The sequence below is a fragment of the Schistocerca nitens genome, chromosome 11 (assembly GCF_023898315.1).
Source record: "Schistocerca nitens isolate TAMUIC-IGC-003100 chromosome 11, iqSchNite1.1, whole genome shotgun sequence".
Taxonomy (NCBI): Eukaryota; Metazoa; Arthropoda; class Insecta; order Orthoptera; family Acrididae; genus Schistocerca; species Schistocerca nitens.
In genome coordinates, this window is record NC_064624.1 from 50,979,583 (window position 1) to 51,047,800 (window position 68,218).

Genomic DNA, 68,218 nt, shown 5'->3' on the forward strand with positions numbered 1-68,218 from the left:
ACAGCATTTCCAGGCGAAAGTACTGACATTATTTTAAGAAAATCTACAATATTACAACATTATTTTGTGGAAATGTAATGAGGTTCATCCAAACAACTTTCACTTATTTTGAAAAATGCCAATTTTTTCTTTTTGAATATGAGCATCGTTACAAATATTGACAAATTGTTGTTTGACACAAACACAAATTTTCACCAGAAAGAGAATTTAAAGTCACAATGTCAATCTTTATGCAGCTGTTTCTTGATTTAAATCTGCTGATGGGTCCAAATATGAAATGGCATGTGTAGGTTTATATTTCAGTGGTTCGCCTTCAAGTAGCTTTTGTATTATACCAATAATACAAGAATGGATTTCTTCTTTTAGCCTCAAGATGTCAGTCGGTCAAGTCCTTAACTTTATTTTGGTACCTTTGCAGTAAAATCCAAAATACACGAAGCATTGTGCAGTGATCAGATTCTTAATATTCTTCATGTGAGCCTACATGAGGGATTTTCCAATTATGCAAAATGTCTGAACTGACAACTTGCTGCATTAATGAGGTGGTAAAAGTGAACAACTCATTACACAAAAAATAAGCCATAGGTAAATCAGTTAAAAAACACATAAATATTTTTGAAAGGATGTGGTGTCACAGTGAAAAAAAGCCAATTTTTTACCTAAGAATTTGTCTCCAATTGTTAAGATAAAGTTTTCAAACACTCTGAATCAGATAAGAGTTTAATTTTAAGCCAATTGAGAAATATAAATTCTTAGATGTGGGAGAATTTTGAAGCTAGTTTGGCCACATTTTCTATCCATTTTATGCCACAGAATTGCAAAGGAAAACCTGAAGACACTATATATTCTGTGTAGGCAAATCGTCAAACACACAATACAAGGCTCTGAAAATGGTGGTCTTTCCCAATTTGTTTGTGACACTCCAGTTTTAAAAGTGCAATGAACTATATACGGGTTACAACCACCTAACTGCAAGAGTTTCATGTTACCAGAAATTTATTTTACTTCATTATTCAAAAACGTCCAAGCTGCAAAATTTTAGGAGTATGCTGCAAATTAAAAGGTCCTTTCAAAGTATAGGCTCTTTGGCATTGAATAAAGGCAGAATCAAAGTATCAGGTCGAGATCTGTAACTTGTTTCAAATCCCAAAAACTAACATGGATGTCCATTCGTTCATTGTTTTCTTTTTTCTTTTCTTTTTGTATGACGTTGGTGCTGTATACAGTCTGACATAAGTAATGTGTGGCCGTTGGCCACATAATTTTCTGAAGCTGCTCACATTTGTTGAGTCAAACTACTCAAAATAAAGAAAAATTACATGTGACTTGTGGCTGGTCTACAGTTCCAATATCCAACAGTCGCTGGTTCCCTGCAGATGATGCTTGCTTTTGCTAACATGAAATTGCGTTTACAGCTTACACTGCCAATGTAGAGTAACTCATACGAATTGTCTCTCATTATTACCTTTTACTTGGCACACTTAAACATTGCAACACGTAAGATACACCTGGGTCATCAGGACACATTTACATTTTGAGTATGTTATGGGAAAAAATTAAACAATTGATTGGAATTTAAATGTTAAATTTTTAATTAGGATTTATTAGTACAATTTTAAGACTATATTCATAATTTGTCATCATATCTTACAGACTTTATGAAGTAATACAGTGATGTACAAAACACACAGAATGTGAAAAAACAGTTTAAAAAATTCTACACATCAGCTACAAATATTAAGATACACAATTGAAACTTCACATTTAAACAGAAAATAGATTTTACATCAAAATTATAAACCAAAAGAAAAGATTAAATTCAGTATAAAAGTTTCTGCAGGCATAACTTACAAGAAAATTTTACTGTAACTTTTAGCTGAATGTACTGCAATTATAAAAATATTTCACAGTATCATGAACTGCAATAAAATCTTAGTTTTTGATAATTAAGTTTCTTTCCAGTCATTTTCAGAAACTTGATTCATCCAAACTTCCAAAACCGTTTGCACACAGAACAATGGAACTTCCAAACACAATGGTGCTCGACATCTGGCACATGATACAGTTTATCTGTGATTTTCCTGGCATCACAGGTTGCTGAAACATCAAATCGAAGGCAAAATAATAGAGATTTCAAGGGTATAGTTGCTCCAAAATTCAGTCTACCAGTGCCATTTATAGCATATAATCAATCTATTTCTTCACACTCTTATCTGAAAGCCCCCCAAAAATAACAAAAACCAACAATTATCTTGATTTACGAATTTGTCAGTTACTTTTGCGACAGAATTTTGATTTACTTATCTGGTAATGATGTAGTCTTTTCCAATGTTTCTGAGTACTATCTCTGAAATAATTTCATTGTTGAAAAGCAGTTCCCAAAATGAAATCGTCCTTTTGTTTAGCTGTATGCAATGTCAAAAGGCTACATAGTAGGCAACATAGTGTTAAGTACTTGAACAAGGTGAAACAGATCAATATTGAGAATCTGCCCTCTTAGCATATTGTAGTACAAAAATAGTATCTAGAATTAACTGTGTGTAAATATTTTATCTGTTGCTAATTTGACATTTCCTGACTTCTTCTATAAAGCTTTTAAGTATACCAACATTTCCATTCAGACAATGGATCCAAATCACACCATATCTCTTCTGCCAGGTATTATTTCCAATCCATAGCAGCACAAAGAGGTAAAATAAAGATTGGCATAGTGTAGAATACATTGAGTAGTTCTATTTCTCTCTCAGTGAAAACAAGCAAATTGTGCTTAATTTTGAATGATACACTCTTAAATAATATGCTTGAACATGTTGCTGAATATAATTGATTTATTTAGTATATGCTTAAACATTACTACTATTAACTATTGTACTTCTATGGGACACAGCCCCCCCCATGAACCATGGACCTTGCCGTTGGTGGGGAGGCTTGCGTGCCTCAGCGATACAGATGGCCGTACCGTAGGTGCAACCACAACGGAGGGGTATCTGTTGAGAGGCCAGACAAACATGTGGTTCCTGAAGAGGGGCAGCAGCCTTTTCAGTAGTTGCAGGGGCAACAGTCTGGATGATTGACTGATCTGGCCTTGTAACATTAACCAAAACGGCCTTGCTGTGCTGGTACTGCGAACGGCTGAAAGCAAGGGGAAACTACAGCCGTAATTTTTCCCGAGGACATGCAGCTCTACTGTATGATTAAATGATGATGGCGTCCTCTTGGGTAAAATATTCCGGAGGTAAAATAGTCCCCCATTCGGATCTCCGGGCGGGGACTACTCAAGAGGACGTCGTTATCAGGAGAAAGAAAACTGGCGTTCTACGGATCGGAGCGTGGAATGTCAGATCCCTTAATCGGGCAGGTAGGTTAGAAAATTTAAAAAGGGAAATGGATAGGTTAAAGTTAGATATAGTGGGAATTAGTGAAGTTCGGTGGCAGGAGGAACAAGACTTTTGGTCAGGTGATTACAGGGTTATAAATACAAAATCAAATAGGGGTAATGCAGGAGTAGGTTTAATAACGAATAGGAAAATAGGAGTGCGGGTAAGCTACTACAAACAGCATAGTGAACGCATTATTGTGGCCAAGATAGACACAAAGCCCATGCCTACTACAGTAGTACAAGTTTATATGCCAACTAGCTCTGCAGATGATGAAGAAATAGATGAAATGTATGACGAGATAAAAGAAATTATTCAGGTAGTGAAGGGAGACGAAAATTTAATAGTCATGGGTGACTGGAATTCATCAGTAGGAAAAGGGAGAGAAGGAAACATAGTAGGTGAATATGGATTGGGGGGAAGGAATGAAAGAGGAAGCCGCCTTGTAGAATTTTGCACAGAGCATAGCTTAATCATAGCTAACACTTGGTTCAAGAATCATGAAAGGAGGCTGTATACATGGATGAAGCCTGGAGATACTGACAGGTTTCAGATAGATTATATAATGGTAAGACAAGAGATTTAGGAACCAGGTTTTAAATTGTAAGACATTTCCTGGGGCAGATGTGGATTCTGACCACAATCTATTGGTTATGAACTGCAGATTGAAACTGAAGAAACTGCAAAAAGGTGGGAATTTAAGGAGATGGGACCTGGATAAACTGAAAGAACCAGAGGTTGTAGAGAGTTTCAGGGAGAGCATAAGGGAACAATTGACAGGAATGGGGGAAAGAAATACAGTAGAAGAAGAATGGGTAGCTCTGAGGGATGAAGTGGTGAAGGCAGCAGACGATCAAGTAGGTAAAAAGACGAGGGCTAATAGAAATCCTTGGGTAACAGAAGAAATATTGAATTTAATTGATGAAAGGAGAAAATATAAAAATGCAGTAAATGAAGCAGGCAAAAAGGAATACAAACGTCTCAAAAATGAAATCGACAGGAAGTGCAAAATGGCTAAGCAGGGATGGCTAGAGGACAAATGTAAGGATGTAGAGGCTTGTCTCACTAGGGGTAAGATAGATACTGCCTACAGGAAAATTAAAGAGACCTTTGGAGAGAAGAGAACCACTTGTATGAATATCAAGAGCTCAGATGGAAACCCAGTTCTAAGCAAAGAAGGGAAGGCAGAAAGGTGGAAGGAGTATATAGAGGGTTTATACAAGGGCGATGTACTTGAGGACAATATTATGGAAATGGAAGAGGATGTAGATGAAGACGAAATGGGAGATAAGATACTGCGTGAAGAGTTTGACAGAGCACTGAAAGACCTGAGTCGAAACAAGGCCCCGGGAGTAGACAACATTCCATTAGAACTACTGATAGCCTCGGGAGAGCCAGTCATGACAAAACTCTACCATCTGGTGAGCACGATGTATGAGACAGGCGAAATACCCTCAGACTTCAAGAAGAATATAATAATTCCAATCCCAAAGAAAGCAGGTGTTGACAGATGTGAAAATTACCGAACTATCAGTTTAATAAGTCACAGCTGCAAAATACTAACGCGAATTCTTTACAGACGAATGGAAAAACTGGTAGAAGCCGACCTAGGGGAAGATCAGTTTGGATTCCGCAGAAATGTTGGAACACGTGAGGCAATACTGACCTTACGACTTATCTTGGAAGAAAGATTAAGAAAAGGCAAACCTACGTTTCTAGCATTTGTAGACTTAGAGAAAGCTTTTGACAATGTCGACTGGAATACTCTCTTTCAAATTCTGAAGGTGGCAGGGGTAAAATACAGGGAGCGAAAGGCTATTTACAATTTGTACAGAAACCAGATGGCAGTTATAAGAGTCGAGGGGCATGAAAGGGAAGCAGTGGTTGGGAAAGGAGTGAGACAGGGTTGTAGCCTCTCCCCGATGTTATTCAATCTGTATATTGAGCAAGCAGTAAAAGAAACAAAAGAAAAATTCGGAGTAGGTATTAAAATTCATGGAGAAGAAGTAAAAACTTTGAGGTTCGCCGATGACATTGTAATTCTGTCAGAGACAGCAAAGGACTTGGAAGAGCAGTTGAACGGAATGGACAGTGTCTTGAAAGGAGGATATAAGATGAACATCAACAAAAGCAAAACAAGGATAATGGAATGTGATCGAATTAAGTCGGGTGATGCTGAGGGAATTAGATTAGGAAATGAGACACTTAAAGTAGTAAAGGAGTTTTGCTATTTAGGGAGTAAAATAACCGATGATGGTCGAAGTAGAGAGGATATAAAATGTAGACTGGCAATGGCAAGGAAAGCGTTTCTCAAGAAGAGAAATTTGTTAACATCGAGTATAGATTTAGGTGTCAGGAAGTCGTTTCTGAAAGTATTTGTATGGAGTGTAGCCATGTATGGAAGTGAAACATGGACGATAAATAGTTTGGACAAGAAGAGAATAGAAGCTTTCGAAATGTGGTGCTACAGAAGAATGCTGAAGATAAGGTGGGTAGATCACGTAACTAATGAGGAGGTATTGAATAGGATTGGGGAGAAGAGAAGTTTGTGGCACAACTTGACTAGAAGAAGGGATCGGTTGGTAGGACATGTTCTGAGGCATCAAGGGATCACAAATTTAGCATTGGAGGGCAGCGTGGAGGGTAAAAATCGTAGAGGGAGACCAAGAGATGAATACACTAAGCAGATTCAGAAGGATGTAGGTTGCAGTAGGTACTGGGAGATGAAGAAGCTTGCACAGGATAGAGTAGCATGGAGAGCTGCATCAAACCAGTCTCAGGACTGAAGACCACAACAACAACAACATGGGACACAGCAGGTGACAATTTTTGTAAAGTCATACAATGTAGACTTTCATGACCAGCATTTTCTTGAGTCAAAATTTCCAGGTTAAAAGGCCATGGTTGATGTATAAAATTACTTCTTCCTGACATTTCATCTCTAACTGCGGGAGACATCTTCCGAGGTAGAATGGAAGTTACCATTGTACCTCTGAAGATGTCTCCCGCACTTGGAGTAGTAGTTTTATACACTGACCACAGCCTTTCAACCCATAAATTATAGCTCAAGAATTCTTGTAAGGTTAGTATTATCTGATGGAAACTATAAATAAGTGATGTTACCATGAACAGTGCAGTGAGCTTATTCAGTTTCAATAAGTTACCTGTCTAAGAGAAAGCAGCATAAGACATCAACAAGGCATGGCAAATGAGACTCATTGCACCTCAAATGTACGGAAAACCAGAATTTAAATACTGATCATCCTGATCTGGAAATGTAATACTGTCAAGTATAACCTTTGGATGTTTGTTAACTTTGCAGGTGAGACTAACACAGGAGATAGGATGATGTTTTACACTATATGTTGTGGAGGAAAAAGACACCATATTATCCAACTGTCGACATCCCACAGCAAACAGTCGAGCAATGGCAGTTTGTCAGTTCCAGATGGGTTAATCTCAGATTTTACTTTGGTAATTTATTTGTTTTTAAAGAACACATTTATTGACATATTTTTGGCAGTAAATAAAATACTTAAGAGTCACTGCCCAGTTTGGTGCTCTCCTGACATGCACTGAGCACAGACACACAATGGTAGCACTAGTACATTATGTGTATCGAAAGTGTAATCAAGTATATTTCACAAGCCAGTGGTGAAAACTGCAAACAGTTTGGAAGTAGTAAGGAATGTTGGCCTAAGACTTTATTAATTTTAGACACAATTAACGATTAGTAAAGATTATTGTGGCACAATGTGTAACATCACATGACATTTACAAGCCAAATGTAATTAATCCTATTACAAAACAGTAGTTATGCTTCAATATGGAACAGTAAGTGGACAGTGGATAATATGTGTTCAAAACAATGAAAAATTTGTGAGTTCCTTCTCAAGCACTGGAAATACTATAAGAAATTGTGTGAAAAGATAATCCTAGACGACAGGATTCAAGAACAACCACATTAATGGAACTTTGGATTAGAAATTTAGGTAATACAGTTGCTCTGAAAATCACAGTAGAGAAGAGATGCACAGCAGCCTCAACGTAACCAATGCTAAGAACAAAAAGTTAGGTCCAAATACAATGAAGTGTGCACACTATCAAATAATTACTTGTAGGACATACTGAGAATCTGTCAACTTGACACATTCATCCTCACGAATACTACAGTGTCTATTGGTGGACACTGTCGTACCAGGAAGCTTGGTGCAGTCTTATGGCACTTTAATTCTCCGACTCGTCACAGGACACATAACTTATTAACTTATTGCTGTGCATTAGCTGGTGCACTCATGCTCCTTGTGGCATGACAATGAGGAAGTAAGAAGATATCACATTTATATTGGTTAAACTTTACTTACGGCTTAGGCGCCCTCGTGCAGTGATGTTGGCAATGACCATGCAATGCTGGAAATTATTCTCTAATATTTCATTTCTTGTAAGCACTTTTTCTAAATGTTTGCTTTACTAGGATAATTAATTTACTGAGCAGATGCGGGTACATGCAAGAATATGCCAACCATCGAGTAGGAACAGGATTAATTATTTATTTCATGGTTGGTCGCTGTTGACATCAGCACAAGCACGCCACCTGAACTGCAAGTAAAATTTTACCATTGTGTGTAACTGACAGGGTGAAATGGCTAACAACGAAACAGGCATCCAAAGTTAGGAGGAAAAATCCCTGAATTCTCAAAAGAAGCATTCTGGCTATTAGTCTGGAGGGAGTTTCAAAAATGGTGAAAAAACCAACCTGTGTTGTTAGATTAGGAATTGACTGTCACACCAACAAATGGAAATCTAGTATGTTAAGAACTGCACATCCACACTCTCATTGGAAAACTTTTAGTCTCATCACATACAGTACGAGCCTCTTACACTCCTGAACACAGAACAAAGTGAAAATCAAGGCATAAAGTAACTACCATATTATCTGTTGTGAACTTGCATGTGAAGATTATCTATATATATATCCTGAACACAGAACAAAGAGATAATCAATGCATAAAGTAACTACCATATCCCCCAACAATGAATCCTCATGAAAGGTCTACTAATAGCATTTAAAAAGTTCACTGCACACCATGGCAGCTAGCAGAATTAAACTTTGATTACTTTGGCTAATAATATCTTGGCTAATTGTGTTGAAATAAATTTTTTTTAAACCTTTCCAAACATCAAAAATTTTGCATGCACATATCAGGTGCTGAAAAGTGGTGTGAAGGGGGAAAAATGTCAAAAACTAATGTTTATAATTTGTGGGGACAGTAGGAAGCCATTAAACTGGCATTATGTCATTTAGCTACTCAAAGGTTTCAAATATTAGCAATTAACACATTCGCTCTTGGCTTATGAATGTGCTATTAACTTGTAATAAGTGTCAATTGCAGAATATGTTAAGCATTGAATCAAGAGTAAACAGAATATTGTGTTGCTGGTCATTGCTTCGACTTACAGAGACAGTCTTCACAAAGAACACATGTTTAGACATCTGAGCGGCATGGGAGAGAATTATGGAGAAAAACACTTATACAAAGTGAGTTCACAATCTTGCCTACATACCGTACGGCACATTCTGAGAAAATAATAAAATAAAAGGAACAATGTTACTCTAAGTTGAAAATAATTCAAAGATCCTAACACACATCCTAACAAAAAAAAAGGTTGTCTGCACTTGACCAGAGTTGACCAACATGTCTAGTACAGTCACACTGACTGACAGCAAATTACCACACTACTGAAGCATGATCTGTCCAATATGAAGTGCAGCACCTTTGACCTTCACTCTGAGAATATTTCCCTGCAGCTGCAGGTGCCCTTGATGTTGGGATTGTAAACACTATGAAGTACATCTCCACACAGCCGAACTCTGTACCTAGCAATTTGGCTAGGTGTCATGGTCAATGATATATGCTTCATCCTGTACAATCTGCACATTCTGCTTGTGCTTCTCAGAGGCATAGTCGATGGTGTAGTTCCATCTATCACATCCATGCTGTCTCACAACCAACCTGTGTTTTAAAAATCTATTTATAGTGAGACATAACTTGAATGAAAATTATAAAAGTGTCGGGTATTTTCTATGTTGACAACTTCATTTACTTCAAGCTAAAAAGATTGTTCAACTAATCAAATTTTTGAAATTATGAACTAAACGCCGGAAATGTTAATATCTAGTGGTGGTTATATCATACTGAGTGCTGACTACCACACTGCGTTGTCTTATTTAGCCTTTTCATTTGGTGTTTACTGCATCTGACACTTTCTCCTAAGTGAGCAAGGTAAGATTCTCTGAATTCAAGTTTAGTGAGGAGTAAAATAAAGTGTGTATGACATTATTATAAAGAAGACTATGGAGTGAAATTTAGCCTTATTTAAAAACTATTGCTAAATATAATTCTTGGTGTAACTTGCATGTAATGTCCATTAAGGGTGTAAACTGTAGTGTTTCTTATGGATAGGATGAAAGAGTTTTTGTACTATCTGCAGTGATTCAAAAGTTACAACATTTTTTAATTTCCCTAGTGAAGTGTACTTAATGTGCAAGGTGTACTGGGACACGTGAACAAATCGCCAGTGCAGACAACATGATTCACAACAAGGATGTATGTGATCCTGATACAGTTTAATTTGTAACCAAGACAATTGCCTATGCCTGTAATGTGAAATATTGGCCATAATATCATCAATACAGAAAGAATGCATCACACTATTATATAGCCATATTTGTACTAATTTATTTTGTGAAGAAAAACCTGTCTGACAAGTGGTAAAAAAATTTCAATTAAACAAAAGGACACTCGTCTTTGGTATAAATGAGAAATGAAATTTCATAAGGAAGGTTGTAGTCGACAAGCAAAATTTCAGATCAGAAAGGATCCACAAATACTGCCTGAATTTATAATACCTTTCCATAGCCGTCTTGTAGCACATGTGCTGTAGCAAGGGAAGGCACTGATACCATCTTATCCTGCCCTGTCACTGGTTTAAATGTGGGAGAACAGCACCTGCAAGCAGCATTTAAAACCAGATTGCTATAAATAACTTACAAGGGAGTATGACATAAAGCTGGAATAACATTTTATAATAAAGAGATGCACTAATGCCTGAATTCATAGAAAATCACCATTTCTTGAGCTGTGTAGCAACACACACACTGTAAAGATGGATGGATGTGGTACCACCACAGCCTGTTTTGGTATTGGTTGAATTTTGGAAGTTGAGCCTGCAAGCAGAAATGCAAACTAAGTTACAGTAAGTAATTTATAAGGAGCTGTGACAAAAATAAACAATGGCATAACACAGAGGTGCACTAATATCTTGATTCATAGTACTCACTATTCCTCGGGCTGCGTTTCAGCACATACGGTGTAGCGAGAGACGGACCAGATACCACCTCAGCCCATTTTGCTATTGGCTGAATCATGGGAGTTGAGCCTGCAAGCAGAATTGCAAACCAGATTTCTGTAACTTACGAGGAACTATGGCATAAAACTAGAATGATATTTTACAACAAAAAAGTACATTAACGCCTGGATTTATAATACTCACGATTCGTCGGGCTCTTCTGTAGGGCACATGCTGTAATGGGGGATGAATCTGCTACAGCCTCTGTATTTCTTATTGCTGGTGGCTTTTGAACAGTTGAACCTGCAAACAGAATATTATATTAGACTGCTGACATTAACAGATAATAGAGTACTGGTTAAATTTTACTTATAGCTCAGGCAGCGTGGTGCTGTGATGTTGGCAATGACCTTTTATTTATTGTGTATATTTTGTTTCTTATAATTACTTGTTCTAAATGTTCGCTTTACATGGATAATTAAATTACTGAGCAAACAAGGGTACATACGAGAACTTGACAACTAGATAACAGGAACAGCATTAATTATTTACTTCATGGTTGATCATTGCCAACATCAGCGCACTATGCCACTTGAGTCATACGTAGACTTTTATCAGACTGCTTAATTACAAGCATTTTTTGTTACAGGGATGTATGTTGTTGGGAGGGGAGGGGAGGGGGGGCACTAGTAACATACCTTTTTCCACAAGTGCATCTTCTTTGTCTGCCAGTAGAGATAATTTGATTAATCTGGATTCTTCTGAATTTGGTAGCACCAGGGATGCATTATTATTCCTTTTGTTTTTCTTTGTAGAGTACAGTCTACATTGAGGTAAAATCTTTTGTGCTTGTTTCCCTTTCATTTGCATCGGTGCCTGTTTTTGCTGCAACATTCCGACAGCTACAGTTGCCTTAAGTGATGATAACATTTTCTTTAGCAGTTTCCAAGTCATTTGAGGTCAGTTCAGATACAATACCAGAAAACTCTGCGATAAGTTCCCTTCTTTGGACTGACAAAGGTACAGAATCATTACCACTTTTTTTCGTTACCCCCGCAAGTATTTCTGTTTTCTCATGAACAACAGAAATATCTTCACTCTCAATAAGTGTAACTTCACTATTTCATGGGTGTTCAGAAGGCTGCTGCTTTAACTGAGTCTGGCAAACACTATGTATGTGCTTGCACATATTCCATTTGATGGTATAGTCGATACATGAACATGAATACCTATGAATGCAAGCCCTACATTTAATGCACATCAATCTGCAGTTGCACTGAAAGTCATTATCATTTACAAAATAATCTGTTGACCTTCTTGAAGAAGAATGCACTTTCCAACCAGAAAACTGCATAGTAATGAAGTCCTCCTTAATATTAATCCCTGATTTATGCCGAAGGCGAATGTCCTTAAGTTTACTCGTCAGTTTACCTTTATTTAACACAATAAGCCTGTCAAACAGCTTGTGCTTCACAAATGACATCAATGCAAAAATAGCTTTGTCTAAACGTTTGACACATTTCCTACCTAGATATATATATTTAATAGTGCGATGCATTCTTTCTATATGCATGTTGGTATTGATTCCAGCATTCAATCTATGGCAATATGCCCAACAATTTGCATTCCCAACATAGTTGTCTCGGAAGTATGTGGCAAATTGAATTGTATCAGGATCATATTCCAATCTCTGTAGCACAATATCTAACATCTCATCAAATGAATCTACATCCTGCTCATGCATCAAAGTTCTGATTTGCTTGTATACTTCACCTTGTTTTTCTACACCTTGAATCTTACATTTGATATTCTTCCTCCAACATCTATCAACATGCCATGTACAATAAAGTCGCATAGATGGAGCTTCCATGACATCATTCCATGCAATAAAGAAAGACTCGGCCAAATCCGACATAAAAACATTTGGCGAAATTGATCCAACCTGCCTCTTTATATGCTGGAAAAATATGGACAGCAACTGGGGGTCATTCCTGTTAGATATTAGAAACGTGCATAGAAACCCTTGTCTCAGATCGTCTAGCACTAGTAGAGTTATAAGTTCAAAATTATATCCATTAAGACCATGTGTCCCATCAACGCAAACGCAGTCGTTCCCATATTTCTTTAATATCTCGCCTTGAGCATTGTTCATAATTATCAATGCAAAATCAGAGCGCTTTAATTGTGGATACGAATCAAGGACTACATCCTGTGGTTTATAAAAGGCACACAAGGACTGTCTCCACCATTTACTTCATTTACCCATGCTTCTACAGTTATTGCATCATTATGGTGTCTTATTGACTTGAAGGACAAATTATAAGATTGATCTATATTATGTAGATCCTATCTCGTAATCAAATGTATCCTTTCCAAGTTCGATTCTACAACTGTATCTCGAATTTTGTCTAATATGACAGAGAGTGGTATGCCACTTGCTATATCTGCAGCAATACTTTCCCTTTCTATTTTTGTTAGTTGCAGATGACATAACTAGGATTTGTGGCCAACATGGGTTTAAACATATTTCACACAGCAGGTTCCATTCTTTTTTATATCCACTCTCATCTTAGCAGGGCACAATGCATCAATCCTACTACTACCTTGTAATTTAAGACATCGCACGTTTTTTCCTCTAGACACAAACTTACCAGACCGGTGACAAATATAAGAAACAACTTCTGAATCAACCTTAGCATGGGAACCACGACGTTTCACGAACTTTGAGAGCGCTGTCTGCTCAGTTTCCTCCTTCCACTTCTGAAATTCATCAATGGTGCTAAAATGGAATACACTCCTGGAAATGGAAAAAAGAACACATTGACACCGGTGTGTCAGACCCACCATACTTGCTCCGGACACTGCGAGAGGGCTGTACAAGCAATGATCACACGCACGGCACAGCAGACACACCAGGAACCGCTGTGTTGGCCGTCGAATGGCGCTAGCTGCGCAGCATTTGTGCACCGCCGCCGTCAGTGTCAGCCAGTTTGCCGTGGCATACGGAGCTCCATCGCAGTCTTTAACACTGGTAGCATGCCGCGACAGCGTGGACGTGAACCGTATGTGCAGTTGACGGACTTTGAGCGAGGGCGTATAGTGGGCATGCGGGAGGCCGGGTGGACGTACCGCCGAATTGCTCAACACGTGGGGCGTGAGGTGTCCACGGTACATCGATGTTGTCGCCAGTGGTCGGCGGAAGGTGCACGTGCCCGTCGACCTGGGACCGGACCGCAGCGACGCACGGATGCACGCCAAGACCGTAGGATCCTACGCAGTGCCGTAGGGGACCGCTCTGCCACTTCCCAGCAAATTAGGGACACTGTTGCTCCTGGGGTATCGGCGAGGACCATTCGCAACCGTCTCCATGAAGCTGGGCTACGGTCCCGCACACCGTTAGGCCGTCTTCCGCTCACGCCCCAACATCGTGCAGCCCGCCTCCAGTGGTGTCGCGACAGGCGTGAATGGAGACGTGTCGTCTTCAGCGATGAGAGTCGCTTCTGCCTTGGTGCCAATGATGGTCGTATGCGTGTTTGGCGCCGTGCAGGTGAGCGCCACAATCAGGACTGCATACGACCGAGGCACACAGGGCCAACACCCGGCATCATGGTGTGGGGAGCGATCTCCTACACTGGCCGTACACCACTGGTGATCGTCGAGGGGACACTGAATAGTGCACGGTACATCCAAACCGTCATCGAACCCATCGTTCTACCATTCCTAGACCGGCAAGGGAACTTGCTGTTCCAACAGGACAATGCACGTCCGCATGTATCCCGTGCCACCCAACGTGCTCTAGAAGGTGTAAGTCAACTACCCTGGCCAGCAAGATCTCCGGATCTGTCCCCCATTGAGCATGTTTGGGACTGGATGAAGCGTCGTCTCACGCGGTCTGCACATCCAGCACGAACGCTGGTCCAACTGAGGCGCCAGGTGGAAATGGCATGGCAAGCCGTTCCACAGGACTACATCCAGCATCTCTACGATCGTCTCCATGGGAGAATAGCAGCCTGCATTGCTGCTAAAGGTGGATATACACTGTACTAGTGCCGACATTGTGCATGCTCTGTTGCCTGTGTCTATGTGCCTGTGGTTCTGTCAGTGTGATCATGTGATGTATCTGACCCCAGGAATGTGTCAATAAAGTTTCCCCTTCCTGGGACAATGAATTCACGGTGTTCTTATTTCAATTTCCAGGAGTGTATTTCACATTTCACATCTACTTCATGTGCCGACTGTAAATGTTCAAACAGGCACTTTTCAGAAGTACTTCTTTCATTACACAGGGCACAATTTTTTCTGCTCTATTTGCAGTCCATGAACCTCTAACAGGTGTCTATTCAATTTTCCTTTTTTAGGATAGACTTTAACGCACACATGACACTGAAAAATCATGTTGGACACAACAAAACTTTCACTGCTTACACAGATAACTCCACAGCACAAAGTGACAGTAAGGGCGAAATACACTTATTCCATACGTATTTGCTGACAAAGCCGTACATGTGTGTTACTTTTGAAAGATAAAAATGTCTACGCCATGGCTCCTTCGAAATAAAACAATCCTATTGGATATCGCTACCCTGAAATGCTATTGGTTATTTTCGTTTCGAGCCGAGCTCTCCCTAAAGGTTTCTTGCAAGGTGGGTCCCTCGGCACTGTCGCTGGCCAGGGCTGGTGTTACTTGCCGCTCCCCGGGTCGGTGGTTGGAGTCGTCGCCTGATTACCAGCTTTTCTGCCCTGTCTGACTGCTCCTTGCTGAGGTATGGTGACGATACTCGTGCTGGATCATCTTTCTCGTGGCGATTTCCCTGGACAGCGCCTTGGCAAGAGCTTGTGGCTGTGCTGCTCCCGGATACAGTTTACAGGGGAGTATTTTGCTGTCCTCGGAAGTTTGGTGCTGTTTGTGTGTTTCAGCGTGCTATGGCTAAGAAGATTATCTTCGTTGTTATGATTGAGTCGGAATCGTGGGCAAACCCCAGTGTTCGTGTTTCTCGGCATTCTGTGGGGTGATGTACCTTACGTAGTGTGTTTTTCTTGGCGTGTTGTTGTGCAGTTGCAGAACTTCATTTAACCTTTTCCCTCCTTACTCTCCTGCAGAGTGCCTTTGGATCCTGTGGCCTGTAATTTTGATTATGCCAAGTTCCAGGGTTTTGGGGGGATAATTGATTAAATTGTGTTTTGGAATTTATGGGATTCTGTGTGTTTGTCTGGGGTTTTCGCTGGACTGTACCCGTACGATTTCCCGTTTCCTCTCCTGGGCGTTGTACGTAAAGTTTAAGGTAAGTGAATTTTGGTAGTTCCCATCCAGTGGTTCAGTGGGCCCCGAGACGAATTTTTTTTTTTATTTTTTTTTTTTTCCACCTTGCCTGTCCTATCTCCCTGGCTTAAGGTTGGCTCCTCTGTGCCCATGCCCGAGTGTGTATGTGGGCGACGGTTATCGTTTCCTGACTTGTTTACCGTTCTTGCTAACTTCTCTGCATAGACTGCTGAATGTGTAATTTGGTCTATGCCATGTTATAGTTGCTTCAAGTTGGTTCGCACACTCCCCTTGGTAATGACATCTGCGCACCTATGAGATTGAATAATGTTTTGAACTATTGTAAGGTGGCAGTTGTCGCCGTGTGTGTTAAATTTTAACTTGAATTTGGGTTTTGGTGTAATTGTATTTTGTTAACCGAGTTAATTTTATCTTGCCTACTGCTGCGATGTCAGAAATGTTAAAATCTAGCCTTGGGCTCCTCGTGAATTTTATGTTGATAACTGATGCAGCATTTTAGTGTAATGATTTATCTTTTATGTTTTGAGGAAATTTTATCTTGGCAAATGCTTGGGGTTAAATTGTGCAATTTGTGTCTTTGGTCTATGGAAATGTTGGGGTGGATTGCACTTTCTCGTTAGGCCTATCACTTATTGTTTTACTAAAGGCATTATGGGATATTTGTTGAAAGTTATTCTTAAAAAAATTTAACTATCATAAATTTAATCTTACCTGTGAAGCCATATTTGTGGAGAGTTGTTATTTAAATTTCATTGTCTACTGTTCAGTCCAATAACGCCACCCTGTTAAAGAAAAAATTTTGGTGCTTCCATTTGTTTCCCCCTTGTTTCTGTACCACAGTTCACTGGTAGCAGAGCCAACTCCTCCTCTGGGTTAGCCTTTGCCTTTTATATATTTACCGTTATTTTAGTGTTAATTTGTTTTGTGTATAGTTTTGTTATTAATTGGTTCTGTGTTTTTTTGTTTAGCTGCCATGATGTCCGCTAGGGAGTGTGTGGGCGTACAGTATTTGAAGAAGGAGCAGCTCGTTCACGAATTACAACTGTGTAAGCGCCGAGTCGATGGAACAGTGCCCGAGTTAGCATCGCGGTTGCGCGCGAGTATTGACGCTCCTGTACGCATCCGCCCTGTGGTTTTTCCGCCAGTCGGTGAGTCGCTTGCATATATATCTCGTAGCTTGTGCACTTTGGAGCCAACCGTAACCCTATTTGAGTCAGAGTTACCTGCGCGTCGCCAAGTGGTACGTTAGCAAGCCCACCTGTCCCATTATGCCCGTTATTTATCTGATTTGCAGTCGTTGTCTTTAATTAAAGATGTTACTCAGTTTAATGAACTTTCGGCGTTGGTGCAATCACTGCAAACGCGTTTGTTGAAGTTAGATCAGGAGCGTGGTATCGGCGATAGGTTGCACACTGTCACTGATAGACATCTGCAGTTTCTGAGAGTTTTTCCCGTTTACCACATCCTTTGATTGCCTTACTGCACAAGGTCCACGTTTTAGTGGTGGATTCCTTGCAAGAGATAATGGCGTTTCTGTGGCTTTTGGTTCAGCTGTCAGTTCATGCTGATGCATTACGTATTGATCATTTCATTATTTTGTCTGTGTTGTACCCCCTGGCTAGGGGTCGTTTAGCAGCTGTCAGAAGTGCTGTGGAGTGGGGGTCCTTGTTTACCATGCGTGAGCGCATTCTAAAGGACTTGTTGTCTGCGGGTATGCGCGATCAATTGCTCCATGAATATTTTTGGAAGGTGCAGGGGCAATATGAAACATTAGCCCAGTAGTTTGAGCGTGTCCATACTGCTGTCTCTGCTCTCGATGTTGCCATGACTGAGGAAGAAGTGCTGACCATGCTTCTTGATGGGATGCGACCTCAGGACAGAACTGCTTTGGTTTTACTGCAGCGTCCCACTACTTACCAACAGTTTTTTTGAGCTTATTTCGCGTGCTGATTTCCTTGCTTTCAGCGACGCGCAACGTCAGTTGGAGGGTTTGTTGATGTGACCGTCTGGTATCAGACCAAAACCCCAAACTTGGACCTTGGAGGGTAGTAAGCGCCGCTGTTTCCATTGTGCTTCTGACGAACATTTGGTTAGTAATTGTCCTCTGCAGCCCGAGGGTCCGGACTCCCCGCAAGATGCCTTGGTCAACAGGAGGCAGCGTTGTTTTTGTTGTGGCTCGATCCAGCATTTGGTCGCAGACTGTTCCTTGCAGCGCCATCCTCGTGCTCCTATATAACGCCAGGACTGGCGGGGGAGGGCTCACAAGCATAAGCGTAAATGGAGTTGGCTCCTTAATGGTAACTCTGTGTTTGTTCCTAAAATCCCTCCCCTTCCATACGTGTGTGCTAGGATTGGTCAGGAGCACGTTTGCGCTTTGTTGGATTCCGGGTGCTCAGATCCATTATTGACAGGCAATGGTACAACGAGTTTAAGCATTTGCGCAGGTTTTCTCTTCCCTGCCCGTGCGAGAGTTGATGTCATATAGCTGATGGTTGTGTCTTACCTATTTTCGATGTGGTGTCTGGGAGCATTTCGATTAATGGTTTCTCATGGCCCTTCTCGTTTATTGTGGCTGATAAGCTTAGCACACCTTTAATATTGCGTTGTGATTTTATTCAGCATACCAGGCTGATTACTCAGGGGGCAAGATTTATTTTAAGTTTCGCCCCGAGGTTTGTATTGGGTTTTGTTCTTGTAATCGGCAGTAGGGTTGCATAGTTTCGTTAGTGAGGAAGGTGGCGTGGACCTGGTCCACGTGACTGCCGAAGAAGCTCTCCAGGTTGGGCGCCTAGTTGGCAAGTTTCCCGACGTTCTTACTGATCAGCTTGGTGCCACGCATCTCATTCGTATGAAATTCAGCTAACTGATGACATGCCCGTTCGGCGTGCGCCGTATCGCCTGTCGCCTCCTATGATGTGTGCCCTTAGGGATAAAATCCAGCAGATGCTGCAGGAGGGTGTTATTCGACCATCTACTTCCCCTTATGCCTCATACATGTTTTTGGTCCCGAAAGCGAACGTCACTGATTTCAGGCCTGTAGTAGATTATCATGAACTCAATAAGAAGGTCATTCTTGAGTCAGTGCCGTTGCCTGACTTGCATAACTGTTTTTGTTGGTTCCAAGGCGCTACCATATTTTCGGTCCTAGATTTGAATCAGGTGTATTATCAAATCCCTCTTGCTGAGTTGTCTAAGCGTGTTAGGCCTTTTGTACGGACTGGAACCTTTTTGAGTTCAATCGTGCCCCCTTTGGTTTAGCTACTGGCGTTGCCATGTTGTCCCGATTGCTAGATAATGTTCTTCACGACCTCAAGTTTAAATGTGTTTACAACTATTTGGATGATCTTGTGGTTTTCAGTCAGACATTTTCTCAACATCTTCAGCATCTAGAGGAAGTATTTTGCAGATTAAGGTCTGGGGTCTCACAGTTAGACCATCAAAAGTCACCTTATGTCGCCCTAGTATTTCTTTTCTGGGGTTTGTTGTCTCGGTTCATGGGGTTGGTGGGTTGGTATTGATAATGAAAGAACCAAAGCTCTTAGGGACTTACCCCCCCCCCCCCCATCATCGTCGTGGTGTGGCCAGATTTATTGGCATGGTCAATGTTTTTCGTAAGCACATTCCTAACTTTGCTCAACTCGCCGCCCTCCTTAACCGTCTTCGAAAAAAGAACTCAGTCTTTGTTGTGTGGGGAGAGCAACAACAGTAGCCCTTTCAGGCTCTAAAGTCCGCCTTGGCTAATCCTCCTGTTCTGGCTATTCCTGATTTTAACCACACCTTTATCGTGTAGATGGTTGCCTCCCATACTGGGTTGGCTGCCATCCTATTGCAGGAACAGGAGGGGGAAAGACCCCCTATCGCTTATGCCTCTTGGCGCCTAACTGAAGCGGAAAGTAATTATTCCGTCTACAAGTGTGAAGCCTTGGCTGTGTTGTTTGCAGTGGAGAAATTTCTTTTCTTTTTGGAGCACCGTGAGTTTATTTTAGAAACCGACAATCAGGCTCTTGTTGGGTGTTGGCCTGCCCCCGTAAGACTGGTCATATTGCCATGTGGGCAGTGCGGCTGTCGGCTTTCCGCTTCCATGTCCGACATATTAAGGGTGCTGATAATGAGATTGCTGATGCCTTGAGTCGCATGTTTACTGAGCAAGAGTCTGGTCCGTGTCAACCTAGTTACGGGGTTTGTGCTGTCCTTACTGAAATGCCTGGTCTGTTTGGTGATTTGGACAGTGAACAGAGGAGACATCCATTCCTGGTTTTACTCTGTGTGACCACATGCTTTGTAAGCAGGACCGTGATGGCCCCAATTTAAAGATCTGTCTTCCTGGAGCCTTGGTTCCCATGGTGGTTAAATATTTTCACGATTCTGTGTTGGGAGGGCATCTGGGTATATACAAAACTCTGGCCAAGGTACGCGAGAAGTTTTATTGGCCTCACTTGTATCGTGATGTTCGTGCTTATGTCAACAATTGTTATGAGTGTAAGAGAGCTAAACCTGATCCAGGTCTGCGTAGGGGTTTGTTGCATCCTGTGCATGAAGAATATCTCGTGGATAGAGTCTTTGTGGATTATATCAGCTCCCTGCCACGCACCAGGAGGGGTAATAAGTATATATTTGTTGCAGTTGATGCCTTTTCCCACTTTTTGTGGTTGTTGCCCACTTGAGGAGTTACCGCTTCGATTACCATACAGCAGCTTACTCAGGTCATGTCGTGGTTTGGTCCACCCAAGAGTTTAGTCACAGATAATGCTTGTTCGTATACAGTAATTTTAAGGCATTTTGCTTTAATCAGGGGATCAGATATATTACTACCACCCCTTATCACCCGCAGCCTTCCTCAGCCAAAAGAGTGAATCGTATTCTCAAGTCTCCTTTGTGTATTTACCATGCCCATGCCCCCTCCAAGTGGGATGAGACCTTGCGGTGGATTAATCAGGCTTTTAATTCAGCGAACCATGAATCTACTGGCACCACACCTAATAGCTTGATGTTTGCTTATCAGGTGAATTCCCCATTGTCCAACTTGTGGAGAATAAATGATTTATTGCCTGACCAGGTAGCTCCGGCCATTCTCCGGGAGAATTGGCAGAGGGCCAAGAATAATGTTCTCGCTGCTCATCAGAGGGAGGCCTCTAAATATAATCGAGGCAGGCGCCCCTACCACACTAAGATAGGTGACCTGGTTTTTGTCCGCACCCAGCCCCAATCCGGGTCGTCGCAAGGAAAGCGGAAGTTCCACCTCCGTTTTAGTAGGCACTGTCGTATCATTAAGATACTAGGTCCGGTTACCTTTCAGTTTCAGGACGTGTCATCTGGGAGACTCTCCCGTGTTCACCTTTCCCAGCTCAAATGTGTTTCTGATACGAGGAAGCCCCCCTTCTCCATCTCCCCCCCCCCCGGTGTTTAACTTGTGAGAGGGGAGATTGTGCTATGGCGACGGTATTCCCGATCGATTCTCGATCGTTGGCCTCTGAGTGGTGTTTCTTTCTCCATTGCGGGGCACCTCCTGGCAGTGGGTGGCGCCATCTCTGCCCAGTGGCGTATGTGCTGTCAGTAGTGAAGTTTGGGCGCGTGCGGTGCGAGCATTGCCTTTTGCGTTTGATGGTGGGTCCCTCCGCGCTGTCGCTAGCCGGGGCTGGTGTTACTTGCCGCTCCCCGGGTCGGTGGTTGGAGTCGTCGCCTGATTACCAACTTTCTTACCCTGTCTGATTGTGCCTTGCTAAGGTCTGGGTGACGATACTCATGCTGGATCACTTTTCTCGTGGCGATTTCCCTGGACCGTGCCTTGGCAGGAGCTTGTGGCTATGCTGCTCCCAGATATAGTTTACAGGGGAGTATTTTTCCGTCGATGGAAGTTTGGTGCTGTTTGTGTGTTTCAGCGTGCTATGGCTAAGGAGATTATCTTCATTGTTATGATTGTGTCGGAATCGTGGGCAAACCCCAGTGTTCGTGAGGTACATATGCCGCTACATGAGTGCTGTTTTGGTGTACCAGAGCCCAAGGGCAGCAGTGAGACCTTGCGAAGTTACAGCAGAGGCCAGCATTTATTCCATAACTAAACAGAATGGGTAGGGAAAACGCCTCCCATACCTACCTGCACATACTTGTGAGTTCTTCTTTTGTAATTTGAATCTGCTAAAGTGAAGATGTCCTACACCAAGGGTTTTCAGATTAGCTAGTACCACAGGCCACAAATTCCTCACTATGACTATGTAAGGATCGCAGCAAAGGAAGAAAATTCGATGTCATTTATTTTACAAAGATTCCTTTTATTTATTTTTTATGCTCTTCTTATTTTAAAACATGTGACTAAGGTGAAGAAGCTCACTGATGCAAGGCATGTCCTCTATAATACCCAACCCACTGACGACTAAACAATGCTGTTTCCCGCAGGCCCACGTGCAGCTCATCTACTGGAACTTCTCTGTTGTGGAAGTGTGCCACTTTAGAAATAATGTCCAGTAAAATAAGTTATTATTTCGAATATGGATTCCTCTGCCGCTGTTCCATCTAGAGTGGCGTGACTCAAAAGTTGTTTAAGGGCAGAGCCACTCCTTTCCAGGCAAGAGTGAAAGGTAGGTAAAAAAGTTTACTAGAATGAACAATGAGCGGTATGCCGCCACCATATCATCTGCGCGAGCTGCGATGTGTCCATCCCTTGTTTAGGCCATCTGCAACAGCCGCTTTCGTGTTCTATCTCTGTTATGGAACAGAAGACATGACACTGATATTCTTGAGATGGGGAACTCCACCTTACGGAGTGTGCCAATGCAACCTTTATTAGTGCTATAATCACAGACTGTAGTGATAACTCTCAACTGCCTATTACACAGAATTCTTTGATTTTACTTAGGTCTCAGTGGACTTTGTCACAAACATCAGTTCTCTTCTACCCTCAAGCCACTTGGCATGCTTTACGTTGCGGAAACTCGTATAGTCCCACGAACACAGGTGACAGGATTTGATGCTGAGGTTTGATGAGTTTTTCAGCAATATCTGCTGAAAATCAATTGATAAAACGCTATAAAAAGAAGCTAAACTTAAAGAACCGCTGCAGTGGAATACTTAAGTACACAGATCAAATATTTTTACATGAAACACAATTAATTAATTAATTAATTAAACCTTTTTAAATTGGCAACTACCTCATAAACATTAATAACAGGAGAATTTTATTAACAGGAACAACATTTATACACAAACTTAAATGAGTAACATGCATCAGGAATTGTTTTTCCACTTTTATATTTTAATGAGGAGCTGTTGTTTTACCTTTAAATGGCACTTGTATCATCTTCCAGCAAACTTTTTTCAATAAAGTAATTCCAAATCAAGCGAACTGCAGTTCTGCAAAGTACACAATGTACGAGGGTAAGTCAAAAGTATCCAGATCTCTCTAAAAAGAAAAAAGAAACACTTTTGCAGTAGTCATATGCATTCTGTGAGAGCATACTTACAGTTGGTACTACTGTGGTGACATGCAACTCACTTGATCTTTATGGCAACAGAAGTGAGCTGGCAGTGGCATCGTAAAAATTTCCACTCCACTAGCAATGTGCACAAACGAAGAACAAGGAGTAGTCATAAGATTATTTGGTCATAAGGAGTGAAAGGGGCTGAAATTCATGGTAGACTGTTAACACAGTACAGGGATAGTACATTGCCGTGGTCAAGTTCTTTCAAGTGGGTCGAGAAGTTCGAATGTAGTTAGAAAAAAATGACTCACAAAAAGGAAAAAGGGCGCCTGTCAAGATCCACAAGGGCCGACAAAATGGAGCAAGCTCAATTGATAGTTTTGACGAAGAGGCGTATTACTATTGATGGCATAGCGTCTACACTGAATATCTATCATTGTTCTACCTGAGCCGTAGTCAAAATTGCTGTTTTGAAGAGCGCGCCGCAGCGCGTAGTGTGAAGCAATCGCCGCCGGCCGAAGTGGCCGAGCGGTTCTAGGCGCTTCAGTCTGGAACCGCAGAACCGTTACGGTCGCAGGTTCGAATCCTGCCTCGGGCATTGATGTGTGTGATATCCTTAGGTTAGTTAGGTTTAAGTAGTTCTAAGTTCTAGGGGACTGAAGACCTCAGCAATTAAGTCCCATAGTGCTCAGAGCCATTTGAACCATTTTGAAGCAGTCACCCTCCGTTTCTAGCGGTGGCGCCGCTGTGGCAATCACAGCTTTGGCGCCTCCTTCTGGTGGGAAAGGGGAAAGGTTGTCTGTTCACGCGCATTTAAGGGCGCTATGAGCTCGCCAGTCGGTCAGTCTGGGTCATTCTCTCGTCCCCAGCTTGCTAGTCTGTCTCTCGTCCGCAGTTGTTAGGCAGTTAGTGTCTTTCGTTCGGAGTGCTAGTATGTCTGTCGTTTGGATCAAAATGATCCGGCAAAATGAGTCTTTCCACTCCACCAGTAAGAGAACTCAGCGAGTGGTCGCCCGGTCGGGGCTTAGTTCCTGCATCTGAGTCTGTATGTTAGGCCGCCAATGTGCTTGAGTTTGCTCAGGCAATGGTCACTGGCGGTTGGATCGATCGGTTGGTCAGTCGCGCACTGAGACACAAGATGACTGGTCCGTCTTGAGCGTCGGCGCAAATCAGGTCGCCACGTGAGTCCAGTGGGCCACGGCGTATAGCGAGGGGTAGTGACTTAGTAGTCGACATGAGAGCAACAGGAGTCAACCCACGACATCAGTCTGGCCGGTGCGAGCTGCGTCGCCGTGAGACGGGAGATCAGCGTGCCTTCCTGCGTCCGTTGAAGCAGCTGGCAGCGGACGGTTCGGGAGAGCGATTTGGGGATGCTGCGCCACGTCTTCTCGAGAAATCGCAGTTTATTAGAAGTTAAGCGATTGGTGATATGTTGTTTGATTTACTATTATAAAATTATACTTGTTTTCTTGGTGAGGTCACCAGCCGTTTTGCTTTGGGGTCGTCCCACCATTCTTCTCGTTTTCCCACCCGCGGGAAAGTGGTTATTTATGAACTGGGTGGTCCGGTTTTCCCTTGTGGAGTAGGGGAAGTTAGAGCAACCTGCGGTTCGGGTTGTTCGGTTATCTCCCTATCAATCTACTGTACGTTAGTAGTTGCCTCTGTCATGTTTGTCGGATCTGGTGTGGTAACGAATTTATTGCTTGGAGTGTAACGGCATAATACCTGAAATATGTTTTTATCTTTTATTGCCTATGATCTTGAGAGGCGGTATCTGTGTACTGTAGAGCATCTTAACTATTGTTTGGCAAACCTTATAGAATTTTATATAAGATTGCATTTCATGGGATTTTATTTAAATGATCATTTTAGTATATAAAGTTGCCACCCTTTCACCGTAAGACTTTTCTTAGAAGTTAAAATAAAGTTGCACCTTTGGTGGCCAGGTTAATATTTTAATTGTTAGCGTTTTGTACCATTTCCATCACTCCTGGGGGCGGGGGGGGGGGGGGGGGTGTGCATAGTTTGTGTGCTTGTGTAAATTGTTAAAACTCTTAGTTTAAAGTTATCTGGTGTGTTGCAGATTTGCACCAGTGTAGTCTTTCAGAGACTGTTGTGAGCGGTCGTAACTACTGCCATGTCAAAAGGGAGCGGCAGAGTTTTCTGCCTGAAAGCTCTTACAGTCAAAACTTGTATTTTTTTTTTTTTTTGCCTCTGAATAAATTGTAACTTTGATATTTAGAGGGTGCTTTCTAATTATAATTTTAAACGTTTCTTTTAAAAAATGCTTTTAGGCACTATTAAAGTGAATAAAATTCCCATTTGTTAAAAGGAATTTGGTTATGATTTGATCAGTTACTCCCTGGCAACTACTTCCATGCTTACATAGTGTGATTAAATGTATTAATGTTCTCGATGAATTGCTAGTAACTAAAATAAATTCTTAAGAATATTCTTTGAAAATAAATCACGGTTCACTGCCAATACCATCATCCGTGATGGACTTGGCTTCCATAAAGTTTGTTTGTCATGAACGCCATGACAACTCACTGAAGAACACAAACTTAGGCGTCTTGAGGTCAGCCAATACTTACTCGACCTATATGGCAGGGGGTCGAGCCATTTTTGGAAATAACAGCGATGCTTGATGAAACTTGTGCTCATCACTATGAGCCAGAATCAAAACGCTGGTGTATGGAGTGGAAGAACCCAGAATCACCAGTGGAGAAAATATTCTAGTCTGCAACATCAGCAGCAAAGGTTATGCAAAACGTGTTTTGGGATGCAAAAGGAATATTACATGGGGAAGGGGAAAACCATCAACGAAGTCTAGTACTGTGCGTTGTTGACCAACAAACTTAACCTTACACTACATGAATTTTTATTTTAGCGCAAAAAATATATATATATGGTAGAAAATATTCACCAATGAATCGGAAAAATGTTGAAAAATTATATAACTCATTTAACAATGTGAAAGTCATTATTTATTACTTGTTGCCATTTGGCAACATCATTTGTTTCGACATAATGCACTCCCCAGTTGCCAAAACTTTTACAACAGCAAATCAAACAGGAAAATTAAGTAACAAATACAGTTTATGGAACAAAGATTTTATAAGATATTTGATTTTGAATTTGAATTTCATATTATTGATCTCAATGGCATATAAAGCAGGATAGTTCCGTGAAGTAAATCTGAAAACATTAAAATCGCAGTAGATGATATTTAGTGAAACAGTTACCTTTCTTGTTAGGACACAGCTCCACGTTAGATTTTTCGAATTTAATAATTGTATAACCTTGCAAATTTTCCTTTTTTGCATATCTGTTTTTTATCTAAATAAACAGGCCAGTGACCAACCTTATCGAATCTGATATTTTTAGATGGATGGTGTGAAGCTGTCTTCTGCTTTGCTGGTGGTCTCTATAAAAGTTGGGCTTCCTCTCTTTGGTGTAGAACTTAAACCAATTTTGAGCGAAGTTTCAACCAGTTCAATCCTAAAATTCGCTAATTGGAGCTCCTTAGCTTGAGACACTGGGTTGCACATGGGATGCTGTTAACTCTGCTGTAAAAAATCCAGCTGTTGATTGTGGCTACATCATCAAGATGGTAAAGTATTCGAAAGTACCACTTCTTACTATGCATTATGATTCTGTATCTCCCAATGAGGCTGTCTAGAAGATCCACTCCCCCCATATGCTTGTTATAAATTTGCACAATTTTTGGACAAATACAAAAATATGTTCCTTCCTACTCCTATCATATGTCTTTACATTGCTTACAGGGTCACTTCCTACAAACGTGGATAACAACATGACTATCTTGTTGTCCTTCCAGAGTACATTTGAGATCTCTGTTCCTTCATAATTCCGAATAAACTCAAGTATTTTACCCCTTTCCTCTTTACTCAGAGACATTTCGTCTGGGAGTTTCTTATTGTGAACTCTATATCTGCTAACAGTTCCTAGAAATAAAATGCCTCTTCCCTTCAAATAATGCATTAGCGGTATTGATGTGTAATAATTATCAAAGTAAATTTTGTCATTTTGATTCTCTGGTACATTCCGGCATAATCTAACAACCACATTGCTGTTGGCACCAAGATCCGGCTCTGCATCATTCTTGTCCCATTCATGTTCACGTCCTGTATACATCTCTACTTTGTAAGCATACCCAGATGCACCACAAAGTAAAAACAGTTTATAGCCACATTTATGGTGTTTATCTGGCATGTACATTTTGAGATGGTGCCTGGCTTTGGTAGCACACATTTGTTCATCTACAGTTAATGACTCCTCCATTGGAACTGAACCAAATTTTTCATTCATGTGAGTAAAAATAAGTCTTATCTTTCTGAGCTTGTCTTCTCCATTAGTATTTGCTAAATTGTCGTGAAAGTGTAAGAAGTACCTCAGTTGCTCAAATTTATTGACAGTAATATTGTCCTGTACAACTGATGGGCCCACTACATTATTGCAAGACATCTTCACGTTTTTCAGTGTTACAACAGATGAGAGGATACAAAAACCTAAAAACTTTTTAATATATTCTACGGTAACATTTCTGGGCTTCGAGAAATTCATCTGGGTACTATAAAGCGTAGATTCGTGTGAAATCAGCTCTAAAATATTTTAATTGAAAAAATACGAAAAGAAGTCGTATGGAGTTTTCTTTGCTAATAGCTCATCTGGTAAAGCTTCTTTTCCAAGAAAATGTTGCTCTACATACTTCATCTCTCCTTTCTTCCACAACACATCTCGTGTTTTCTTTATCTATGATGTATTGTTCTCACCTTGCGCAGATATTGCAGCAGAACCGCCTCTCGTACTTGCAGTTGTTGTCCCTGCTGCAATTACCGAGGTGTCTGCATTGATTGACTGCCCAGCACAATCAGAATCATTTGAAGTCACACTGGATTCAATAAGATTAACAGTTTCACTGTGTGATTTCAAGAATTTATTGTTGGTGTCACATATTTCATCTTTATCACCACTGTCATCTTCACTTTCACTCGGAACTGGTATTAAAAACCAAATTTCTTCTGTCAACTCCTTTAATCGTCCATCATCATCCATAAAATAAATTCTTTCAGGATTCATGATACTTTTATAAAAGAAAGAGCATCAATTCACTGAAATTGCAGGTCAGCGTCAGTGCTGCGTGCAAGCTTTCTAAGCAAGTACGCGACAATGCTATGACTAAATGCATAGTGTTGCCAAATGGCAACGCGTAAATTTCTGTACACAGAAACTTACTTTTAAGGAAAAAAGTGTTTAACATGTTTTCTACTCTTATTAAATCTCTGTAACACGATAATTTTTTTTAGTTGACAGAAGTTGTGTCAGTTTATAATTAATTTACGTAATTTAATGCTCAACAATAAAATTCACTGGAGCGCTCTTTGTTGCATTTCACCTCAGTTCAAGACTGCTGCCATCTGTGGAGCAAATGATAAACTAAATTCTTAGAATAGACTCCAATGTATACAATATGCAAGACTACCTACAATACATCAGACCACAACACAGAAACCAAGATGGTGGCCGTCTTAGGCCAAGTATTTCAGCGCTACCCTAATACGAATAATTTACAAGCTTCATAAATGGAAAGTAGATTCTAAATTGCGTGAGAAATGCATTGTTATGTATTTTTCTATCTTCAAACTAAAGTAAAAAGTTGTCACTAAAGCCACAAATTACGTAATAAGAACTATGACGAAGTAAAATTATGAGATGCAACTCAAAATCAAATCCAAGAAACTACTACAAAACACATGTAAATGGCATATTTGGACACTAATAATAATTTGCACAATAGAAGCTACATAGCAATAATAAATGAAGCGTGTAACTAAAGCTCAAAATTGTATTAAACAATATGCAGTTACTTCTGGTCACTGTCATTACGTAATATGTTAGAAGTGTTTGATTTTGAGTACCTGTTGGATTTATTTTCTGCTCAGTTTTGCCACTTTGCGTTTTGTTATTTTTGCTGCAATGTCTTCATGAGTTCCTCTTTTTTGTTTTACTACTGTTCGAGCAATTTCCTTTGAAACACACTTTTCATTCAACAGTTTTGTGTAATTATTAATAAAAATATTTGAAAGCACTTTAATACTTTTCTTTATTATTGTCTTGAAAGGAATGCCACATTTGCACACATCACTGATGTTACTAACGGCATTTTCACACAATTCAGTTCCTAAGGCAAGTACTGCATCTCTCTGATTTTTCAAGTTTTAGGAATTCTGGTTCATATGTGCTGATAATCAGAACTTGAAAAAGTTTATATATATTACAACACAAGGAAATCATTATAGAAGAAGGACACTTCAATCTCCCATGATTGAGTTGGTTGAAATAGGAAAGGAGTTCTTTGGTGTCACACTGCAACAAAATTTCATCCTGTGTCCGCAACATTTCTTCACAGCCTGAACATTTTCCACCTTTTTGCAGCTTCTCAAGCACTGTTTTGCTGGTGTAGGTAGCAATACAAACCAAGACTTTCAAGTCTTCATCCATCATGGGAATGTTTGCTAGTTCCTCTAGAGCAGGTTCTAATTCATCTAAATTTTCATACTTTTGGTATTTTATGCAGTAATTTACTTTTGCTGCAAAATCATTTAATGTAAATTCACCATGTTTAGTAGATCTGAGCTTTAGTAGACTTATTACTTTCAGTTTCCTCTCAGATTCCAAGATTTGCTCAACTGAAACATTATATGTGCAGCCACTTAGCCTTCTATAAGCTCCAAATCTTGCTTCCAAAGCATTAGTTTGTAATTTTGCTGTAAGAATATAGGACCAGTTGTAAGTGTTAAAAATGTATCTGCATAACTGAACTGTTGTTGCAAGTGTGTGAGAGAAAGCAGTATATGTTTCATTGGTTAATTTTCCATCACTAGGCAATGCATGCCAGATATCAAGAACTGTTTTCAAATTTTCAAGAAACACACGTTTGGAGTCAGTAGGTCCAGTGATTGGGCTAGAATTATCATCTGATGTGTATTTGCCTTTCATGGGATGCTGTACATTAGAAACTGTCCACCATTTAATGATTAATTTCAAAAACTGAATAGTGCCATCAGAAATCTCAATCCCCTGACTTTTCAAAATTTCTAGTGCTGCCACATTTTTAGAATCAAAAACACTGAGAGCAAGGGTAACATTCTGTCTCTGAATAGAAGTTGGATATACTGCCTTTCTCACTAGCTTTGGGGCAAGTTTCAACAGTTTATTTTTCTCAGAATGAAACAGGTTCCTCAAATCTGAAAACTTTGCTTCACTGACAGTATATTCACATGCAGCATTCCCTTCATCACTGTGTAGAAAGGTATTGATGAAAGCAAATGTATCCTCAATATTTGGCATTATGAAGGATTCATTTTTTCCATTCAACCAGTTATTTCTGATACACTTAAGCAAGTGCACATTGTCAAACAGAAGAAAGAGAAATTTGGATGGAGCGACTGGATTTGTAATACACGGCTGTAAAGTGCCACCACACATAAGCTGATACATTTTCCTATTAGTGCTATGGTTATCTGTTACCAGGCATATAACATCATACTTAAGCTCATGCATTAACTTTAATACATCAATTGTCATTTTCAGTAGAGTATCAGCATTAACATTTTTACAGGAAAGAGAGCTATCACTTCTTTATAATCAGAATGTAAAGATGATGCCATGAAAACCTCCATTGTACCTGCTGTTGTACTATCTGAAGTATTCTCAGCAACACCAAGTATCTTTCCTGCCTTATAAGAGAATTTTGAATTAACATAAACTTCATCTAGCATCACTGAAATTACCTTGTCACTTCCCTGAAGAAATTAATTTTTTTCCCTCAAAAAAGCTACCTGTGATGGACCAATACAAGATTTATTTTGACCCATTTTGCATAGAAACTGCCTTAAATAGACAGGATGAGGTAATGTTAACACATTTGTTTTTCTCAAGTGATGGTAGGCACCAGAAAATGAAAAGCAAATGGTTGCTGCCCATATCAAAAGTTCAGGAAAATTTCTACATTGCTTTGTTATTGCGAGATGTAATTGCTCCAAAACAAATTCTATTTTAGGTGCTATTTCAGCGTCAAAATCACTACCAGCTTTTAGTGCTTGTTTGAGAACATTGACTAAAATTATAATCTTGTCAATGGTGCCAGTAGTTATCTGTGAAACCATTTAGGTGACTCACCAGATTATCAAATTTCGTCCACTTGTCACATTTCAAGTTCTCTTCCTCCCCAGACTGTAGTATTCATTTCAAGGTTTCTGTAGGCAAACACACATTTTTGTGAAACACTTTTACTTCCAAGGAACTTGATATCTTGAAGCACACTGAAACTAATGGCACATCACTGACTGAATCATCCTTTAATTTAATGAAAGATACGTAGTCATCCTTTACTAAAATTGTAAATGGAAAAACATTCATTTTCTACACTTCGCTTTTAAGATGCTGAAAGTCAGGTATATTGCCATTTTCGCACCACTTACTGAAACTACATTCATCACGTTCCAGTAGCTGTTGAACACGATCTTCAGGATTCTTCCTTTGCTTAGGAACTGGTACTGTGTGATAAGAAGGTTGATTAGGAAAGATGGTTGGAAATGCATCATCTGTTAGTTTTGGTATTTCTCGTGGCACACGTATTGGTTCACTATTTTCCACAGGAAAAATGTCTTCCGTAACCACAAACTTAAGTTCAAAATGCTTAATGCATACCACAGCTTTATCGTTCACTTCAAAATTATCCCTATGAATTAGTTTAATCCATTTGTCCCTCAATGCTGTTTCCTTGGGAAACTTAAATGTTGAGGTATCGTATGTTTTGCCGTAATTGGATTTACATCCTGGTACACAACAGCTACGACCCATCGGAACAACAGTTTACACTTTAAATTATGCCGAACTTACTACAGAATTTGGAAAATAAATACTAGAGTAGCACTTTTGACGACATTCACAGCATATAGCATAAATAACATCTAGTAATAAGTGCTTTCGCTCCTCTTGAACATCACGTATACAATGTTACACACACGCGTTATGGAAACACAAGCACACTGGTTTGTTTCCCCCACGATTGCCGCCATATTGTCAACTATAGATATATGCCTTAAGGTCTGATTTATTGTAGGTGGTCTTGCAATATGCATGGTGTTACCATCTGGCAACAAGAAGTACGCTCGAAAAACGTAACGAATATTAGCGTTGCCAAACGGCAACAACATGCAGTGTAGGGTTAAACCAGCAATTCGCAATAAAGGATGAGGTATATTGTGATGGCACGTTTTACTGTTACACAGTAACGCTCATCCTCACATGGCTCGCCTCACCCTTGACACAATCCAGAAATTGTGTTTCGAGCCACTGGAACATACACTGTAGCCGAGATCATTCTCCATCAGACTTCTATTAATTTGGGCCGCTGAAAGAATCTTTGTGAGGTCACCGATTTTCCTCAGACACACAGGTGCTAGAAGTGATGCATCACTGGCTTCACAACCAACCGCAAACCAGTGGCTTCACAACCACAGCAAACCAGTTTGGCAGACATACACAAGCTTGTGGACGGTTGGACCAAATGCATTTCAAAGAAAGAAGACTACACGTACTGAAAAGTAACGTGTAAATCAAATTGTATATTTGAAGTAAACGGAGTGTCTCATCAAAAGTCCGAATAATTTTTGACTTACCCTTATAAAACTGTAGGCTACCCTCGTCATTTATGTTTCAATCTGGACTCCAGTGAGCAACGATGTTGGTCTAACCATGTATTGACTCCTGCTTGAAAGTTAAACAGGACAATTCAGACAGAACTGCCAGTCGTGCTGAACTCATTTATGGAACAGATTATGTCAGCTACTATCGTCCGCCGAAAATTTTTGTTAATACTTCTAGGTTGGTTACATGACAGAAATGGTAGCTTTGCTACAATGGTATGTAATTCTCTTTTTAATTAATAGCTTGACCTTCAGTTACTGTGTAATTCCCACACAGTGAACTATGTACTTCCTGTAGCGTATCGACTGTATTCGGAAAAAAATACGTCAGAGCTGCAACAGAGACAGCCGCAGGTGGGAGCGTATTGCATTGTAAAGCAAAACTCGGCCAAGTGGCGTTGTGAAGCAGAGCCATCTGGGCGCGGTATAGCAACCGTCGGTTGTGAAAACACACTTGACCTCTTAACAACAAATAATACTGAGTTAACAATGAGCATCAAACGGATATAGGAATCGGTGAAAACATGGCTGTTGTAGAGAGACTGAAAATTGTAACCCCGAATTCTTCCAAAATAAACGAAAACTATACCTATTCAAAAAAGCAGATAAAAATTCACTTGACGCCTTCCTGAGAGACTATCTCCACTCCTTTCAAATAAATAATACAAGTGTAGACCAGATGTAGCTTCAGTTCAAAGAAATAAGAAACAGCATCAGCAGCAATTGAGAGATTTATACCAAATAAATTTGACGACGGAGCTGATCCTCCTTGGTAGACAAAATGGGTCAAAACATTGTTTCAGAAACAACAAAACAAACATTCCAAATTTAAACAGACGCAAAATCCCCAAGATTGGCGATCTTTACCAGAAGCTCGAAATTTAGCGCGGACTTCAATGCGAGATACCTCTAACAGTTTCCACAACGAAACTTTGTCTCGAAACCTGGCAGAAAATCCAAAGAGATTCTGGTCGTATGTGAAGTATTTTAGCGGCAAGACACAATCAATGCCTTCTCTGCACGATAGCAATGGAGTTACTATCGAAGACAGTGCTGCAAAAAGAGAGTTACTAAACACAGCCTTCCGAAATGCCTTCACAAAAGAAGACGAAGTAAATATTCCAGAATTCGAAACAAGAATAGCTGCCAAAATGAGTAATGTAGAAGTAAATATCCTCGGAGTAGTGAAGCAACTTAAATCACTTAAAAAAGTCAAGTCTTCTGGTCCAGACTGTACACCAATTAGGTTTCTTTCCGAGTGTTCTTATACATTGTTTCCATAGTTAATAATCATATACAAACATTCACTCGACGAAAGATCCGTACCCAAAGACTGGAAAGTTGCACAGGTCACACCAATATTCAAGAAAGGTAATAGGAGAAATCCACTTAATTACAGGCCCATATCATTAACATCGATATGCAGCAGGATTCTGGAATATATGTTGTGTTTGAACATTATGAATTACCTCGAAGGAAACGGTCTAATGACACACAGTCAACATGGGTTTAGAAAATATCGTTCTTGTGAAACACAACTAGCTCTTTATTCGCATGAAATGTTGAGTGCTATTGACAAGGGATTTCAAATCGATTCCGTATTTCTGGATTTCTGGAAGGGCTTTGACACTGTACCACACAAGCGGCTCGTAGTGAAATTGCATGCTTATGGACTATCGTCTCAGTTGTGTGACTGGATTTGCGATTTCCTGTCAGTGAGGTCACAGTTCGTAGTAATTGACGGAAAGTCATCAAATAAAACAGAAGTGATTTCAGGTATTCCCCAAGGTAGTGTGTTATAGGCCCTTTTCTGTTCCTTATCTATATAAACCCCCCCATGAACCATGGACCTTGCCGTTGGTGGGGAGGCTTGCGTGCCTCAGCGATACAGATGGCCGTACCGTGGGTACAACCACAACGGAGGGGTATCTGTTGAGAGGCCAGACAAACGTGTGGTTCCTGAAGAGGGGCAGCAGCCTTTTCAGTAGTTGCAGGGGCAACAGTCTGGATGATTGACTGGTCTGGCCTTGTAACAATAACCAAAATGGCCTCGCTGCGCTGGTACTGCGAATGGCTGAAAGCAAGGGGAAACTACGGCCGTAATTTTTCCCGAGGGCATGCAGCTTTACTGTATGATTATATGATGATGGCGTCCTCTTGGGTAAAATATTCCGGAGGTAAAATAGTCCCCCATTCGGATCTCCGGGCGGGGACTACTCAAGAGGATGTCGTTATCAGGAGAAAGAAAACTGGCGTTCTACGGATCGGAGCGTGGAATGTCAGATCCCTTAATCGGGCAGGTAGGTTAGAAAATTTAAAAAGGGAAATGGATAGGTTAAAGTTAGATATAGTGGGAATTAGTGAAGTTCGGTGGCAGGAGGAACAAGACTTCTGGTCAGGTGACTACAGGGTTATAAACACAAAGTCAAATAGGGGTAATGCAGGAGTAGGTTTAATAATGAGTAGGAAAATAGGAATGCGGGTAAGCTACTACAAACAGCATAGTGAACGCATTATTGTGGCCAAGATAGATACGAAGCCCAAACCTACTACAGTAGTACAATTTATATGCCAACTAGCTCTGCAGATGACGAAGAAATTGATGAAATGTATGACGAGATAAAAGAAATTATTCAGGTAGTGAAGGGAGACGAAAATTTAATAGTCATGCGTGACTGGAATTCGTCAGTAGGAAAAGGGAGAGAAGGAAACGTAGTAGGTGAATATGGATTGGGGCTAAGAAATGAAAGAGGAAGCTGCCTGGTAGAATTTTGCACAGAGTACAACTTAATCATAGCTAACACGTGGTTTAAGAATCATGATAGAAGGTTGTATACATGAATGAACCCTGGCGATTCTATAAGGTATCAGATAGATTATATAATGGTAAGACAGAGATTTAGGAACCAGGTTTTAAATTGTAAGACATTTCCAGGGGCAGATGTGGACTCTGACCACAATCTATTGGTTATGACCTGTAGATTAAAACTGAAGACACTGCAAAAAGGTGGGAATTTAAGGAGATGGGACCTGGATAAACTGAAAGAACCAGAGGTTGTACAGAGTTTCAGGGAGAGCATAATGGAACAATTGACAGGAATGGGGGAAAGAAATACAGTAGAAGAAGAATGGGTAGCTTTGAGGGACGAAGTAGTGAAGGCAGCAGAGGATCAAGTAGGTAAAAAGACGAGGGCTAGTAGAAATCCTTGGCTAACAGAAGAAATATTGAATATAATTGATGAAAGGAGAAAATATTAAAATGCAGTAAATGAAGCAGGCAAAAAGGAATACAAACGTCTCAAAAATGAGATCGACAGGAAGTGCAAAATGGCTAAGCAGGGATGGCTAGAGGACAAATGTAAGGATGTAGAGACTTATCTCACTAGGGGTAAGATAGATACTGCCTACAGGAAAATTAAAGAGAACTTTGGAGATAAGAGAACCACTTGTATGAACATCAAGAGCTCAGATGGAAACCCAGTTTTAAGCAAAGAAGAGAAAGCAGAAAGGTGGAAGGAGTATATAGAGGGTCTGTACAAGGGCGATGTACTTGAGGACAATATTATGGAAATGGAAGAGGATGTAGGTGAAGATGAAATGGGATATACGATACTGCGTGAAGAGTTTGACAAAGCACTGAAAGACCTGAGTCGAAACAAGGCCCCCGGAGTAGACAACATTCCATTGGAACTACTGAGGGCCTTGCGAGAGCCAGTCCTGACAAAACTCTACCATCTGGTGAGCAAGATGTATGAAACAGGCGAAATACCCTCAGACTTCAAGAAGAATATAATAATTCCAATCGCAAAGAAAGCAGGTGTTGACAGATGTGAAAATTTCCGAACAATCAGTTCAATAAGCCATAGCTGCAAAATACTAACACGAATTCTTTACAGACGAATGGAAAAACTAGTAGAAGCCGACCTCGGGGAAGATCAGTTTGGATTCCGTAGAAATACTGGAACACGTGAGGCAATACTGACCTTACGACTTATCTTAGAAGAAAGATTAAGGAAAGGCAAACCTACGTTTCTAGCATTTGTAGACTTAGAGAAAGCTTTTGACAATGTTGACTGGAATACTCTCTTTCAAATTCTAAAGGTGGCAGGGGTAAAATACAGGGAGCGAAAGGCTATTTACAATTTGTACAGAAACCAGATGGCAGTTATAAGAGTCGAGGGACATGAAAGGGAAGCAGTGGTTGGGAAGGGAGTAAGACAGGGTTGTAGCCTCTCCCCAATGTTATTCAATCTGTATATTGAGCAAGCAGTAAAGGAAACAAAAGAAAAATTTGGAGTAGGTATTAAAATCCATGGGGAAGAAATAAAAACTTTGAGGTTTGCCGATGACATTGTAATTCTGTCAGAGACAGCAATGGACTTGGAAGAGCAGTTGAACGGAATGGATGGTGTCTTGAAGGGAGGATATAAGATGAACATCAACAAAAGCAAAACGAGGATAATGGAATGTAGTCGAATTAAGTCGGGTGATGTCGAGGGTATTAGATTAGGAAATGAGACACTTAAAGTAGTAAAGGAGTTTTGCTATTTGGGGAGCAAAATAACTGATGATGGTCGAAGTAGAGAGGATATAAAATGTAGACTGGCAATGGCAAGGAAAGCGTTTCTCAAGAAGAGAAATTTGTTAACATTGAGTATAGATTTAAGTGTCAGGAAGTCATTTCTGAAAGTATTTGTATGGAGTGTAGCCATGTATGGAAGTGAAACATGGACAGTAAATAGTTTGGACAAGAAGAGAATAGAAGCTTTCGAAATGTGGTGCTACAGAAGAATGCTGAAGATTAGATGGGTAGATCACATAACTAATGAGGAAGTATTGAATAGGATTGGGGAGAAGAGAAGTTTGTGGCACAATTTCACCAGAAGAAGGGATCGGTTGGTAGGACATGTTCTGAGGCATCAAGGGATCACCAATTTAAATTGGAGGGCAGCGTGGAGGGTAAAAATCGTAGGGGGAGACCAAGAGATGAATACACTAAGCAGATTCAGAAGGATGTAGGTTGCAGTAGGTACTGGGAGATGAAGAAGCTTGCACAGGATAGAGTAGCATGGAGAGCTGCAACAAACCAGTCTCAGGACTGAAGACCACAACAATAACAACATCTATATAAAGGATTTGGGAGACAATCTGAGCAGGCGTCTTCGGTTGTTTGCAGATGACACTGTCGTTTATCGACTAATAAAGTCATCAGAAGATCAAAACAAACTGCAAAACGATTTAGAAAAAATATCTGAATGGTGCAAAAAGTGGCAGTTGACCCTAAATAACGAAAAGTGTGAGGTCATCCACATGAGTGCTAAAAGTAACTCGTTAAACTTCGGTTACACGATAAATCAGTCTAATATGAAAGCCGTAAATTAAACTAAATACCTAAGTATTACAATTACGAACAACGTAAATTGGAAAGAACACATAGAAAATGTTGTGGGGAAGGTTAACCAAAGGCTGCGTTTTATTGGCAGGACACTTAGAAAATGTAACAGACCTACTAAGGAGACTGCTTACACTACGCTTGTCCGTCCTCTTTTAGAATACTGCTGCACGGTGTGGGATCCTTAACAGATAGGACTGACGGAGTACATCGAAAAAGTTCAAAGAAAGGCAGCACGTTTTGTACTATCGCGAAATATGGGAGAGACTGACACAGAAATGATACAGGATTTGGGCTGGAAATCATTAAACGAAAGGCGTTTTTCGTTGCGACGGCATCTTCTCACGAAATTCCAATCACCAACTTCCTCCTCTGAATGCGAAAATATTTTGTTGACGCCAACCTATACAGAGCGGAACGATCACCACGATAAACTAAGGGAAATCAGAGCTCGTACAGAAAGATATAGGTGTTCATTCTTTCCGCGCGCTATACGGGATTGGAATAATAGAGAATTGTGAAGGTGGTTCGATGAACTCTCTGCCAGGCTTTTAAATGTGATTTGCAGAGTATCCATGCAGATGTAGATGGAATGATACAGGATTTGGCTTGGACACCATTAAAAGAAAGGCGTTTTTCGTTGTGACGGAATCTTCTCACAAAATGCCAGTCACCAGCTTCCTTCTCTGAATGCTAAAATATTTTTTTTGACACCAGCCTACGTAGGCAGAAACGATCACCACGATAAAATAAGGGAAATCAGAGCTCGCACGGAAAGATATAGGTGTTCATTCTTTCCGCGCCAGTACGAGGTTGGAATAATACAGAATTGTGAAGGTGATTCGAAGAACCCTCTGCCAGGCACTTAAATATGATTTTCAGATTATCCATTTAGATGTAGATGTAGATAGCGACTTTGCAGTACGCTAGAGGAGGATGGAAGCCTTTACTCACTTGCAACTATGGGAGAGTCTAGAGTACGTGCCTTAAGCGTTTAAGTTCTTAGCCATTCCCATTCACATACTAAGTGACTCTCGTCTCAGTATCACAGCCTAAACCATGAGCCTGTGACACCCAGAGCGACATCCCAGAGTGCAGTATGGGGTCCGCTGTTCGACCACGAGACAGGGCAGCCTGCCATGGGTCACAAGGGAGCCGCTCGCTCGGTGAGTAATAGTTTTAGAAGTAGAAGATAAGGCAGGAATAGCCCCAGGCCCACCTACAGTCCGTCCCAGTAAGACTGGATGCTACGAAATAATAGATAATGGTTGGAAAGACAGGTCGCTGGATATTTTTCACGATACTTAGAAACGGTCGCAGTGTCAAAATAGCAGGCAGAAACAGTGGCACAGAGTCTTTTGAATAACAGGATACTGAATTTTGTATTGCGGGAAACAATGAGAACAAACCAGGCAACGAACTGCATGACAGATCTATTCAGGGACCTGTGTAAGTTACTGAATGTGAAGAAGTTAAGAACGAGCTCTCTCCATCGACAAGCCAATGGAAAAAGTGAAAGAGTGCACAGGACGATCAGGAAGATGCTTAGATACTACAGTGACCCACATCAAACCAACCGGGATGTCTATTTGAAGCACATCGTGTCTGACTTAAAGCAGCATGCAAATTCAGGATTATGGCTATATGAAATAGCATATGGTCGTAAAATGACATCACCATTTGACATATTGAAAGCAGAGAAAGGGAAGCCTCGAGAGTATGTTAAGCAATTTGCCAGAGCGATAAGGAAAATTTGGAATACAGTAGAGAGGGCAAATACACGAACTCTAGAGAAAAAGGAAGAAGCAGTGGGCCGTACAGCAAGAATGCCACAGTTTATGGTTGGGCAGCGGGTGATGCTGTCAACTTCATATACACCTAAGGAAAAGATGAAGAAGCATTTTGCAAAGTATCAGGGGCCATACCAAGTGGTAGACACTACGTCACCAATAAATGTCAAGATTCAGTTGTCGAGGAGGCCGATAATTGTGCGTGTATGGTGGCTGAAAGCTTTTCGAGGGAGTACGGAAGTTATTCCAGGGATAGGAATGTGAACCACAAGGGGAGAGTGAGGCGAAAGATATCAGAAGAGGAAAAAAGGAGCTGTGGAATAAACAGTGATGAAGAACCAGTATGGATTAAGACCTAGGAAAAAGAAATTGATATTTTTTAGGTTATGTATACATTTAGTGCAATTAGTATAAGCAGCTTTGGAGCAGCAAAGAATTAAAGGGGGAGAAGAGTAATAGGTACTCGTGCTCATAGGTGAGGTTTGGAGAAGGACGTATTGAATAACACACGACTACTACAACTCACCTGAGGAGTAAAGCGGTATACTTGAGCTGTAGAAGAGGCACTTAATCAGAATACCAGGGAACTACAAACTGAAGTGGAAGCCTTAGAAAGGGACAAAGTTTGTGTTTGGCAAGCACAAAGGAAAGTGAGAAAACTATAGGAGGCTATGTAGTAGGCTGTAAGGGGTCGGTCAGAGGTAAATTTGTTGTTCGCAGAGCAGTATTTAAAGGGTTTAACTAAAGCACATTAAGGAACTACCACCGGAGTTGAGGTACGTTTTAGATTCCAAGCGCAAAAACTCAGCTTTTTATTTCAAGATGACCACAGTATCAGTGAGAACTGATGAAGCCAAAGTTTATATTTCCGTTTCTATACCAGTAACGGGGACACAAGCACATCATAACTACTATAGTTCATGCAAATCCTGTAATTTGGGGATTTTGAAGAAATTTGTAAGAGTAAAAATGCAGCACCTGCAGTTAATTGCAAAAGACAAGGGAAAATATGTACAAATGGAGGAAGGAAAATTACAAAACTGCCACTGAGGGAAAATCACAGTCTATCCAAATATGATAATAAGAGAGGGGCAGGATTCCTGCACAGTGAAATTGCTAATGGGACAAAAGGAACTAAGAGAATGCAATAAAGAAGTACTCGAGCCAGAATTGCACTTTCAGCGGCTCTAGGCGCATTGGTTGTACTCTGCCTTTAACACGATGGTAATAACGGCTAGTTGTTTCGATCAGAGGAAGCTTACACCAGCGAAGAGGCTAGAACTAAAAGGAAGGGATTTGTTATTAACTGGAACAGCGAGCGAGATAATGCGGCCTACTCTCTGTTTGCCTGACACGATTTAAGGGATAACAGCTGAATATTTCGGAGCCTCACATGTATTGGCCAGAGGAGCTCACGGAACTGCTACCTGCCGGAAATCTTAGCAGTTCAAATCAAACTCTAGGGTCGGAATTAACGCAGTCTATAAACACATTTCTGAACCGGCAGGAGGGAAGAGACTCCATGGAAACCTTATTGCAGCATTTAATTCATATCGGGAAAATCAGTACAGGAAAGAGACAATATTGACTATTGTCCTATCAACCACTACAGCAGCACTTGTTTTGCTCAGTGTAGTCCTTGTTGTGGTACACAGAAGACGAAGCAGAAGACTGAGCTTTGAACGCAGCCATTGTTCACATCCAAGTGGATTGGATACCCAGAGCATAAAAGAAACAGAATATAGCTGAACGCACAGGAGGATAGTGTTAAGAATAATTGGTTCATTTTAGCTTTTAAGTTGGGCATAGAGCGTTAGAGGTAATTGTGCGAAAAGCCTATAATGAAACAAGCTCCAAGGTGTTTGAGTTAAGGCGCAGGACAAGGGGCGCTGTAGCAATGTGTAAGATTAAGTGATCGGGTTAAAGGAAACAATTGTTAGAATAATTCTTAAGAAACGAAACAGGGCTGACAAAGCAAGTTGCCAGGAACTGTTGTGTGAAGGATAATCTAGTTTGGTTGACCTGAGAGACGGAATTTGATAAAAAGGAGGGCAGTCTAGCGTAATAGAAGGGCAGTCTAGCGTATCGACAGTATTTGGTCATAAAATACTCTGGAGCGGAAGTCATTAGCAACAGAGACAGCCGCAGGGAGGCGAGAGTGTTATGTGTTGCAAAGCAAAACACGACCAAGTGGCATTATGCACAGTATAGAAACATGACACTGCAGTACACTAGCGGAAGGATGGAAGGCTCTCCTCGCTTGCCACCACAAAGATGTTTAGAGTACATGCCTTAAGTTGTAAACGAACATAGTCTACAGCATGTAAGTGCCCAGCCATTCGTGTAGTAAATGATTCTTGTCTTAGAATCACAGCCTAAACCATGAGCCTGTGACACACAGAGCGACATCCCAGAGTGCAGTAACGACTCCACTGTCCAACCACAAGACAGTGCAGCCCAGTCTGAGTCACGAGGAAGCCGCCCACTCACTGGAGGAAGTTCACCGCCGTCATCAGCTGCGCCGTCACGCTGTCTTCTTGATCAGAGCCAGAGATGTCGCTGACAGTGACTTTCGAGTGACACCACGCTCGGCCCCGCTCTTCATGATCTCAAAGATGGCAGATGTCAACTCTTTTGCATAAGAGCAACTGGACGCCTCCACCAAGCTTTTCCTGGTGTATTATTGCCCAGGGCCAGAATAAAGAATATAGTATAACACATCTACTGTCATCCTGATGTCTCATTTTATTCTCAACACTCTTAAGGCTCATTTAACATTCCAACATTGCATTATGCCATGAAGTGCAAGATAAGAATTTTTGAAAATGTGAACGATATTTCTCCACTTATGGTGCCTGCTATATATATTTCGAAAGAAAAGCATCCAGAAAACGGCAAGAACATCACATAATGGTGATGCTAGTAATGAACTGTGACTCATAACGAGATTCGTATTAGTCTTATTCTCCAAATACCGCTTTAAAATGTACAGTATTTATGGCAATGTTACTACGAAAATTAATACTGACAACAACTCCAATCCAATTTGTCATTTTAAGTATCTATTTTAATACTGCATTGAGGGTTACTTTATTTAATTTCCGCTGAGTAACTTCATACTGATATCTTCAGTGTAGAGATTGTTAAAACTGTAAAGTTATGAGGCAAAATTTAACATTCATAGTGAGCCGTTACATTAGAAGCATGTGAATTAGGGGTCGTGTTTTTTGTACTTGAGAAATTATAGTTATATTTATTGTTTCAACATGACATTACTGAGAAAACATTTCCATTTGTCTTTTTACTTAAGTACACTACCCACTAGTAATGTTGTATTAACAAGGACTGAAGCAAAAATGTGGGTACAAATAACTGTGCACAATAATGTAACAACATTACATTAAGAAAAACTACAAAAATCTATGCAGTTGAACTCCCAGTCACAGTCAAAATTTATTATCACGTGAACAAAGAAATACACCAAAAATAGCGAGCAGATCAATATTATTTAAATAGCTAAAACTTACTGTAATACTTGAGACAGCAGCCAGTATTACATTGCAAGAACAAAAACAATAAAATGTAAATATTAATCATGTTTAATTAAATCCAAATGCACTTGTATTAAATTTATTTACCAAAAAGAAATGCACAATCAGGTTTCAAGATAACAGTCGCATCTTTAAGTCACCTGAAAAATTACTACTAAATGTGATGATCAAACATATGCTGATGGAAAAAAATGTAACACCTAAAATAAATAATGTAGGCTATTGAATTTCTGGAATACATTGATCTAGGTAGCTTCTTTATTAATACTGCAAGATCACAGGTTAACGTGCAATTGTGAAATGTTAGAACACTAATAACCACTGTAACCGCCAGAATGATGAATGCAAGCAAGCAAGCGACAGGTGTCGGATGTCAGTCTGTGGGATGGAGTTCAGTGCCTGTTGCACTTGGTCGGTCAATACCCGGTTGGTAAATGCTTTTGTGGGTGACACTGGGGTTGTCATCCAATAATGTCCCATATGTGATCGACTGGAGACAGATCTGGTGATTATGCAGGCCAAGGCAACATGTCAACACACTGTAGAGCACTTTGGGTTGCAACAGCGCTATGTGAGCAAGCGTTATCCTGTTTGAAAGACACCTCTTGAAGCGCTATACATGAATGGCAGCACACTAAATCGAATCAACAGACTGACATACAGATTTGCAGTCAGGTTGCATGGGATAACCATGAGAGTGTTCTTGCTGTCATACGAAAACAAACCCTTGCCGATAACTCCAGCTGTAGGTCCTGTATGTCTAACAAGCAGACTGGTTGGTTGCAGGCCCTCAACTGGCCACCTTCTAACGAACACAAAGCTATCACTGGCACCAAGACAGAACCAGCTCTCATCAGAAAACACAAGAGATCTGCACCCTGCTCTCTGATGAGCTACTACTTACACTACTGAAGTCGCAAATGGCGGTGGTCTGAGGTCAGTGAAATGCATGCTACAGGGCAGATGGTTCAAAGCTGTCAATGAAGTCATTGTGGTGGTAATTGGTGCTTGTATTTCTACTGCAGATATAGTACGATGGCCCAGAACCATATGCCAAACATGATCATCTTTTCTCTCATTAGTGCCGCATGGCAATCTGGAGCCCAGTCTACTTAGGACCATACATTCCCATGACCACCGATATCAGCAAACATGTCCAGTGGCAGCATTCTTGTTAAGTATTTCAGCAATATCACAGAAGGAACATCCAGCTTCTCATAGCCCTGTCACATGACCTTCTTCAAACTCAGTGAGGTGTTGGTAATGGTGTCCTTGTTGCCTTAAAAGCATTCTTAGCTAACATCAACTCAAGACATCCAGCCTCAAAGGTAAGGAACAATCAAGACAGTTACACTGTGTATTTCAAACAAATCTGATTTGGAATTTCGTAGTGGTGCTACTAACGCCACTCTTATGTGATTGGCGTGAAAGGTGAATAGACATCATATTTTAGATGTGGAAACACACCTACCAACTTTTGTTAATGTCGTACAACTTTGTCTTGGTGTTGCGATCTTTTTTCAATCAGTTTACTATGAAACGCTAAGAAAAACCAAAAAATTGTAGTAACATATTGAGAAGAATACCTGAAATACACAGAGAATATACACAGAAGTCATCCAAAATGGGAAATATAGTGATTCTCTTCTACACGCCATCTAAGCAGAAAATACATCTAATATATTTAGTGGTTGCACAGAAAACTGTTCAGAGAACTAGGTCTATATAATATATAAGTTAGCCCCATAAATAAAACATTGTAATCACGCCTACTGAGATCATAACATAAACTAATCAAGGCCAAACAACCCATAAAACCAATACAAACTTACATGCTCATGGGTTAGGCTGTTCAGTAGTATGTGCTCTCACACAGCGAGCTAACCAGACTCCCACACACTAACATTAAAAAACAAACAGAAAAAAGTGCCTGCACATGGAGATGTCAGTTCATACATAATGCACCCACTTTATGTAAAGATTCTGACTTACCAATACTGGTGGTGGTTAGTGTTTAACGTCCCGTCGACAACGAGGTCATTAGAGACGGAGCGCAAGCTCGGGTTAGGGAAGGATTGGGAAGGCAATCGGCCGTTCCCTTTCAAAGGAACCATCCCGGCATTTGCCTGAAACGATTTAGGGAAATCACAGAAAACCTCAATCAGGATGGCTGGAGACAGAATTGAACCGTCGTCCTCCCGAATGCAAGTCCAGTGTGCTAACCACTGCGCCACCTCGCTCTTACCAATACTGCATTCATGGACATACAGAACACCATAACAGCTGAACACCAAAATTAAAATGTCACGTGATGGTCAATGTACTGGGTCAAGTGCACAATGGCTGGCATCTAAAGGAAAAACTATAACCTAGTATCCCTGATATCGTCACATCTAAAAGTCTTGATAAAGCACCATCACACACACACTGAAACCGCCCATTAACAACAGATGCACTATTATTATATACAGCAACACCTGCAGTGAACCAATTGCACCAGTAACAGATGTGATAAAAAGTAAGTGGACATATGTCCTACAGTGCCAATAACAGGAGCTGATACCACCACACAACACCACTGGTAACGGCAGATACCACCATGTAACACCACTAATAATGTCAGATACCACACTGTATCAACACAAACAAAAGACTGTCACTGAGTTGTACCCAGTCTGAACTTTCACAAAACTAATACCTCTTGGACCCAAACCTTAAATGAAGTTTTTCAAACCACCAACCTATAAAGATCACTGCTACAATGGCAATATCAATAAAATGCAGTTAACAACTACATATTAGGAATCAATGTGTGAATAAGAACATACAAAGAAAGCAGAACCTTCAGCAAGGAAGCCTGTAAGCAACAAATGCATAATATAAGAACCAATCAATTGTGCTGATGTGAATAAGTCCACTAACCCCTGTAATACCTACTACACTTGTTTCATTCATGCCGAGGAAAGCACTTGTACTACACATCATTTACACAGCAAAAAAAAACAGTGGCTTTCTCTTGTCCATATAATTACACATCAACATACATGAATGCCTTAGTGCGAGCTCCAGAGAAAAAAGTCATGGCGGAAGTAAATGAAAAATATATGATAATATAAATCTAAACGCAAAACACTGAGATTCTCTACCTTTTACAGAAAATAGGGTTTGTCTACTGGGATACACTACTACAAAAATATTATTCTAGATACGAAGCATTCCGTAAAGCCTTAATGCAGTTTGTTACCATCACTTTCTGGACAGTTGATTTTACATTTCATGATTCCAATTTATCCAAGATGTCAGTGTTCGGCCTATAGGCCACTTGTGCTAGATATCTAAATCTTCGCTAACATCCTCTAAGTTTTGGTTATTGAGCGCTAGGTGGGAGGAAACGACTGACAGGATTATACACTGCACCATGCTCCTTATATCTGACATGGAAGCTTCGCTTATTTGGCCTCCGAAACTGCAGTCACACTGAGCTCTCTTAATCTCATAAACACCTGTATTGCCATAAGGCGAACCTATCGTTCTTCATGATGTATAAACCGTTGACCATTTTTCTTGGGCATTTAAAGCTCCCAGCCACCGACCAACCATATCTGAGACTGGTCGACGTCAAGATACTCTGCAATATCTCTTCTTCTTATCGTTCACATTCTGCTCAAGGAGGCTACTACCCTCTGATCCCTATATCGTAACCCCTGTGTCAATATCCTGTTCTGTTTGTTAACCATCTCCCAATGACAATCTCTCACCTGGGTCACATATCTAAAGGTATCTAGTTCTCTCTTTATCTCTCTATTGCTCAACAGAATTTCCTGCGCTCTATGGAGGATTGCTCTAAAGGCAACATGTTTAAGGAACGTGGGATGTCCAGAAGAACTTTGTGTCAAATTATCTGTTGTGGTGGTCATATGATAAACACGGATAAGAATTTTTCTTTCATTCAGAGCGATGTTTAAATCCTAATAGGGTGGCTTATCTTCCAGTGTTAATTTGACAGTAAATTTATTATAAGGATTTTGGCTATTAAGCACCTTAAATACTTCATCTACCTGATCCTTATTACCATAGAAATCGCAATTATATCGTTAGTATGTCCTCAAACATCTTTGTTCAAAATGGGCCATGTGAGGCAGTGGCTGTGGGGGAGCCCTCGGCTAACCCCATATTTCATTTGTAAGCTTGTTCCCCTAATTAGAAATAGGACTACCGATTATAGTTTGCTAAGAGCAGTAATGTTTGCAGACGTCTTGAAAAGTAGTGCCTCCAAATTTTTTATTCTGTTCTCAATATCGGTTGAGATTTTATATGTCATGCATAGTACTCGGTCAACCTTCCCGCTCTTCTGACACAAGCTGCAACCCTCTGGTACTACAGGGTTTCTAATTGTAGTGTGTAGCATGACAGCGTGTAACACAACTATGTCAATGCGGGAAAATCCCTAAAAAACAGGACGCACGAATTCTAAGAGTTTGCCCACACATGGAGCATCCTCACATGGAGCATTTTCTCCTTCAGCATGACACAGCCAGACCACACACGAGGGTTGTGGCATCTGGAATAATCTGGCGTCTTGGGATCACTATCATCAGTCATCCTCCACACAGTCCCGTCTTGGCCCCATCTGATTTTCATCTGTTTCCAAAATAGAACACGCGTTCGAGGGCACCAATTTGTTAGTGATGAATTGTTTCAAGGAGAAGTGGGTTTGGGGTCATGTCAACAAAGTATAAAATTTTATAGTGATACTATCAACAAAATGGTCTCTTGTGGGAGAAACGTGTTCATCGCCAGGCCGACAATGTTGAGAAACATGAAGGATAAATACGCATAATGCTAACAAAGTATGTTTCATTTAAAAAGCTTTAATAGTTTTCACATAAATAAATTCTGAGACAATATTCTTCAGCACATCCTTTTAGTGATACACGAGATTACTCTAAGACCAAAGATTATTGCCCATGAGTTCAGATGTTGCAATACAAACTTTTTGTAGCAAAGGACGCTAGTACAGCTCCTTTAGGTATGTTCATTGCCTGCAGATGCTGAACAGCTTCCTTCTCATTTTTAACTATATTCGATTCAAAACATAAATAAATAAATAAATCCTCGTTTAAGGATATCATTGAGGTACCTAGCCAGCTGACATCCCAGACTATCAGTGCTGTTAATAATAGGTCTTGAAGGTGTTATGACTCTTGATTATACCCGCTAATGTGGTGGCACTAATTCCACACCAATCTGATACATTTACATGCTTTTCTGATCTGTTCCATGTATTAGCGAATAAGACCACATGTAACCAGTTATACATCATTACCCACAATAAACGCCTCTGCTTTCTGTTTATACTCAACCTGAGACAGTACAACAGTGGTTATACCCCTATCTGACCGAATACAGAGGGTCACCTTCTCACCTAACTTCTGGCTTATAATTTTAACACGCTGTTGGTTATCGTTAGTATGATAATAATAAAAGATATTGTAGACCAACGTATTGTAGACAAATCCTGGGTAAGGCAGACACGTGAATGAGTGCCTTAAACGGATATGGTCACCAGCCCACACTTTGGTCACATTCATATCGTTCTGACAGCGAGAATGCTGACAGGATGATGCTTAGGTGAAGCGTTGCTGACAAGGGAACTCTTTTAGAAAACCCTCCAGCAACCAATCAGAGAGCTGCAAATGGTAATGTGCGGTCTGATCTGACTCGCTCTTGGCAGCTAGCCTTCGACTGGATCATCTGTCCCTCTCTTGAGCAATATGCCCCTCAGTCTGTTAGTCGCCTCCCAAGCGCCACTTGTATCCGTTAGACGTTGATTTCAGAAATAAAAATCAAACAGTTGTTTTGAACCACAAACCACTAGTCATTTTTGAAAAATTCCCTCGAATTTCATGCACTCCCAGACGCCCACATCCTAAAATTGCCCTGCCCTCACCAATTCCTGTACGCAGATGTCATCTGCAGGATTCGAATACACTGTCCATTTCAACATACGAATATTTTGTTTTCCCGATGGATGCCACGTCTCTGTTATCGAGCTTGCTGCAGGTCGTAGGTGCATAGTAACACTACACTGTCCTATACACGTGATGAGCTCGACCAGACTACGCTGTGAATACTTTTCCCAACTTTTATTGTCATTCAGATGCGTCCACATATGCCGCGCTGCGTGAAAACTCGCGTGGGCCGCTACTCCCCAACGTTCCGGCCACAGAGGCGCATCCTCTACGCCGCACTGCCGCCACATTGTCATGGGTGCCAGTCCCGCCCGAGCCACCGCCTCCGTCGCTATGCCTTCATTGAGCGGGAGTTCCTGTAACCACCGTGGGTCGGTGCCACATTTTCGAGGGTCTTAGTCGTCGTCCCTGCTGTCGACGTGCCGTTATTGATGTCGATGCCATCGTTGGCGCACCTTTCCCTGACGACTAATTAAAGTAAGTCCCGCTAGCCATGCTTACTTATACTCAGCTGCCGCTTCTCTGTCAGATGCCGTCATTGTAAATCGTTGTAGTTAGGACCTAATTTTCATTCGAATGTTGCGACATCATTCTTGTCAAAGTTACGATGTTTTCAAGTAACTGTTTTTCCTTCTGGAGGGATTCGAGTTCAAGAGCGACCAAAGTAGCACATGCTGGGAATGCCAATACGGACCCTTTCCATACGCCAGCTGAACGTATCAATATACTTACCTGGCAGAAGTTAGTGTTACAGGATTAACGTGAAGAACTGGCGCAAAGGGATGAAACTGAGCACAATGCCTGTCGGACAGCTCCAAGTATTTCAGGAACCCGTAAAGATAGTTCTGCAGCATCTGTAGCAACCATTGCAAGCAGCTTCCCTGCAGTCTCCTTTACGCCTACATTTTCGTGAAAGCAGAATGGAAGTGTCACTACTTTCTTACAGAATGTTCACGATTTGTGGCAACTTTGGACTTGGCTGAATGTGTAACGTTGCAAGCAGCATTAACGTTTACGTAGCATATCCCAACAGAACAAATAGTCCTGTCACAAATGAGCCACTTGTAACGTCCCCGCTCTTGCATACGTTAACTCTTTAAAGCCTGTACTATGATAAGTTGACGGGCTTCACCTTCTAAGAAAGGATTTTATTAAATATGATGACCGCGTGTACCTAAATGGAAGCAAAATCGGACTTATACCCAGTCAGTAACAATAATGATACGTCAAGCTAGTATAAAGTGCAACTACACGTTAATACGGACAAGAACCTACACAGCAGATGCTACCAATTATTAATAATCCGGTCGCCAGCCCAATTAGGCATTACGTGAGTTTTTCCCTTGTACAAGTAGATGTACGTACAAACATAACAACCCGTAGTAATATTGCATTATATGGAAACTTTTAAAACCAGAAAAATCTACTGAACTATTATATTCCTTTTCTGTACTGATTTGGACAAGCTACAAATACACAACATTATACTACAATGATTACCACTACAGCTGCGTTTTGTCTATTGATCAGACTGAAATCGGGCATAGGTTACCCTAGTACTAGCACTTTTGAAACACACATGAATTGTTAATTTTAATAAGGATAAAACACTGATAAATTTAGGATTTATATTGACTTTAACTCTGCAGGTCAAATCCGATCAGTGCACTTTAGCATTTAATTGAATAGCAATGAAAAGAATGAGAAAAAGGGGGGGGGGACCCTGAAACTGTTATGGTCACTGTGTTGAAATTGGTAGCTATTGAAAGTGCTCAAGAATTACAAAATAGGAGATACTATTCCTTTTCGTCTTATTACTTCCTCATTTAACTACCATTATTTTTGTCTCTGATTAATTAAGCTTCATTACTAATCCACTTTCAACATTATCTTCAAAATTTGTCAGGTCTATTATTTACCAAAATATTCATTAACAACAAAGTTCTTTAAACATCTTTCAAGCATAAATAGTTCTGCAGGTAATTCTTATTAACATGAAACTTCAATCTTCATTTCGGGATACTCGGATTGCACAACATGCGGTAAGGACCCTGTCCAGGTTAGTGATTAGGATAATTAATGGATATGGCAATTCAGGTAAAAGTCAAGTTATTATTGAACAGTTAGGAACAAATTTAACACTGGTCCATACGGATACACATTTAAATAATTGACCTGTGCAAGTCGATGCGGCGGTTGGCGGGCAGCGAGATGGCGTGGCGCACAGCTCACATATAATTACAGCTATGGCTTTTGCTGTAATGGCACTTTGCTTCTTCTTGGCGTCGTAATCCTTTTTAATTCAGTGCCTATTGGATATAGCCATGCTGTATCGTCGTCGGAAATGGCACATCCGAGGCTCAGAGAAACCACTTTTTCCAGAATAGCCTCCTCGATCCGGAACGTGTTCCTCAGACAGGTGCCCAACTCTGACTGACTGAGCCCGTTATGCCGTACCACGCCCGTGTGCATTTTCCCGCGCTCGCCTGCCATCCACCTTTTCCTCTTCCCTACAGATAGGGTATTCACCCCAGGTTTTACACTTCACATATCCTAATACATTGCCTACGTATGGACCAGGAGTATAATTACAAATTTCACATCTTACAATATTCCCAACATTATTTAAACTTCACTTCTATTATAACATTACTTGAAATTTAACATAAATATTAAAATTTACATCTAAATGTGTTTACAATTTATTTAACAAAATGACATGACAAGAAAAGAAATACCATCAAAACATTACTCACATTAATCTATTGAAAATCAGACGAAAAAATTATTATATGTACAGTTATTGTTGTTACAAATGGAATTTTTCTAAACATAGTGAAGTTAAAACTCTCAGGTGACAGACATAAGTACGTTGAATATGTTGATGCATTATCAGATACAATAAAATTGCAAGCAATTCATTTCAATTCAGTTCATTAATACGAATTTTAGATCTGTTTTCTGGAAACTCTACACAGCTCATACATATTCGTTAATAATGGTGACACACAATGTTTCATATTATATATGTAGTAGTAAATAATGTTAACAGCAACCATTGGTAATATTAACGTAGAATTGAAACACATTTGAAAAATAAGAATTAATTTAAAAAAATGAAAATAATGGGAATTAACTCAAGATCCAAGTCAATGACTTCTGTCTTAAGAACCTCAGGTTTGCCAACTAACTACAGCTACACCTACTTCTGAATCTATCGTTGCTACAATATTCTACATCACCCACATTGGTATGTGTATTACTCAACAATCCTCATATCAATACATACACGTGTGGCTGGTCCCTTAATTGCATGTGTATGTGCCTGTTATTATCTATAACTGAGAAAATGCTTTTTTTTAACTGTTGACATTACTTTGATACTCACAACGTCCACTTGATCTTGTAGACAGAAAGTTAAGCAGATGCCTTTTCTATATCTGATGCGCTATCATACTAACTTTAGACCTAAAAATTTTGGTCACTTGCAACTGTTTGCAGATTGCTGTCTAATTATCCGCAATCTCTCTTTACCTGAAAAGGGGGACATCTGAGAACGACATGATCACCAAGGTCTTCCTCTCTACATTCACAGATTCGTGTGTTACTACATACCACACGGTTCAGATGTTTGGGATATGGACCGTGCCCTCGACCTCGCGCCCCATACCTCCTCGTGCAATTCCAATCTGTTCATCATGCTTGAAAATATGCGTTAAACACTCCTTACAGTGCTCTTAGTGTCCCAATCACACTGCTATTCATCTAACTTACAGGCTCATAAATGTCTTATCCGTAATATGCAGTCCTGTGATCTTCATACACATGATCATATTGCTCACCCCCAAACCAAAACAGTGCTGCCCTGTAACATGTCACGATACCTATCAGACATATCCGATTATCACCAATGAACCCTCTACAGGTGTAGTGTAAAAAGCACATTGAGCTGCAGAAGTATGCTGCACTGAATTCGTCGCACTATTGTTTTGTTGCTCCCTAGTCTAAGATGATGTCAAGATGCTGGCGGTGAAGTCCATAATAGTGCCAAAGTTAGCTTCGTGATATGACCACACCACATGACATGATAATTTATAGTCAGCAGTCCAAGCATAGGCAATAATATGCATAATTTTGGCCGCTTTCTGAGTAACAGATTTTTAGTGATCTAGACAGTTTCTTTCCTCGACTAGAAGAAAGCCTAAATACCTACTAGCAGTGATTCATTTTGCAGGTATTCCGTCAAGCCTCAGGGAAGGATTCCTACTAGGAGAAAGCCTTCGCTTCAGAAGTATGTATGTGGTTTCATGAACAGCTATAGTCAGTTGTTGCTCTTGCACTGACGTTGCATCTGAGCAAGAATATCGCTCGTCTTTAGGCAAAGTCTTGCCCTGGAGTCTGCAGACACACCTACTATGATGTCACCAGCGTATGCGACACCACCTTCAATAGCATCTGCCCCAGATGTAACAGGGTTCAATACTAAGATCCCAAACAAATAGACCACTTACAGAACTTTCAGGACGGCCCTTGGTAATCTTTTTAATTACCTTTCTCTGAAGCCCAGGCCTACGACTTAGCAGAGCACTATTCCGACAAATAAGAAGCCAGCTACTACAGAGACCATTTATCCACTTTATGGCACAAGCTAAATGAAGATTTTGCTGATCAAATACGAGCTGTGTCGGGTGACACATATGTGTTAGGGTGGGATGCCACATGTAACGACGTGTTAATTGAGGTAGCTAGAGCCAGAACAATTGACGTCTTCATATGTGGAATAAATCTGCAGATATGTAGTGAAGTGAAGGTGGCCTCGCCTACTTCACTAAATGAGGCAGTAAGATTGACCCTTTTTTCAAGGTGGCCGCGAAGTTCGTCTCTACTGTGTCGCAAAGCAATAAGCTGCGCCATGTTTTTGTAAAACGGTGATATGAAAGTACTGCCTGCCCAAAAGATCAGAGACAGACTCTTCAATAGCGGAATTCTCCACGTGATAACAGACAAAATGTGAGTACACACAGGGGAAATGGTCAGGAATCAGGCCCCACCACCCATCGTCCACGTAACGTGGGTAAGGTATCCAGCCCAAGACAGAAGTGTAAATGATGTGGGTAACATAATTTTAGAGGCCACTATCAGAGGAAGAGCTGACAAAGTGTCAGTAGATACAGGAACTCAGAGCATTATTTGTTTCTCTTAATGATAAGAGTGCAGTTAAATCGTTGCGCTGTTACATTAGTGGATTAAGAGAAGAAGTAACACTGCCACAGGAATATGTTTTGTAAACCTGCAGATGCATGGTAAGAACTATGATTTTGTTAGGAAAGTTGGGAGAAGACGCAGAAGGGATTTCAGTGTCATTCTAGAGAAGGATTTCCTACACCAGTACTGGATGGTGGTAGGTTATGGGAAGCATATTGTTCGAATCAGTGAAGCCACTATTTCGGTGGAACTCGCGACCCTCAATCGCTAGGAATTTATGGAATGAGGCCTCTTCCACAACCTCCAACAGAACCACATACATGGGCATTTGAAATTTATACAACTGGTAACAGTCAGTGGTGGCACAGGACAGACTTCACAATCCAAATGCTGCCTAGATTGGACTTTCTCGTTGATACACTCAGTCTAAACAATGTTGTCTACAGGTCATTGATTCATGTGAGAAGAAGTGTAAACAAAATAGAGACACTGGTAAAAAAGTTTTGTGCTCCAGTACTTATTGACGACTTTCGGTAAGTAGATATAGAGATTACATGCGGAACAATACTTGCTTGTGCTCAGGAAGTTGTAGAGGAAGAATTTCAGTGTGAAAATAAGTTAAAGTGTAAGAGCAAGAAGCAGCTGACAGAAGAAGAATTTGCAAAGTAACGTCCTTACTTAAAAATCAGGCCTATGAGAAGTTAGCACATTTGCCAGTGTCAGTGAAATCTTTTGTACTCGGTATTAAAGGAATATGCTTGGTTGTTCGAGAAACCGCAGTACATGTCAGTCACTGACGTTGTGCAACACAAAATTCAAATTTAAGACATTAGGCCAATTGCTTAGAAACTGGACAGGCTCGGAACTGGACGGATTCCCATTTTATCTACAACCCGTTGGTCGGGATGTTACACAACATCAGCTGGTTGCAGGTATAGATCAATCCTCTGCGAAACCCTGCTTGGTCCCTAGAGCTGTGGTACCCAGAAACTCTATCGCCTATGCATTAACGTACAAGCAGAAAACAAGGTATTTACCAGTGATACCTACCCTCTACCTCATATCGAAGAAACATTGGACATACTGGAAAACTGTAGAAATTTCGATTTCACCAGAATACCTATAAAACCGCATTTTTGGTTCCATGAGGGTTGTATGAGTTTTTACACATGCCTTTCAGCCTTAGAAATGCGCTTGTCACTTTCCAAAGATTCGCTGACTTGTTACTAAGATGATTGAAGCATACAGCGCCTTTAGTGTATTTAGCTAATATATTTTCAAGGAGTACTGAGGAACGTTTGGTGAGATTGAGGTACGTTTTATCTAGGTTACAGCACACACATTTGAATTTAAAGCTTTTGTTTTGCACAGTTAAAGGTTAAGTACCTGGGACATATTATCAGTTCAGTTGAGGTTAAGGCAGATCCACTGCTAACCAAATCAGTTGAGACTCTTCCAGGCACACTAACATTAAGGAGATGCAACTTTTCTTGGCCTCACTAGTTGTTAAAGGAAGGTGCAGTGCTTAAGCGGACAGAGGGATTTGAATTGGCTACGAGGAAACTTAAATATTATTTGACAGGTTCACATTATTAATATACTGATTCTGAAAAGCTTTTATCCTTTGAACAGACACCTCAAATATGCTATCAGTGCTGTTCTTTGTCAAGAATAATTGCTAGCATTTAAATTCGGAGTCAACTATTTCAGATGTTATTTCTACAGAAGAAAATTCTCTGTGGTCTCTGATTATACTGCTCTTTTGTAGAGGCACAGTTTAAAGGATCCCAGCAGTCATTTGACTCGTTGGGCATTAAAAGTATCGAAATAAGATTATGACGTATGCCACAAACCAGGCTGTTAACACCTGAATGGTGATGCACTGAGCCATAAGGTCAAAATGATTCAGACTGACAATGTTTTAAGAGAAGAATTGAGACATGTACAATGTCACTGGTACAATTCTATTCCACATTTTGTCACAGTTCATTATATTCTATGCTACATAAATGCCCCTGAGCAACAGAGTCATAACTGCAGAAAGAATTTCAAGCATGTATAATAGCTCAGAATCACGACAGTTTGCAGGTGCGTCATAATGGACAAAAAGTCATGAGTGCCAGAATATACACATGGCATTGATGGGAAGATAGACAGACTGATGTTCAGAAGTACATACAAAACTACTTGCTTTGTGGTCAGAGGTCAGTCCCACCATAAACTTAAATTGCCTTGCTAACACTTCTAGGGGCTACAGACGTTACAAACCCGATTCAGAATGTTGTCTTTGGCATTGTCAGACCGTTCCCACAGACCTCACAAAATAATACATATATCCTATCTATCACTGATCTTTTCCTAGATATGTAATTCTAGTACAAGTTGCAGATATGACTACAGGAACAGTAACAAGTGCCTTTCTCAATAGCTAAGTTTTATCATTCAGAAGTCCTGATCATATTTTGATTGAACATAGGATTAATTTTATGTACATCCTGTTTTTACAAGTGTACAAATTACTATGAATCAAACAACTGAGAAGCACTCCTTTCCATCCAAAAGCTAATATCCACCTCCAATGTGTACATCAAACAACAGTTGGGATTTTGTCTTACCACATAAACCACTCAGTGACTGGGACAGGTAGGTCGCCTATGTAACTTCTGCATAAAATAGTCATATACATGAATCAACTAGATATAAATCCTAAGAGGAAGTATATGGGCGGCCTATGAGCTCCCAATTTGAACATGATAAACTCCAATCTGTCGGAGATCTGGCAGAAGTTGTCACCTCAAGGCTATCTGGAAGCAGATAAAACAAAATAAATACAAGCTACCCAGAAACAAGATGAACCCTCGTAACAAAGGGGCTGTGCTTTCTCAGTATAAATCTGGGAACCTATTTTTGATTCGTAACCCCATGATTAAGAAAGGAAAGGAAAGACTAAGAAATTCATGCTTCAATACGAAACTCCTTATTCCTTCATATGAGTGACTTCTGTCAATGCAGATATTCATTGTCTGACCATACAGTGGTAGTACATTCTGACTGGTTACAGCTGTAGCATGGTCAAGCTCTACCATCATCTGCAGTGTCACTTAGTCCAGCTCAAAATAATTTATGAGAAGGTACATGTACTATGATGCAGAAATGCAGGAAAAAACGACAAGTTGCTGTCAGCATATTCTCAGTGTGCCTTGAGAAATAAACACCCTTATGCCTTGATGTCATGGGATTGAGGTACTGTTTGTTTGAACGAGTTTCACGTGGTATTTTATTCTGTGTAGGTGTAATTTCACTATGGGAAGAAATGTATTTTATTGATGTGATTCTGAGTAATAATTCTGTCGTTCAGTCAGTCATTTTGACTGACTAGTGCAAACGAATTGCGCTATACTGTAGAACCAGTATCCAGCTGAGGTTAATTTTGCCATCTTTCTTTTGCAGTTTTTTTTATGCAAGAAGCTGCAAGAATTGCTTTCTAAAATAGGAGCACGCCTTGCTGTATTACAAAATACTCTATATTAACAGCGAAGTAACGAGGGCAGTGGTAATGTAAATGATTAAAGTGTGACCAGAAGTAATTGCTTATACAGTGGACATGAGTTTAGAGAGATCGGTTGTTTTATAATAATAATGTGCCAGTAAGACAACGTGAGGGGGCTACTATTCATCATCATCATCATCATCATCATCATCATCATCATCATCATCATCATCATCATCATCAGGTTACTATGTTACTAAGCAAAGCTTTAGACGTTCCTTTAAGTGAGAAACACGCCGTGGTGATACATGAAATAACTGAGTTTTGCGTTATGTACACTAAAGATTTTACATAATGTGAAATGGACTTTTTACGAACGCATTTACACTATTGCAAACGAGGTTTAATCAGTACTACATTGTTACAAGAAGAGAATCACAGTTCTGAGGTAGAAGAATGTTTTACTTAACCAGCTCACAAACAGCCTTGAAGTGAAGTAGATAATTGGAGACATCAAGTAATAAAGTGTTTTTCCAGTAGTTGCTATTAATCGAATGTTTTCTTTACAGCAATACATATTTTTCTTTTGCCGAGTTTCGTACGAAAAAATACATACACCAAATTTTCACTTATTATCATATTTCCACTTTACTATCAAAATTTACTTTAGAATTCATATTTCTCTTGTCCACAACAGGCAAGTAAACTTCTTAATTAAATACACGAAGAGACAAGAGAAGTGCATTCATTTATATAACTATTAGGAACCAAATTTGCAACAACCAGAGGACCTCTATATCAAGTGTTTCGAGTTAACACTAAAGACTAATTCATGCAATGAGTTACCTACAGAGATCATGTACTTGACAAACTCGCCTAAAATATGCAAACAACAGCTATTTGAAATTACCCAAGACTCTCACAGTATACACTAGTGGGCAGTTATTTTGTATAAAACATTATTATCGGGAAGTTGTGTTAGCCTTTTGTAGACAAAGATTAACTCGTACTGCAACATTTTACTAGTAGTCAGGCCAATGCATGCATACGTTGCTGTTTGGCAGCATCATTGCACATCAGATGATCTATATTCTTTGTATGTAACGGCTAACACAACAAAAATAAGTCCTCGTCTTCGTAGTAAGTGGTGGAATGTTTCATAATTCACGTGGATTGATCTTGTGAAACAAGCAATTTATGGTTACGAATTTTGCCATATGCCATTATAGGAAATGTATTACTCCTTTAGAAACTACACTTTCCTCGATATTCCACCTAATTTACAATAGACTTCAGACGTGAAGTCCTGAACATCACAGTTAAGTCCATTGTCAGAAGACACTGCTACATGTCGAGACCCTAAATCCAGCATGTTAAAAATATATGGTATCAGTGGTAGGTCAGGAGAAAGAAAGCATAGATAAGTTGAATTATATACTACTTCTGTGTCACAAATGACTTAACCTCATCACCAAACAATGATACTTGAAAGGCACTAAAGAGACAGAAGGTGTCAAATGAAGTCTCCCAGCAGTGGTTTGTGAGAGGTAATGTTTAATTGTGCAAAGTTCTATATGAAGTTAAGAGAGAACCAATTTTCAAACAACAGTAGCACCTTCACTGTCATATGGGTGAATAAGACTTACTTATGGTTCTGCAAAGAAGGGTAGATGCATTGATTGTTGTAATTACATAGTGATGGGCTAACTGCTTTTGTCACTGTTGCAGTTACTCTGACAGCATGCCATTCATAAACGTTCATTTGCGTTTCACTTAAAATATTTCTATCAGTACCTCTTTTTATGTTTTGTGTCTTTTTTCTGTATTTTGTTTACTGTATTTCATGTGTGTTAGAAATGATGTCATAGTAGTCACTCTCACCTGACACTAGCCAAAACCAGTAAGCTAGTTTGTTGTACCAGTATGTGGTGGATTACCTTCCTTTAAGCTTCAACACAGTATTTGATTTGAAATACTCTTGATCAGTCAATGTGCATCATTCTTATGCAATAATGATTTTCTTTCTTTTTATGGGTAACCCAGTGGTTGTGATTTAATATTCTCCTGGGAAAACTTACTTATTACGTGAACTACAGTGACGCATGTTATTTCTCCATCCACTTTTGGTATCGTGAATTATACTGCGTGTACTCTGGCCAAGTGATATAGCAGTATTTCTTAACTGTAGTTCCCCCATCTATTGCATCTACCACTATTCAGATGTCTAGTCATAATTAAAACGAGTTGTTTCCACAAGACCTGGTGGTAGTTGCCTGTATTACAAATGGTTAATGTCCAAGTGGACATAATTTTGATACAACCCTACAGATATGAACAAACATATGCATGGATCCATGCTTGTACCATTTCGCTGTTAGACAATCCAATAGTGCTGGCACATTATAATGAAGATTATGCTAGCCTCTTTTAACCTGGCTATCTGCTAAAAAATCCATATGGAGTCATTGGTTCTCACTCTCAGTAAACAAGGAGGAAAAGGGACTACTTCTCAATGACATGGTTTCTTACGCTACTGCTAATGCGTGACGAACAGTCATCCTCTACTTCTGGAAAAATTCTGTACTCACATATCATTGCAGTTAGCTTCTTAACCTTCCCTGTTATTCCTGTCCCTATTACCATGTCCCTGAATCAGTTCTGTTCGCCTTCTTTCGTAAAGGAGAAGTCTGGGCGCATCTTGACTGTGTCACTTTCTTAGTACCATAGTATTCGTAGTTCTATTGTAATGTCCCCACAGCAAATACCATCTACCACGCACCAATTAATCATTTTCCATCAAACCATCCACATTTATTCACTTTGGAAAAGTTATCTGATCTGATTTTCTCGTAATATATGTGGCGACAGCTCGTCAAGGCCAAAGTATTTTCTAGTGCGTTTATTCTTTGAAATAACAGATGCATATATGCATTCTCCATGGTTGTTAGAGTGGTAACTAGGACAGCTTCTGGAGTCTCTGTTGAGGGATTTACGTGTTTCTGAGAGATACATATTCTGCCGCTAGCGGTTTGTTTTGAAGAGAAAGAGATTGTAAAAGGAAAATAATTAAGGCGTGGAATTACCGGAGATCTGGACAAGTAATGGAGATCGATTTAATACACGATTTCCTCCAAAAATAAGGTTTGTGACTTTTTTTGTTCTGGAGTGAATGAACGAATGAGTTTTTTCTGAATCATTTGTTGATCACGTTGGCCCTGTAATTAGTGGGGAAGTTTCAGCTGTGTCGAAGAGAGCCTGCAATCACTGAGTCTGTGTTAAATCGTCCAAAAAGGCTTCGTACACATCTGGAATTCGCAATCTTTCGTAAAAGGAACAAATTGTCCAAACGATTGATTCTCCCGACTGACTGCAGTGTTTAACAATAATAATAAATGTAAAGATCTCTTACAGCAAGCCAGCCGCTGATTACCAAGATGAAGGACTCCACCAAAGATTCTATTTGGCTGATTTTTTTGCCACTATACACGTAATGAAATCTTATATTAAAAACTATACATAGATAAAGGAGAGAAAGACAGAGAGAGCTAATGAAAGTAGAGATAATAATAATAATCCTCCATTAGTCTCATTTTTCGCCTGTCTTATCACGGATCAGCCAAGAACTGGGAGGGCCTTAATTTACTGTATAGACCTGTGTGTGAAGGTGAAGGGATCTTAAAGATAACCGATACATGTATATACGGACAAGACATTACACAGAGATAGCGGCTAGCTGCATTGATCATCTATTCTTAGATAAAGAGACGGCAACTTATTATCCGAACATTTAAAAATGTTAAACTGTTTCACTATTCCAGCCAATACTACAGAGTTATCACTGCTGCCTTGCTGCAGTGTCCGCTTTAGCTATTCCCCAGAGACTTACTAGATGATATGTGCCGTCCCTCAATTGGTTAGTTAAGCAAGGAACTAGTGTTATTTTCTAGACGAATGATTTGGCACATCAGTTGTCAAACAGTAAGTGTTTGAGCAGTGATAGGAATATCGCTAAGAACTTCGTCTTGGTCCCCACTAATTCCACTTACGATTTATTCACATCATCTTGGCAATGGGAATATAGTCACTCCATTCATGTGGTTCACAAATTTGATGTATGCACTGTTAATTATGGACTTAACCACTCCATAAGAGAACTATCTGAAACCTTGATCATTCTTTTAAGATATTCATATAGAATGCTTCAATTGCAATACCCACAAAGATGATTCCACCTAGTTTAGAACTGCTTCCTGTGTACATCGTAATCTGAAAGATAATAGCACTGCTATCTCTTACAACCACTTACATTTAACGGAAGGATTTAAGACCATTTAACAACGATATAGTGTGAGAAATGTGACATGCCTTGTTCGATGTACAGCCCTCCTGTTTATTCCATATCATTAACTGCTCAACAATTCGTGTGAGAGAAGAACCAATGGGACTCGCTAGATAGGCAGTTAGTGTCTTTCAACATCTACCCCACGCAAATGAGACAGGAGACGGATTACCTTCCTGCTTGGACTTCTGGTTCCTCCAGGGGCGTCCTCCTAACATGATGCGATTAGCGATCAAAGAGACCCTTGTCTGGTCATTGCACTTCTGATTTGTATTCATACTATGGTCCGTTCTACCATCTATCATCTTGCTGTCACACAAAAACATGCGTGACCCACTTGCACACTGAGAACTACAGTACCTCAATTAGGGTTGTAGTGGCCTTACTCACTCACACCCAACACAAACACTTATGAAACACAACGTTCACTCTTACACACTTACAGAGTGTTCCCTGAGTGCGTAACTATCACTAATTCCTACACTATTGTGTTATTTTGACTCACTGTTTCACCTACTATTGACACTGCTTTGAATACTGTGTGTACACAGGCAATAATGTTCCACATTGTTTCCAGTTTGAACATTGATCTTCCCTTGGGTATCTATCTGTTTTTATAATACTGGAACCTCCATTTGATGCTTATGAACACTTGTCCTACATTAATCGACGTCATTGTGCAAGAGGGGACCTCAGACATTATCTACATCCTCCATCGAATAAAATGAGGCATTCAGCAGTATACAACCATATTTCCTAAGCAGTTCCTGGCTGATGCACCTAGCACCACACCAATTTCAGCCTTGCTCACTCCTTCAAGAAGAAATAAGAATTGTTGTTGTTGTTGTTGTTGTGGTCTTCAGTCCTGAGACTGGTTTGATGCAGCTCTCCATGCCACTCTATCCTGTGCAAGCTTCTTCATCTCCCAGTACCTACTGCAACCTACATCCTTCTGAATCTGCTTAGTGTATTCATCTCTTGGTCTCCCTCTACGATTTTTACCCTCCACGCTGCCCTCCAATGCTAAATTTGTGATCCCTCGATGCCTCAGAACATGTCCTACCAACCGATCCCTTCTTCTAGTCAAGTTGTGCCACAAACTTCTCTTCTCCCCAATCCTATTCAATACCTCCTCATTAGTTATGTGATCTACCCACCTTATCTTCAGCATTCTTCTGTAGCACCACATTTCGAAAGCTTCTATTCTCTTCTTGTCCAAACTAGTTATCGTCCATGTTTCACTTCCATACATGGCTACACTCCATACAAATACTTTCAGAAACGACTTCCTGACACCTAAATCTATACTCGATGTTAACAAATTTCTCTTCTTCAGAAACGCTTTCCTTGCCATTGCCAGTCTACATTTTATATCCTCTCTACTTCGACCATCATCAGTTATTTTACTCCCTAAATAGCAAAACTCCTTTACTACTTTAAGTGTCTCATTTCCTAATCTAATTCCCTCAGCATCACCCGACTTAATTTGACTACATTCCATTATCCTCGTTTTGCTTTTGTTGATGTTCATCTTATATCCTCCTTTCAAGACACTGTCCATTCCGTTCAACTGCTCTTCCAAGTCCTTTGCTGTCTCTGACAGAATTACAATGTCATCGGCGAACCTCAAAGTTTTTACTTCTTCTCCATGAATTTTAATACCTACTCCGAATTTTTCTTTTGTTTCCTTTACTGCTTGCTCAATATACAGATTGAATAACATCGGGGAGAGGCTACAACCCTGTCTCACTCCTTTCCCAACCACTGCTTCCCTTTCATGCCCCTCGACTCTTATAACTGCCATCTGGTTTCTGTACAAATTGTAAATAGCCTTTCGCTCCCTGTATTTTACCCCTGCCACCTTCAGAATTTGAAAGAGAGTATTCCAGTCAACATTGTCAAAAGCTTTCTCTAAGTCTACAAACGCTAGAAATGTAGGTTTGCCTTTTCTTAATCTTTCTTCCAAGATAAGTCGTAAGGTCAGTATTGCCTCACGTGTTCCAACATTTCTACGGAATCCAAACTGATCATCCCCGAGGTCGGCTTCTACCAGTTTTTCCATTCGTCTGTAAAGAATTCGCGTTAGTATTTTGCAGCTGTGACTTATTAAACTGATAGTTCGGTAATTTTCACATCTGTCAACACCTGCTTTCTTTGGGATTGGAATTATTATATTCTTCTTGAAGTCTGTGGGTATTTCGCCTGTCTCATACATCGTGCTCACCAGATGGTAGAGTTTTGTCATGACTGGCTCTCCCGAGGCCATCAGTAGTTCTAATGGAATGTTGTCTACTCCCGGGGCCTTGTTTTGACTCAGGTCTTTCAGTGCTCTGTCAAACTCTTCACACAGTATCTTATCTCCCATTTCGTCTTCATCTACATCCTCTTCCATTTCCATAATATTGTCCTCCAGTACATCGCCCTTGTATAAACCCTCTATATACTGCTTCCACCTTTCTGCTTTCCCTTCTTTGCTTAGAACTGGATTGCCATCTGAGCTCTTGATATTCATACAAGTGGTTCTCTTCTCTCCAAAGGTCTCTTTAATTTTCCTGTAGGCAGTATCTATCTTACCCCTAGTGAGACAAGCCTCTACATCCTTACATTTGTCCTCTAGCCATCCCTGCTTAGCCAATTTGCATTTCCTGTCGATTTCATTTTTGAGACGTTTGTATTCCTTTTTGCCTGCTTCATTTACTGCATTTTTATATTTTCTCCTTTCATCAATTAAATTCAATATTTCTTCTGTTACCCAAGGATTTCTATTAGCCCTCGTCTTTTTACCTACTTGGTCGTCTGCTGCCTTCACCACTTCATCCCTCAGAGCTACCCATTCTTCTTCTACTGTATTTCTTTCCCCCATTCCTGTCAATTGTTCCCTTATGCTCTCCCTGAAACTCTCTACAACCTCTGGTTCTTTCAGTTTATCCAAGTCCCATCTCCTTAAATTCCCACCTTTTTGCAGTTTCTTCAGTTTCAATCTGCAGTTCATAACCAATAGATTGTGGTCAGAATCCACATCTGCCCCAGGAAATGTCTTACAATTTAAAACCTGGTTCCTAAATCTCTGTCTTACCATTATATAATCTATCTGAAACCTGTCAGTGTCTCCAGGCTTCTTCCATGTATACAGCCTCCTTTCATGATTCTTGAACCAAGTGTTAGCTATGATTAAGTTATGCTCTGTGCAAAATTCTACAAGGCGGCTTCCTCTTTCATTCCTTCCCCCCAATCCATATTCACCTACTATGTTTCCTTCTCTCCCTTTTCCTACTGACGAATTCCAGTCACCCATGACTATTAAATTTTCGTCTCCCTTCACTACCTGAATAATTTCTTTTATCTCGTCATACATTTCATCTATTTCTTCATCATCTGCAGAGCTAGTTGGCATATAAACTTGTACTACTGTAGTAGGCATGGGCTTTGTGTCTATCTTGGCCACAATAATGCATTCACTATGCTGTTTGTAGTAGCTAACCCGCACTCCTATTTTTTTATTCATTATTAAACCTACTCCTGCATTACCCCTATTTGATTTTGTATTTATAACCCTGTAGTCACCTGACCAAAAGTCTTGTTCCTCCTGCCACCGAACTTCACTAATTCCCACTATATCTAACTTTAACCTATCCATCTCCCTTTTTAAATTTTCTAACCTACCTGCCCGATTAAGGGATCTGACATTCCACGCTCCGATCCGTAGAACGCCAGTTTTCTTTCTCCTGATAACGACGTCCTCTTGAGTAGTCCCCGCCCGGAGATCCGAATGGGGGACTATTTTACCTCCGGAATATTTTACCCAAGAGGACGCCATCATCATTTAATCATACAGTAGAGCTGCATGTCCTCGGGAAAAATTACGGCTGTAGTTTCCCCTTGCTTTCAGCCTTTCGCAGTACCAGCACAGCAAGGCCGTTTTGGTTAATGTTACAAGGCCAGATCAGTCAATCATCCAGACTGTTGCCCCTGCAACTACTGAAAAGGCTGCTGCCCCTCTTCAGGAACCAAATGTTTGTCTGGCCTCTCAACAGATACCCCTCCGTTGCGGTTGCACCTACGGTACGGCCATCTGTATCGCTGAGGCATGCAAGCCTCCCCACCAACGGCAAGGTCCATGGTTCATGGGGGGGGAAATAAGAATAATGAAGTCTTTTTCCCAATGTGATCACCACCAATGTTATCAATTACGCTCATACTCTAATTAAATACTCACTAACCTACAATGTTGTTCATTTGTCCCTCTAGTGATGTGTTTTACCTGCCAGTTAGGCTCTGCTGTTTTGATGACATGAATGGTAATCTCATCTGATGACCACAATTCCGTTTATGGAAAGACTTAGAATGCTTCATGCAAACTGTTCAACAGCTCTGTGCTTCCCCATCTGGCACTAACTAAAAGAGCTGTGTATCTGGATACATTACTGATACAGGTTAATTTTGTGATCTTTTAATTTCCACTGATACATACCACATTTTGCATTCACATGTAGTACACTCTAAATAGCTACACAGTTGGACACACCCCAGTGCCTTACACATCTAAAAAGTTAATGTACCACTTTCCAGCACTGCATCACTGAGAAAAACTTTGAATGCTTTGCCTCTTAACTCATTTACTTACCTCACGTATCTATAGGCGTTTCTGCTCAGTTCACCTTCCCTTACGACATACTTTTATAGCAGCAGAATAAAATTCTATGGCTTCATGACAAATCTTGTATGCCAGGAGCACACTCACTTCGATTCCTACCACTCATAGGTTCATTATACCTTGATAGGCTGATGAGATGACGAAAAACGTCTGATTCATCTAGCAACAACCTCCTGCCCTTCCTTTTGCTTGACTTTATGATTAAATGTAGGTTTCAGTAATTGTAGTGCATGGTGTCACCCCTTTTCTTGTTAAGGTTTTTCTGTTTTCCATTTCATATTGTCATGTTCTGCCATCTGTATTTTTCACCTTATTTAATTAGGACTGACATGAAGCAGTTAGGTCCCTCAAAAGTCACAAGACTACAATCCGTTTCAAAAATTGACTATTGTGAACGCCTGTTTTCAGTTCATTACATAGGCTACCCTGTGTGGTGCACAACACGCCAGTTTGCTTGAGACATCATGAGCCTTGGCAGTTGATCGTGATTACCTGCCTAGTTCACCTCCCATCCTTATTGCAGCATCTGTTATATTTTAATACATTATAATTATAAATGCAACAAATACTCTCAACTTTAATTTCGTTACAGACAATTGAAGCTGGTTTGCCAATTTTCCTAACAGCTAAGCCCTCTATTCTTCCCCATAGCTCACCAAGGAAGT

At 40.4% G+C, this 68,218-nt stretch overlaps 1 protein-coding gene across 1 annotated transcript; it reads right to left on the reverse strand.

Moving 5' to 3' along the window:
- Positions 1-1,852: 1,852 nt before the first annotated feature.
- On the reverse strand, positions 1,853-23,548 carry LOC126213408 (uncharacterized). Its single transcript, XM_049941137.1, has 6 exons — positions 23,281-23,548; positions 10,932-11,030; positions 10,719-10,817; positions 10,507-10,605; positions 10,288-10,387; positions 1,853-2,097 (listed from the first exon to the last, which is right to left on the reverse strand). Exons 1-5 carry the CDS (start codon positions 23,300-23,302, stop codon positions 10,359-10,361), a joined length of 348 nt encoding a protein of 115 aa, XP_049797094.1. The 5' UTR covers positions 23,303-23,548; the 3' UTR covers positions 1,853-2,097; positions 10,288-10,358.
- Between the last annotated feature and the right edge of the window lie 44,670 nt (positions 23,549-68,218).

Coding starts and splice junctions, on each gene's coding strand:
- LOC126213408 (XM_049941137.1), bottom strand. CDS start 23,302: ATGATACAAGTGCCATTTAAAG. Junction 11,031..23,280: donor GATACAAGTGCCATTTAAAG/GTAAAACAACAG, acceptor TTCTGTTTGCAG/GTTCAACTGTTCAAAAGCCA. Junction 10,388..10,506: donor GCTACACAGCTCAAGAAATG/GTGATTTTCTAT, acceptor TGCTGCTTGCAG/GTGCTGTTCTCCCACATTTA.